The sequence below is a fragment of the Parasteatoda tepidariorum genome, chromosome 9 (genome assembly GCF_982258835.1).
Source record: "Parasteatoda tepidariorum strain Cologne lab strain chromosome 9, Ptep-v5.0, whole genome shotgun sequence".
NCBI classification, from domain to species: domain Eukaryota; kingdom Metazoa; phylum Arthropoda; class Arachnida; order Araneae; family Theridiidae; genus Parasteatoda; species Parasteatoda tepidariorum.
This window is the reverse complement of record NC_141763.1, coordinates 26949109-27021197: the sequence shown is the minus strand read 5'-3', so window position 1 is coordinate 27021197 and position 72089 is coordinate 26949109. Positions and strand designations below refer to the sequence as shown.

The 72089-nt window shown below is 31.0% G+C and overlaps 3 protein-coding genes across 3 annotated transcripts; 2 read left to right on the top strand and 1 right to left on the bottom strand.

Moving 5' to 3' along the window:
- Positions 1-24100: 24100 nt before the first annotated feature.
- LOC122271227 (uncharacterized) lies at positions 24101-27672 on the top strand. Its single transcript, XM_071187015.2, has 2 exons — positions 24101-24177; positions 25319-27672. Exon 2 carries the CDS (start codon positions 25343-25345, stop codon positions 27617-27619), a length of 2277 nt encoding a protein of 758 aa, XP_071043116.2. The 5' UTR covers positions 24101-24177; positions 25319-25342; the 3' UTR covers positions 27620-27672.
- Positions 27673-29240: 1568 nt separating this feature from the next.
- LOC147803430 (toll-like receptor 2) lies at positions 29241-29639 on the top strand. The gene has a single exon (XM_087151309.1). It carries the CDS (start codon positions 29241-29243, stop codon positions 29637-29639), a length of 399 nt encoding a protein of 132 aa, XP_087007435.1.
- A 7151-nt stretch (positions 29640-36790) lies between these two features.
- On the bottom strand, positions 36791-58124 carry LOC107444762 (hemocyanin C chain). The gene is made up of 9 exons (XM_016058981.4): positions 57884-58124; positions 54081-54301; positions 52193-52401; positions 46647-47043; positions 44942-45070; positions 43831-43965; positions 40828-41014; positions 38228-38451; positions 36791-37172 (listed from the first exon to the last, which is right to left on the bottom strand). The coding sequence occupies exons 1-9, from the start codon at positions 58086-58088 to the stop codon at positions 36981-36983; spliced, it is 1899 nt and encodes a 632-aa protein (XP_015914467.2). The 5' UTR covers positions 58089-58124; the 3' UTR covers positions 36791-36980.
- Between the last annotated feature and the right edge of the window lie 13965 nt (positions 58125-72089).

Below are 72089 nucleotides of genomic sequence, written 5' to 3'. Positions count from 1 at the left end.
TATCAGGGTGAAAGAAAAAGAAAGATGGCATCCGAACTATATTATAAATTTATTAGAAGACGGGATTAGATATTATTTGCCTTATTTTATTTACCATTACTTAATTCTAAATGATAATCGTGCAAGCATACTCAAACCTAATGTGGATTCAACTTGCCCCAAAATTTTTCTATAGGATTCTGGTCTAGATTCATTCGGTCAACCCCATTGTCATTCGGTCCCCCGAGGTACACCATTGATTAGATGTTACTAATCAATGGTGTACCTCACAACATGACAAGTAGCGTTGTCATCCTGGAAAATGATCCAACTCATAAAATGCATAAAGTTTCCTGCAAGTTCAAACTGCGTGAAGTAGATCAGGACCGCAGTTATACCATTCATTACGAACGATACATACGGGAAAACGGTGAAAGCGAGATGAAAATTAATACATTTACCTAGCGCATCAAAACATTTTTGTTTCAAAATTATTTACGATGTAAAAGAAGGATAAATAAATATATTTATTTATTTAGAGCATTTGGAACTTTTGGTTTTCTTTCTTCTCAGCACAAACAATAAACTTTGGACATTTGTTTCAATTTGCTGTTTATTTTCTGAAAGTTTGTGCGAATACAAAAAGTTCATTCTTCATTGTTTTTCAGGCTACGTGGCCTTCCTCAAATGTGTGCTTTCTTCAACGGTATTACTTTGCACTTCCAGCTTCTACAACCATATCATAAACTGACAACACTGCAAATTTCTAGTTTTTTTTTTATCTACTGATGCATAAGAATCAAATCTTTGTTTGAGGCGTTTTACCTACACTGTAACATATCCACATTTTCTTCATTATTAGCATCAGGAGTTATTGTGTTTCTTCTCAAAACAAATTAGCTTCAACATTTCTTTTAACCGTCGATTCGGTAGAATTTTTGAACGATAGACGCTGAAATCTGTTAGTTTCAAAATTGATCAAAATGGGTATTAGTAAATTCATAAGAATAGCATTTGTAACCAGATCGTTAAAACAAGACGCTACATACGGAAAACATAAATATGCACATACATATGAAGTACATACACATACATATGAGTTAGATATACGTTACATACGCAACTTTCTCAAAAAAAGCAGATATATTAATAACATACAAAAGAATTTGCATTTTTTTTTAAATATTACAACGCAAAATTTTATTTTAATATGATAGGGATGGCTTAGTTCAGTGTAATTAAATTTTATTTAGTTTCACAATTTAGACGCATTTATTTATAGCTATTTTATATATTCGACTTTCTAGAACTATTACAAAAGTTCCATAGAAAAGAAGGAAAAAAAACCTGTTGCTAGAAACTTATATAGGGAACCTATATTAGTATATAAGGAACCTGTTTGAACCTGAAGAAATCATAATTGCTTTATCATTTCTGGTGCCAATCTGCTGTAAGTTTTGTGTGGTCCCTGCACTACTATTTTTTACTTTTGAATTAAAAAAAATTAATAAAATAATTAGCGATGAATTAATTTACTTTAAAATAAATTTTAAATATTACTTTTCATTAACATCAGTACGATCAAGACAACAAAGAGTCTTTTTCGTTAATTCTTAAAATATTGAATACTAAAATTATTACGATTCTTGAATAAAATACATAATCAATTAAAAAAGGTATTAAATTGCATAGACAATTCAAAACTTTCTCAGGGTCTTAGTTACATACCAACCAATCAAAAACATTTAACAGAATGTTTGAAAACATTCCTCATAACAAATATATTTAAACCCTTCTATATAATGGCACTAATCATGTGATATACCAACCAATCAAAATTCGTTTAAATGGTCTCATAATGGCGTCATACATTCTAAATATAACATCCGATCAATTGCTAACAAATTTTTAAGATTTAAGTATAGAATTTCAGAGCGAAATTTTTTAGTGAAAATGTTCAAGATTTGACGAAAGCGTAAGTTTTAAGGGTTCTATTTTAATTACTACTTCCTTACAAATTTCATTAAACTTTCTAAAATAATTTTTTTAAACTTTGTAAGCATAACGAGTCACTAACAGAGTAAAATTTGACCATATAAAAGGAAATTACGATGTAATTTAAATTATAATTCTGAATTTCCATTACGCTTTCAGCTATTTGACACCTTAACTATGAAAATGTAAATCAACGAAACAGATAACATTAAACTATTCTACTTACGTTCTTGGTACTTCTATTAGATCTTTATATTTTATAAATAGCTGCAAAGCGAAAACCTTCAACTTGCAAAAAGGAAGGGAAAATGATAAATAAAAAAATTGTGTTTTCGATGCTTTTATATTCGTAGTTGTTCGGATTACATAATTCGATTTCTAGCCTATTAGTTGTAATACTTGTTCTAGTAGAATAATTCAAGTTCTTAAAGTAATATCTTTAGTTATGCTGCATAATTTTAAGTTGCTAAATAATTAATGCGAGTTTATTAAGTACCAATGATTCATTTGCTTTTGATACCAATGGCTTTTATGCAATTGGTTCTATTTAGATAATTTAGTTTCATTTTAAGAGTAAACAAAATTTTCGCGCTACATTTAATAACTTTTACAAATTTCATCTGTTTAAGTCAATGAAACTTTTTTAAGTGCTTTGATTCTCAGGCGAATTAAATATTTTGTTTTCTCTATGATTTAAGTTTTAATGGTTCATCTAAATAGTATCAGTTTATTTTGAACTTCACCCATTTAAGTTATTAAATATTTGTTTATGCAGTTTACATGCATGCCATATTCTTCTTTGAAACTGTTTCTAATGTAATTTAGCGTAGCTACAAATGAACTTTATTTAGCTTCGTCGCCAAAATTAAGGGTCATATTCATTACCAATTCGTGAGAGAATCTGGTATCTTATAACTTGTCGAAGCAACTGATTTATGCATTAAATAAAAGCAAATACTGATACTTAAGTCTTAGGAGATTTAAAAGAAAAACATTTAGAAAATTTTAAGTAAAGGAAGATTTGAAAGTTAAGCTCCATCTGTTTCTTGGGAATTAATATTATAGGTTCATAGCTTAATGCACAGTTTTAGTGAATATTTTGCAAAGTTTAAAATATACATGGTGTTAAAAATGTTTAAAGAAATAATTAAATATAAGTTACTTTATTTTCTAACCATGGCTTTTGTTTAAAACGAGTGTTTATATTTTGGGAGCTAGAAAAAACAAAAGTTCTCGCATTCAATTTATATGCAACTTATGAAATAAATGTAATCTGTTTTGTTCAAAGTTTTCAATTTAAATATAATTCATTCCACGTGAAATAAACATTTAGATTTTTCGTCACAATTAAATCTTGAAGATTCGCCTAACTAGAGCCATATTCTTTGTGTAATTCTCATATTGATTTTTTAGTTATTTGTTATATTCGCATGATTAAATAATTGATTAGATGATTCACTTGTACTAAATGTGTATTATATACTGGCTCTCTGGGCACTCATAAATTGTTTCATACCTTTTTCTGAGTTAAAGAATTAAAAGACAAACATACGAATACTATTATTTAAAGATTTGAAGCTTTTAAAATGACCGGCACTATTTTCGTTGTTAGGTAATTATCAATTTTGGAAAGTTCTAAAAAAATTGATAAACTATAGATAGCTGACTCCAGTAATGTTCAATTAACTGAGTTAATAGGTTCTACTAGTATTTGATACTGGTAATTGATATCAAATAAGTACATTTGTAACATGTTTTTTGCTCCCTCCTAAAAACGATGCCAATTTTTAAAGGCATGTGATCGCCAAAACTTCCCTTTAGTACTCCATATATTTTTGACAGAAAAATTTTAATTCCTATACAAATAATTTGTTATTTAAACCAACGGGTTCCAAATGGTGTTCCACGGAACCCTCAAGTTTATTGGAAGTGTCACAGGGTTTCCGAGAGTTAGTACTTTATTTTTACCAGAGTTGTGACTTTATTTTATTATTTATCTTTTATTATATGATTAAAATGCTTGTGGAGAAAGAGAATTCAAAACAATGCTTTTTTAATAACTGTATGATAAATAAATTGTATATTTTTGACAATTTGCAATAGTATGTCGCATTGACTAAAAATATTTGAATTTAACAATAAATAATTTTCTATCAACTTTTTTCTGTTTTAATTTTTCTTTTTTCTACTTTTCATTTTAATTTCAACTCAAAACATATTTCTGCTTATTCACTTTCAGTTCATGTATATGTTACGGTCAATGTGAATCGTCGGTTAATACTAACCGGTCAATATTAATAATAACGAAATGAAGTTTGGTCAATGTCATTCCTTCGCGTTTTTATTGTGGATATTTCCGTATCGTAAACTTCTACTCCAACTACAATCGCCAAGGCGCCAAATTGATTTCAAACGGGAAAATTAAAAAAAAAGAAATAGAGAAATTTTTTTTTTACATATTTGCCCGGGGATGGCTACAAGTACCCTTTCTGCGGTGTCTTTCTCTTCTTCTTCTTCTTCTTTTTTTTCTTTTTTTTCTTTTCCTTTTTCAGTTTTTCGTCGGCCGTTGCCCGGAAGTTTCCAAGACTTGGCGATTATTCTACCACAGGTCACGATACGAAATCTCCCTTTTTCAGTTTTCACTTTGGTCAATAGAAGCCAACAGAAGCGGTTAGAATTTATAATAACAGGATTTATCACTTTAATCGTAACACGTATACGAAGAGGCACACCCATGTCCCAATTAACCATTTAATCACATTGACCAAACTTAATTAGTTATTATTAAGAATAATTAGTTAAAGTAAATAATTTGCGATATTCCTCACTTTGTCCAAAAGAAGCGATTAATATTAACATTGACAGGTTAGTATTAATAATTACCGGATTCATTACTAATCGGGTAATTATAAATAAAATAAGTTTTTATCACTTTTTACATTTTTAGTTGCCTGTAGCATCCCTTTAATATCAAATTAGAGCAAACTCTTTTCAAACAAATTAAACTATATGGTATAAAACCTAATTTTAAGACTATAGGATATTGATAAAGTTAAGAAATCGACCAATTTAATGATATTGTTAAACGATATGATGAAAAAATTTCATTCTTCATTCATTTCGAAGATATTTTCAAAGTAATTGTTTATCGTTAATTAATATGTTCCCAATTGCCGAAGAAATTTATTCACTAAGCCTTTATTCATTTCGGCTTCCACAGTTCCATAAAATTGTGAACTTCTGTCCTAAACTGTAATATTTGATCTTAGAGCATTCACTAAGCCTTAAGGTTCCGTCAAAAAAGTTCAATCATTTCGGCTTCCACAGTTCAAAAAAATTGTGAACTTCTGTCCTAAACTGTAATATTTGATCTTAGAGCATTCACTAAGCCTTAAGGTTCCGTCAAAAAAGTTCAATCATTTCGGCTTCCACAGTTCAAAAAAATTGGGAACTTCTGTCTTAAACTGTAATATTTGATCTTAGAGCATTCACTAAGCCTTAAGGTTCCGTCAAAAAAGTTCAATCATTTCGGCTTCCACAGTTCAAAAAAATTGGGAACTTCTGTCTTAAACTGTAATATTTGATCTTAGAGCATTCACTAAGCCTTAAGGTTCCGTCAAAAAAGTTCAATCATTTCGGCTTCCACAGTTCAAAAAAATTGGGAACTTCTGTCTTAAACTGTAATATTTGATCTTAGAGCATTCACTAAGCCTTAAGGTTTCGTCAAAAAAGTTCAATCATTTCGGCTTCCACAGTTCAAAAAAATTGGGAACTTCTGTCTTAAACTGTAATATTTGATCTTAGAGCATTCACTAAGCCTTAAGGTTCCGTCAAAAAAGTTCAATCATTTCGGCTTCCACAGTTCAAAAAAATTGGGAACTTCTGTCTTAAACTGTAATATTTGATCTTAGAGCATTCACTAAGCCTTAAGGTTCCGTCAAAAAAGTTCAATCATTTCGGCTTCGACAGTTCAAAAAAATTGGGAACTTCTGTCTTAAACTGTAATATTTGATCTTAGAGCATTCACTAAGCCTTAAGGTTCCGTCAAAAAAGTTCAATCATTTCGGCTTCGACAGTTCAAAAAAATTGGGAACTTCTGTCTTAAACTGTAATATTTGATCTTAGAGCATTCACTAAGCCTTAAGGTTCCGTCAAAAAAGTTCAATCATTTCGGCTTCCACAGTTCAAAAAAATTGGGAACTTCTGTCTTAAACTGTAATATTTGATCTTAGAGCATTCACTAAGCCTTAAGGTTTCGTCAAAAAAGTTCAATCATTTCGGCTTCCACAGTTCAAAAAAATTGGGAACTTCTGTCTTAAACTGTAATATTTGATCTTAGAGCATTCACTAAGCCTTAAGGTTCCGTCAAAAAAGTTCAATCATTTCGGCTTCCACAGTTCAAAAAAATTGGGAACTTCTGTCTTAAACTGTAATATTTGATCTTAGAGCATTCACTAAGCCTTAAGGTTCCGTCAAAAAAGTTCAATCATTTCGGCTTCCACAGTTCAAAAAAATTGGGAACTTCTGTCTTAAACTGTAATATTTGATCTTAGAGCATTCACTAAGCCTTAAGGTTCCGTCAAAAAAGTTCAATCATTTCGGCTTCCACAGTTCAAAAAAATTGGGAACTTCTGTCTTAAACTGTAATATTTGATCTTAGAGCATTCACTAAGCCTTAAGGTTCCGTCAAAAAAGTTCAATCATTTCGGCTTCCACAGTTCAAAAAAATTGGGAACTTCTGTCTTAAACTGTAATATTTGATCTTAGAGCATTCACTAAGCCTTAAGGTTCCGTCAAAAAAGTTCAATCATTTCGGCTTCCACAGTTCAAAAAAATTGGGAACTTCTGTCTTAAACTGTAATATTTGATCTTAGAGCATTCACTAAGCCTTAAGGTTCCGTCAAAAAAGTTCAATCATTTCGGCTTCCACAGTTCAAAAAAATTGGGAACTTCTGTCTTAAACTGTAATATTTGATCTTAGAGCATTCACTAAGCCTTAAGGTTCCGTCAAAAAAGTTCAATCATTTCGGCTTCCACAGTTCAAAAAAATTGGGAACTTCTGTCTTAAACTGTAATATTTGACCTTAGAGCATTCACTAAGCCTTAAGGTTCCGTCAAAAAAGTTCAATCATTTCGGCTTCCACAGTTCAAAAAAATTGGGAACTTCTGTCTTAAACTGTAATATTTGATCTTAGAGCATTCACTAAGCCTTAAGGTTCCGTCAAAAAAGTTCAATCATTTCGGCTTCCACAGTTCAAAAAAATTGGGAACTTCTGTCTTAAACTGTAATATTTGATCTTAGAGCATTCACTAAGCCTTAAGGTTCCGTCAAAAAAGTTCAATCATTTCGGCTTCCACAGTTCAAAAAAATTGGGAACTTCTGTCTTAAACTGTAATATTTGATCTTAGAGCATTCACTAAGCCTTAAGGTTCCGTCAAAAAAGTTCAATCATTTCGGCTTCCACAGTTCAAAAAAATTGGGAACTTCTGTCTTAAACTGTAATATTTGATCTTAGAGCATTCACTAAGCCTTAAGGTTCCGTCAAAAAAGTTCAATCATTTCGGCTTCCACAGTTCAAAAAAATTGGGAACTTCTGTCTTAAACTGTAATATTTGATCTTAGAGCATTCACTAAGCCTTAAGGTTCCGTCAAAAAAGTTCAATCATTTCGGCTTCCACAGTTCAAAAAAATTGGGAACTTCTGTCTTAAACTGTAATATTTGATCTTAGAGCATTCACTAAGCCTTAAGGTTCCGTCAAAAAAGTTCAATCATTTCGGCTTCCACAGTTCAAAAAAATTGGGAACTTCTGTCTTAAACTGTAATATTTGATCTTAGAGCATTCACTAAGCCTTAAGGTTCCGTCAAAAAAGTTCAATCATTTCGGCTTCCACAGTTCAAAAAAATTGGGAACTTCTGTCTTAAACTGTAATATTTGATCTTAGAGCATTCACTAAGCCTTAAGGTTCCGTCAAAAAAGTTCAATCATTTCGGCTTCGACAGTTCAAAAAAATTGGGAACTTCTGTCTTAAACTGTAATATTTGATCTTAGAGCATTCACTAAGCCTTAAGGTTCCGTCAAAAAAGTTCAATCATTTCGGCTTCCACAGTTCCATAAAATTGTGAACTTCTGTCCTAAACTGTAATATTTGATCTTAGAGCATTCACTAAGCCTTAAGGTTCCGTCAAAAAAGTTCAATCATTTCGGCTTCCACAGTTCAAAAAAATTGGGAACTTCTGTCTTAAACTGTAATATTTGATCTTAGAGCATTCACTAAGCCTTAAGGTTCCGTCAAAAAAGTTCAATCATTTCGGCTTCCACAGTTCAAAAAAATTGGGAACTTCTGTCTTAAACTGTAATATTTGATCTTAGAGCATTCACTAAGCCTTAAGGTTTCGTCAAAAAAGTTCAATCATTTCGGCTTCCACAGTTCAAAAAAATTGGGAACTTCTGTCTTAAACTGTAATATTTGATCTTAGAGCATTCACTAAGCCTTAAGGTTCCGTCAAAAAAGTTCAATCATTTCGGCTTCCACAGTTCAAAAAAATTGGGAACTTCTGTCTTAAACTGTAATATTTGATCTTAGAGCATTCACTAAGCCTTAAGGTTCCGTCAAAAAAGTTCAATCATTTCGGCTTCCACAGTTCAAAAAAATTGGGAACTTCTGTCTTAAACTGTAATATTTGATCTTAGAGCATTCACTAAGCCTTAAGGTTCCGTCAAAAAAGTTCAATCATTTCGGCTTCCACAGTTCAAAAAAATTGGGAACTTCTGTCTTAAACTGTAATATTTGATCTTAGAGCATTCACTAAGCCTTAAGGTTCCGTCAAAAAAGTTCAATCATTTCGGCTTCCACAGTTCAAAAAAATTGGGAACTTCTGTCTTAAACTGTAATATTTGATCTTAGAGCATTCACTAAGCCTTAAGGTTCCGTCAAAAAAGTTCAATCATTTCGGCTTCCACAGTTCAAAAAAATTGGGAACTTCTGTCTTAAACTGTAATATTTGATCTTAGAGCATTCACTAAGCCTTAAGGTTCCGTCAAAAAAGTTCAATCATTTCGGCTTCCACAGTTCAAAAAAATTGGGAACTTCTGTCTTAAACTGTAATATTTGATCTTAGAGCATTCACTAAGCCTTAAGGTTCCGTCAAAAAAGTTCAATCATTTCGGCTTCCACAGTTCAAAAAAATTGGGAACTTCTGTCTTAAACTGTAATATTTGATCTTAGAGCATTCACTAAGCCTTAAGGTTCCGTCAAAAAAGTTCAATCATTTCGGCTTCCACAGTTCAAAAAAATTGGGAACTTCTGTCTTAAACTGTAATATTTGATCTTAGAGCATTCACTAAGCCTTAAGGTTCCGTCAAAAAAGTTCAATCATTTCGGCTTCCACAGTTCAAAAAAATTGGGAACTTCTGTCTTAAACTGTAATATTTGATCTTAGAGCATTCACTAAGCCTTAAGGTTCCGTCAAAAAAGTTCAATCATTTCGGCTTCCACAGTTCAAAAAAATTGGGAACTTCTGTCTTAAACTGTAATATTTGATCTTAGAGCATTCACTAAGCCTTAAGGTTCCGTCAAAAAAGTTCAATCATTTCGGCTTCCACAGTTCAAAAAAATTGGGAACTTCTGTCTTAAACTATAACATTTGATCTTTGAGCATTGATGCAGTTTAGAAGTTATAAAAGATTTGGAAATCTCTTTAAATCGACGTGAAATCTAGTCTTATTGGCAAACATAATTTATGTGACAAAAAATGGTATTCAATTTTTTAAGATGTTAAGCATTCATCCAAAAATTAATCATAACTACTTTAAGTTTCATAATATTTTATTTGATAAAAAAGAATTACCTATTACATAAAGCAAAAACATCTCCATAACATATTTAAATTTGGTACTTTGCTTTAAATTTTTTTTAAATACATAAGAAACAATACTTCGTTTGCTTAAATAGCATTGTTAGATGCGTAAATAAGTACAAGTACAAGTGCACTTATTATGCCTAATGGGTTTATTACTTCATAACTGTTAGCTCTATGGTCTTGGAATTGGTCTCTATACATTGAGCGTAAATAATTACATCTGAAACGAAATCTCAAAGTCTAAATAGCCGAATGTAACCCCTTACTACCTCCCACTAAACCAACACCTCCTAGAAAAGAGCAGGCCTCAGCACGGGTTACCATAAATATCCTTTAGTAGTCCAAACGTAATGACATATTTCGTAATTTCAACCACTGCGCAGCTTAGTACCCCAAACGTAATGACATCTTTCTTATTTTTCATCTACTGCGCAGTTAACTTCGTCACATCGGACTACTAAATTGAACCGTGCTGTGGCCTACCTTCTTCTAGGAGGTGTTGATTGAACCCGGTCGCGTGAGAAAATGAACCTTAGTATCACTTAATATAAAGCGGGTAGTTCACAGTAGTTGCAGAATAAAAACTTTTTTTTTAGATGTCCATTTTAGTTTTTCGCAATTTCTGATTAATCTTTGTTTGTGTTTTGAAAGTTACTATTAAATGAAAAGTTTCGTGCTGTACTATAAATAGAGTCAAAATGAGTAAACAGTCTGGTAGAAACTGAATTAGGTCCATCGCAAAAAACGGATGCTTGAAAATCTAATATTAGGAAGTAAATAAATGAAAGAAATCCACAGTTCAGTAAAATTGTTAATTTGCAGAAAAGAAATTTCAAAATTTGCTAACATTCAAATGGTATTCGTGTTTATTAACATACCCACAATTTTTATAAAAAAAATTTTTTGTCAAACTGCAAAATAGAAACTTGATAATGAGTTTGCTTTTCCTTTAGGGGTTGGTTTGAATTTTAAAATATAATGCAGTTATAAATAGTTAGTAATTAACAAGTTTGAAATAAAAGACTGCATAAGAATGACCTAGAGGGTTAGCAGTTTTTTAGCATGCCAAAGCTAAAAATATAGAAATGAAAGTGCTACCGTAAATTTTAAATAGATACCACGCTACACAGCTATAATATTTTATTAAAGCTTTAAATTAGTTTAAAAAATGTTTCATTAAAAAAGGAGTTCAACTTCATACGTTTGTCAATAATTCCTTTTAAACTATAACAAATAACTTTAAAAATATCTGCTGTATCAGCCAATCAAAATTCATTTTAAATAAAGGCAAAAGACTTCTGATACCAGCCAATCAAAATTCATTTTAAATAAAGGCAAAAGACTTCTGATACCAGCCAATCAAAATTTATTTTAAATGATCTCATGAAGTCATACATTCTAAACATCACACCATATCAATAGCTATACAATTGGGTATAATATGAAAAAAGCACAACTACTTCCACTTACTAGGAATAACATTTACCTTTTAGTTTAATTAATAAACTGAGTTTTAAATATGTTTACTAAATTCATAAACTTCGGTAAAACAACAATATAAATTATTTCCAAAGGAACTAGACTAATACAATTCCAACCTGGCGAGTAGCGACTTATAAACAAGACACTTCGTTTGATGCTTTTACTTGTTGCTAGAAATCAGGTTCGCAGAAAATGCTGTTTGCTAGTTAAATTTAGTAGGAATAACACGATCTGTGACGTAGGCTATAGTATACCCAATTCTTATGATTGAACTGACCTAATTTATTTGCCGACATTTTTGTGATAAATAAAAATGAATATGTTCAAGAGTGTAAGCAAAGCGTAAGTTTTATTAATTCTTTTTTAATTAGATTGTAGATTTCTTAACTACTATGCAAATTACCGTAAACTACCTAGTCAATTTTCTTTTTTAAACTTTGTAAGCTTTAAAAGTCACTTGCCAACTATCTGACAATTTAAAAAAATCGTAATTATTTTAAATTATATTAATGTTATACTTTTCTATTTCAAAGCTTGATATGTCTAACATTAAATCCCCATACTTTACATATAACTGAAAAGAGAAAGCTTCTGACTTGCGAAAAGAAAAATAAATTATACGTAAATAAATAAAAAATTAAAGTCACGGCTATATGAGATGCAAGGTTATTATAACAAATAAGGTTATATGTGTTCATTTAGTAAACAAATTAATTGATACTTTTTGGTGATTACATTAATGTAGTAAACAAAAATAAAATTCTCGCGCTAAAATAAATAATTTATAAAATAAATGTTGTCTGCTTAAGTTAACGAACGTATTCATTTATATATATAATTCTCACGCGAATTAAATACTTAAATTTCTCTTTGTGTTAATAAGACTTATCTGTGCACTTAAACAGTACCACTTTCTATTGCATTTCGCTTATTAAGGTATTTAAATTTATTTGTTATTGCAGTTTTTATATATCCCTGAAGCAGGGCTCGAAAAAACTCAGAAATTTTACCCGTCCCCGAGGACGGCTTGTCCAACAATGTACCCGTCCTTCTTTGAAACTAACCCGTCGGTTCTAAATAAAGAAAAATATAATTTTCTCTTATTTACTACAAATATTTATATAAATTGCACAATAAATTAGTAGTTACTAGGATTACATTATGCAGTAATAGGAGAAATACTAGGTTACTAATAGTAAAACCTAGTATTTCTATTATGAAATAATTTATTTCTTTGAAATAATTTAAATAACAAAGGTTCTGTCAATTATCATGTCAATTTATCCGATGGTACTGCGTTTTTTAAATAAATCAAATATGACGTTTGCCAGTTCCACAATCAAGCCAATGATTTACAGAGGTTTCTGCACAGAAATCTGAAAGAGGTTTTCCATTTAGGTAGATGTTCATAAATGCGCTTAACGCTTCTTGTTTAAGACCAGTAAGTAATGTGTTTTTTTTTTGTAAGTTCATTGCTGAAAAGCCCCTTTTAACCGCTGCAGTACTCCCAGACAGAAAAAACATCAATTCCACCATGCGCAGTATATTGCTGTATTTCGAGATTAGAGGGTCATTTCAAAAGTGAGGGGCTAGACTCTTGTAAGATAACAAAAATTGAAAATGTATCACGAACATTAACGGGAAAATGGCCGTCCGCGCGGACGCTGGATTCGAGAAATATGTTGTCCGCGGGGAATTTTTGACAGCCGAGGACGGGCGGTTTTTCGTGCCCTGCCTTGAAGAAACGAAATAATTCATTTCGTTTAAATGTTCTTCGCAACTGTTTCAAATGTCACTTCGTTTATATAGCTGAACTCAAATTCAGCTTCAATCGCCAAAATAGAAATCATCGCAAGATGAAATATGGTAACATATAAATTATCTACGTTAGTGATTGATAAGTATTAAGACTACTAAAGCGAAACACTGTTTCAAACACGCACTAGATCTTAGTCGTACACATAAAAAAATTTTGAATCTTAGATAAAAATAATAAATAATAAGAAATGATAAATATATAAATGAGAACTTAAAATTTTAGCTCAGTTTGTTTATTGAGCATTAATATAATAGGTTCAAAAATTAATACACATAGTTTATATTTTCAATTTATTTATCGATATATGGTGTGAAAAGTGTTTATTAAATACCAACTATTAAATATCTGCCACGTTTTTTTTTAAATTATGTCTCTCGTTTAAAACGATTTCGTTTAATGTTAGCATCTTAAGAGTTAAGAAAGGCGAAATCCTCGCACTCAGCTAGCGTGCAAGTTCTAAAATAAATTTAATCTGTTTTGTTAGCGTAATTTAAATACAGTTAATCGAACATTAAATATTTAAATTTTTCAGTAAAATACTAGTATACGTTACAAGCTTGAAATGTCGCTAACGCCCAAAATGACGTTTTAACGATTTTCGCCAAGAATTAGCGTTGGTAAAAACCTAGAAAAACATAACCTGAAAATGGCGAATAAATACGCATACCATGGAAAAATAATATAAATAAAAAAAAAGCAATAACCCACCGAATCTCACGATATCTACAACTACGAATTGTTAGCTTGATCGCTTTTCCAAATATCGCCGAAGCTTCGGTCTTGAAGACTCTTCTTACTGTTACAATTTTCTTTTTATACTACTCATATTGATTTTTTATTGATTTTTTACTGAATTTAATACTGATCTTTGCTTCTAAATTTGATAAATTGATTAATTTGATTAAAAGTACTACTTTTATACACGTTTATCAAATTTCTTTGCGTATCTAACCTGAATTCAGTTTTATTGCCTAAGTTGATATTTGCTACAAACGAAATCTGGGCCCTCATAAATTGTTTCAAGTACCGTATTCGATTAAAAAATTGAGAATCGGGACTGTAAAAATTACTTTTACAAGTATTATATAAAAATTAATCTGTAAATTTAGCTTTTTTTCTAAATTCTGTTTGACATAATTGTTGCATTATATTGAAGTAAATGAAAACCAATTTTTCGTGAGAGCTTTAGTAACTACATAATCGATCAATTATTTATTTCTACACAACTATGCAATGATGGGCGAAACAGAAAGATACACACAGTTAAAATTTCAAATTTAATTTTTTTTTAATATATGTCGCTTTTTCAATTATTAGATTAAGAAAAACGTATTATTTTAGAACATCGACTTCTCCAAAAAATTAACTATGCACACCCGATAATAACTAAAAGAAACTAATAATTAAAGACCTAATAAATTCTCAGTGAATCTCAATTTTAGTTTGATAAATTAAGAAACGACAAACATCGTTGATATTATTATTCAAATAATTGAAAAGAAAAAAGCGTCTACATCTTAAATTTCAACAAAGCTTAAATGCTAATTCTACGAAAGAAATTCATTTTCCACGCTTTTCCCTCGAACGAACGAAATTTTAGAAACAATTCCAGTATAGGGGGCTAAAATTATCATTCACACAAGCTTTCAAAGTTTTAGAATCTTTACACAACGAAATTATGCAGATGGTCTCACTAATACTTCATTTTATAATTATAGGTCAAATAAAAAAGATTTTTTATCATCAATAAATCTGTATCAAATGAAATTATGTTATTTGTTTGTTATTGTTAACAAAAGTATTTTTTTTATGAAACTGCATAAAACACTTTTTAGTTGCTTTAAAATAAATAACCTGCGCTAAATTTTAATCTAAATATCTGTAAAAAAAAGCTACTTTTCTTTAAAGTGTTAAGAATCCGTTCGTATAATAACTTAATATTAAGCATCTATTAGTACAGTAACTTAATATTTATGAACTATCTACTAATAGTTTTAAATATGATATATTAATACAGTATACATTAATATAAGTTCTAAGTATATGTTTGCATGATCCAAAAAAATATATCCTTTAAACAAATCTTATTTGCAAAATATAAATTTCTAAAGATATTATCCCGTAACTTAAATTTGTGTCTATTCATTATCAAAATTTAAATGTTTAAGATTATTTGAAAATTTGTCTTCATTTTTTTCTACAATAGATTTTCGAAGGAGAAAGCCTGCAACTTAGAAGAACGGAACAACAAGTGGTTAGAAAAGACGTATGGTCGAAAAGATCATAAGACGAAGAAAAGACAGAAGAAGAGAGAAAACAACATGAATAAGATATACCTGTTGTTGAAAGGTCCAGAGATCTGGATACCAGGTAAAGATTCAGCAATTTGCACGTGGAAAGAAGCTGGACCCTACAACCATGAGGTCTATGTGAAAGTGATGGATTGGTTGACTACTCAAGATTTTGAATCATCTCCCATCGTTCAAGACGAAGAAACGGTAGAGCCAAGGAAGAAACAAAAGGCTTGGTCCACCCTACCTGTTTTCTGCATTGTAAGTATATCTTATTAGCCATAAGAATTTCAACACGGCTTGGGAACCTTAGCTGCCCACCACAATGTCTACACGGCTTGAGAACCTTAGCTGCCCACCACAATGTCAACGCAACACGGCTTGGGAACCTAAGCTTCTCACCACAATGTCAACTCAACCCGGCTTGGGAGTCTTAGCTGCCCACCACAATGTCAACAAACACGGCTTGGGAACCTTAGTTGCTCAACACAATGTCAACACTGCTTGGGAACCTTAGATGCCCTCCACAATGTCAACACGGCTTGGGAACCTTAGCTGCCCACCACAACGTCAACACGGCTTGGAAATCTTAGATACCCACCACAATGTCAACACGGCTTGGGAACCTTAGCTGCTCACACACTTTTAACACAACCCCCTCCGAAAGGTCCCACCTTAACGCGGTGGAGGGGTTTAAAGCTCTCTTTTTTTAAATGATGCAACAGATAATATATATATATATATATATATTTCTCTTACACGGCGACAAAAAAGCCTCATTACAACTCTCCAAATGGCAACGCTGGAAAATCGACCAATGGTTGCCGCTAAAAATGTCACATGCCAAATCTAGCTGAGGTGACTCAACATATAACACTTTTAAAAACAGAAACTGAAATAACCAGAGAGAGCATTCTCACCAAGTGTGATCTGCTGATGACAACCTAAACAAATTGGAAATAAATGGGGGAAAACTGGATCCTTCCCCGTGATTTTCCGGCCAATAAAAATGCGCCGACAACAATGGAAAGCGGTGTCAGACCATTATGATTTTATGATATATAGAGCAACATTTTCCTATAATACAAATTTTTTTTTTTACAAAAAAGTTGTTCTATGGATTTGAATGATTGTTTTGAATTCTTAGAATTTTGTGCATTAGCAATGTACCCAAATTAGTAGCGAGCGAAGCGAGCTTGGCTTGCGAAGCAAACCATATAAGATTTCGTAGCAATTTTCGGGGGTTGGTGAGCGTTAGAGAGCAGGGGGCGCAGCCCACTAGTATTTATGAAATTTCTGTCTGAAACGTTATTTAATAAATGAGAGCTAACTAAGTGGACCTACCAAATATCCTCTTTTTTTCACCACTAGACAACACAACAGAAAATTTGTTAAGAATTTTTAAGTACAGTATATCATTATTTTTATACAACTCATCACTGATAATGTTTTTCACTCGTAAAGAATATGCTTTACTGTTTCAGTGTGTCCACAAATATGAAAAATTTGCGTGATGGTAAATGATTTATGAGAGTGTTGAAATTTTGAAAACTTTAATTTCAAAAATTAAATAAGTTAATTTTTGCATTTAGAGGAAATTCTGAAAAATTTATTTTATGAAGTTTTAATGCAATTTAAAACTGATGTCAAAATTGTGTATTTGAAAGTAACAAATTTTTCAAAAGATAATTGCGTAGTTTAGTCTCCGCAATGTTAATCAGTCTGTATCAAGTTAATCAGTTAAATCAGTCTACCGCAATGATATTTCTTTGCTGCTGGAGTAGCAAAATAATTACTAACCAATCATATTACATAACGTTCCTTAACATTAACCATAACACTAATTCGCTGCTTCAGTAGTACAAAGTAAATTCCCTTTGTATAAGAGCAAAATTATAATTAGGATTGGGCTGAATAGAATCTGCGTTGAAAAATTTGTTACTTTTTCCGGAAATTTTGTTTTTTAACAAAAAGAAAATTTTTGAATTTTAGAAATTTACATTAAAATCCTCTTTTAAAAATAGAATAAAATGTCTGTAGAAAATTTATTGAATTGCAACTGATTTACAATCATGAATTCCTTCATAAGTTAATTAAAAGCGCTACATTAAAATTTCTAAATTTAAAAATCTGTTTCGAAGGTCGCATCGAGCTCCTCACAAAGTAGAAAAAAGATTTGAAGAACGTTTCAACGGAAATCATCATAAATTTACAATAACTTACGAATAGTGCTTATTTTATTTTTATTCCATAACAAACTTCATCCAAAACTTTTAGTCTCCGATTTTAGAGTAATTTCTAGTCGTACAAAATTACCTAATCATTATTTTCGGATAAAAAAAACTTTTTTATAAAATTTTGCGTGTAAAACTTTATATTTGAAAATATTACTTTAAATAGGAAGCAAATAAAGTTTTCAAAGGTAGCACGTATTTTCTAAAATTATATAAATTTTAAAACTAAAATATTGCAAAACTGGTTCGAAATTTAAGGCCTGGTTTCTTAGGACAGGACGCCGTCAGCTGGAAATCAGCGCTAACCTCTGATTGGTCCATTTGTGAGTTTGATAGTATACGTCATCGAACTCTCATCTTGAGCTACAATTGCCGTCCAACTCAACTGCAGTTGGATTACAACGTGACGTTAACCACAGAAGCAATGGCGGACAACATCCAACAGCACATTGAAATCCGCCAAGATTTTGATTTTGACATTAAAAATAGCTTCTTCATTAAACATAGCACTCTTCATTTAGCTCAGCTATAATGTTTTTTTCTTGGACAAAGTCATTATTTGTTCTCTAAAACACTGGTCGACAATAACAAAATCAATACAAATTCAAAATAAAAATTTGTTTACGTTATTAACGCATGCGCAATGAGAGATAATGTCTGCGTAGGATCGACTGCTCACGCTGAGCTAAACAAAAAAGTATTTTTTTGGTGTCCGCTCTCCGTCAACTTTCCTCTGACGCCCAGATAAGGCGCTAGTTCTAAGAAACCAGGCCTTGAGCTAACAAACCAGTATTTTGTTGGCGTCAGCGGGACGTTGACGTCCCGCTGACGCCCAGATAAGGCGCTTGTCCTAAGAAACCAGACCTTAACGTTTCGCGTAGCGTCTGTAGTCCCTCCCGTCACATTCGCGCTTTCACACAAAATTGTTTGAACAGAAAAGAAATAGAGTAAACATGCAGAAGATGTTTAGCAATCAAAGAATTAAATATATTGTGATTACTCTATACACTTTGATTTCCTGTTGAGATATTTTAACTCTACATATTTTTATAAAATTAAAAGGCTTAAAGTAAAAATTAAGAATACATAATATATTAACTTACAGAGGTTATTAGCTTTAAGAAACTAAATTCTTAAACTACAACCCTCCACGTGAGGAAATCGGTATGCCTGAAGTGTTAATAGTTTGTTAGTTATTGCTGATTTCTGTGGTAAAGTATTTGAAAAACTGATTTGGAAAATCAAGCTTTTAATTTATTACATTTTTAAATTACTGTGAAGAATATGGGTTTAGTCTCTTATATAACAATTACTTTTGAACATTAACTTTGGGAAAACATTAACTTTGACACAGACAGTTTAAAGGTACCTTATTTTTAAACTAGATAATCTTGCAGCTATTAAATCTTTTTTCTAAGGGGAGTGTTTAAAGGCGATGCCTATCTGATCAGCCAGATGTATTATAATTGATCATGGACTTTAGCCTAGTAAGTAATTATACTTGGCGGAGTAAATTCTAAGTGCAATTTAAGCTATAGTCCTGGTTTCTTAGGACAAGAGCCCTCTCTGGGAGTCAGCGTTAAGTTGACGTTACCCTAACGTCAACAAAATACTGTTTCGTTAGCTCAGCGTGAGCAGTCTGTCCAACGCAGACATTATTGCGCATGCGTTAATAACGTAAACAAATATTTATTTTGAATTTGTATTGATTTTGTTATTGTCGACCAGTGTTTTAGAGAACAAATAATGATTTTGTCCAAGAAAAAACACATAGCTGAGCTAAATGAAGAGGAAGAAGAAGCTATGTTTAATGATAAAATCAAAAACCTGGCCGATTTCAATGTCCGATGTTGTCCGCCATTCCTTCTGGCGTTAACGCCACGTTGTAATCCAACTGCAGTTGATTCGGACGTCAGTCGTCGTTCAACCTGAGCGTTCGATGACATATGCTGTCTAACTTACAAATTGATCTATCAGGGGTTAGCGGTAGTTTCAAGCTGACGTTTTGCAATGCCGACCTGTCCTAAGAAACCAGGCCTTAAGATCGATCGGATGCACGACATAGGGACATCGCTTTACAACACACGTAAACTTGTGCGAAACTCAATTCCTAAACCACTGCACATGTGTGGAGATAGAATAGGAAGCGGTAGATGGGTTCTGCTTTCGCTTCGAGCTTCACACTTGTTCAGCAGTTTCGGAATTTTTAGTTTCTCTCGTTTACTTTGATGCAGTAGTACAATGACCATGCAGTAAAGGCCGGGTGGCTTCTGGAGACCTGGTGGTTCTAAAGTGCGATACATGGTTGCACATGACCTGAAGTCTCCAAGGAATTCTAGCACTTACAGCGTAAAAGCTATTAAAAATAACTTGTGCATTAAATTTAACGGGTAGGGTGGTGTAAAATAAGGTCCTGTGCTGAAACTTACGATGGCAGGTTCGTACCCTGAAAATCCCCAAGCCCTTTAAAAGTGATTAACAGGATCAGACTTTTCTTAGAACTCTATCACTAGATTGTGGCAGTCAGCAATATCTTTTAACGATCTTAACAAAAGTGATATCTAGGCTAGATGAGGATGGGAGCTGCGTTTGATAGACTATTTTAAATTTAATATTAAAAAAACTTATTTTCTACATTTAAAACTTATAATTGCAAAAACTTTGATTTGAGATAAATTCACGGATAAAATTTTTATACCGAAATTTAAATAAATGAAGCTCGCACTTGTTAAATCTTATAATACATCAACCACTATTTCAAAATTTTAGTTGTCATTTTAAAAAAATTCAAAACATGACAATACAAGCAATCTTTAATTTATTCAGAATTTTATGAAAACGTTATGTGCTAAAAAAATTAGCAATAAAATACATTTCTTTTTATATTTCTTTGCTTTAGGGTGAACTCTTATACCTTTTGTAAATTAACAATATAATTTGCATTTAATAGATTTCAAAATTTTCAAAGAGGTTACGCTCAGCAAGTTTTCTTAATAATAAATTAATGTTTATAAACTATTCTTGTACGCGTGAATTTAATTCTAATGGAAATATATATTTAATGAGCGGAAAATGTACCTTGTAACGGACAACAAATATAGTATTAAAAAGTACAATTTAATAGTAATTTTAAAATTCACTTTCAAATGATATTGTATTAAAACTAAGAAAACTACATAAATCTGTAATTTAGTTATCCTAAAGCAATATATTTTCTTAAATATCTTGTATCAGCTAGATTAATATGAAATTCTGAAATTGTATTAGTCAGAGAATTATGAAAGTCTTTATGTATTTAATATCAAATGTAATGTATTACACTTCGATGTATTCGAATAGAGTAACTAATCAAATTTGCGTTGATGTCAATGTTATCAATGGATATTGATGTATTTGTATTGTAATGAGCCTTGAATATTAATTTCAGAACCCTCTTGTGTACAAACTTCGCCACTGAAAGTATATATGAAATTTAAAGAATTAATACTGGCTTGTCTTGTAATTGAGTACTAAACCAAAGATTGTCGAACAAATTTTAAATATTATTAAACTTCAGAGATACTAAATTTAAATTGGCTACCAAAATATGAGAATTTTAATTTTTTTAAATTTGATCTTTGTCTTTAGTGAAACACACAGGTTTTATCTCTGGCTTTCTTAACTTTCTGATATATTTGAATTAGGTTTAAATTGTGTATGACAATGCAATTTCATTTGACCTGCGATAAGCTTCGATATTTAAACTGAACCTTTTTTTTAATGGTAATATGAAAAACACGCACAATAAACTAAGAAGTGTACTTACCGCGTTAAATTAATATTTTTCATAAATAGCAAATATTTAAATATCTCTTTCACTTTAAAATTATTCATAATTTCTAATTTGTACAGTAGCTTAAATCTAAATTTGAATCAGACATTTTGAAAAAAAATCAACTTCAATTTTGATCCATTGAAGAAATCCCCTTTTTCTAAATGATTTTTTCAATTATGACTTCAATATAAATAAGGAGGTTATTTCGAACTGTGAAGTAAAATTTCCAACTTAAACTCAAAATTAATTTTAGCTGAACACACATTTAAATAGTAGACCAATAGTAACGTTCATCTAAAAAAATTAGTTGAACTACTCACTACAACATGTTGCAATTACATGTTACATGTTTCAAAACTTTTTAGACATCTTATTACAATAGTTTTAAATAAGTTAGTTAAATCAACACTAAGGTTTATTTAAACATATGAATACTCATCTATAAATCTCCAGCTGTGTAGAAACAAATCATTAAAGGCAACATTGGTTTAAATTTTTGATAAAAAAAATTTTTCATGAAAGAAGTATAGGTGGCGCATGTTTTTGGTAGTTTGTATTGTAGTAAACTATTGTTTGAAACTTTTAAATTAAGTTTTTGATAAGTAAAAGTTTATGTACTTAGACTTGAACAAAAATAAAACTAGTGTTTAGCACATTGTTTGGTCCTTTATTAGATTAGAACAAATTTTTGTTGGTTTAAATTATAGGTACCGTGATTACGGATCATCTTATTTATTGGCACGAACTCTTACTTTCGTGAGAAACCTAAGCTTTATCTAAAAAAAATTACAATTTTCCTTCCCAGAAAGCATGTAACCTTACGGCAACCTTGGGTTGAAACTTTATTTTTATTGCCACGAAAATGTTTGTACTAAAAACCTTTTTTCAATAAAGCAAAAATGTTGCAGCTTCAAACCTTTCATCCTAAAAGGATTAAAATTATTTTTTAAAGCTTTTTTTAAAAAGTATTGTCACATAGGTGCATCATGACGTTTTAGCTGACGTCACACTAGCGATAGGATCAAATTGCATACCTGCCAACTTTTACGCATTTGGCGTAAAATTTTATTTCTATATTTAAACTGGTAGTAAAATGTATGCTTTTCATATATTCTTTACATTTATAAACTTAATTATAATCTTTTTGACCACCACTATTTTTTAAAAAATTAAGCATATATGTAATACTTTAATTGATATTTCGCCTAAGTCTATTTTAAATGCATCGTAAGTTTCTGTTAAAATTTGTAACTTAATCATCTTCAAAAGGATCAAAAGCTGGCGGGTATGACATTGCATTGTCCATTAAAATTTCGTGATATGGCGGATTTTAGCTGATTATGCAAGACGTTGCGAATATAAACCTGATACCTAGATTTAAGATTAGCAAGATTATTTTCGCCTTAAGACAACATCTATTTAAGGTTTTTATATAGAAGGTTTTGGATTAGAGTATTGTGCTTAGAATAGAGTAGATGGTAACAGATCTCGTTTTAAGGTTAGAAGGCTTACACGAAAACCGCACAAAAAACGTTTTTAGGTTTACATTAAAATACTTTTGCTGAGTGAAAATAAACCTTATTTTGCTATTTGGGCTTAAATTCTACCCAAACGCGTTGACTACATGGTAATGGAAAAATTACTGATAAGGGAGTTATAATACTAGATTTTAACTTGCACATAAGAATACAAAATGTTCTTTAGACTAAAAAGCTGTTTGTCAGCACATGTGTTAAATCTGTTTCCGTCCATAATTTTGTAGAAAAACTGTCTAATCACTTTTTAGATATAACTTAAGCTTAGTTTTTTTTTACATTGTACATGCTCAATTATTAGTTGATTCAAATGAGAAGATTTAAAAAAAATTTCTAGATTTAGTAACTAATTTTTACTTTTGAGAATTTTTAAACATGTATGCAACAGTTATTTGAAATTTTCATTTTGTGAAAGATGTTATTGCATTTTGGATTTGAGATTTCAATTTTCTTCTTTCTAATGAAAATTTGACTCGTCAAAACTAAAGAAAATCATCTTTGGAATTTCGCTCAGTTTTTACTTCCAGCTCATAGTCCATTTAGTTAAAATATATACGTTTTTGGGAACTGAACTTTAAAATAGTTTTCGGCTTCAAAGAATTGTTAAATTATGCAAAAGTTACGCAAAATTAAATAGAGCAGCTTGGGCCTTTCCTCTTAAATCTTGCACAATGATTCTCGAAATAATCACCAATTGTTACATCTTTTCATTTCCTTTTACTTTCTCCACATTAAGTCTTACACTTTTCGCGCAGCGAAACATAATGTACCGTTTAATTGAGCACTCAAAACAACAGTGGTGACGCTTACGATTTTTTAAATTATAGAGGAAAGTTAATAATCTACAATAAATTGATGCAGCGTTTTTAAAGTTAATAATATAAAGAAAGGAAAGACTCTCTCCTTTAGTTTCAGTTCAATAATCCATTGAGATAGAGGAGGAAATAAAAAATAACTTTTTAGTTTCATCTTCATCCTAAGAGATTGATAGCAACGAAACGATTGAACGGTAACGGATAAAGGATATCCGCTTTTTTGGACTAAAAGCGAAACGAAAAAGATCATTTAAAAAAAATCAAAATATCCCGATGATTTATTCACAGATACATAAATTTCTTCTAACGATGCAAGTTTCTTCGAACCTGCTATAATTTCACTAAAATGAGGTAAGTGACATAAAAAGTACTTCTAAACAATACAATTTTATTCTCTAAAATTTCTAAACTATTTATTTATTTGAATTTTAAGGCATTTTTTTTTAAATAAAAATGAATTTATTAAAAAATGTTTTGTATATTGGCTACTTTGTTACGTATGCTTGGTTAACTGCATGAATACCCAAAAGGCTTGAATACTTTAGGCCAAAAACATAATAATTTTTAAGGTAATCATGAAATGTTTTTGGAATAATTTATATTAATTTCTATCATTTGTAAGAAAAATAAATTTATTTTAAAAGTATTTATTGTGCATTAAATTAAATCTTAATTGTTGATATAATTTAAAGTTAAGATTCGTGTTATATAACATACGTTTCGATAGTGAAACCATCTTCTGTAATGACGCATGAGTGGGTATGTAAGTGAATGTATATAAAGCAGTAAGTAAGTTACTTTTATAAATTAAGATTGTAACACTAATTTATTAATTTCTTATAATAGTATTAGTAATTATTTTAAGGTAGAAACTAATTATGATAAGCTGATTCTATAGCCACTGGACGGAATAGTATGGATGTGTGACCTTTTATCCTCGATCAATTAATTTATTAAGAGAACTTCTCATTTGTTTCTTAAAAAAATAAAATTTGGTACAAAAAAGTATGGAATGCTATGTAACTGTAAATTATGTGCATTTATTACAGATACTACCTTCTCCTATTTTCGTAATTGTAAGCTTTGGCAGCTGCTGGGAGATTAGTGTTGCTCGAACTGTATCTTTTCTAGTTTAATTTATGAATTTAACATAATGTTCTTTTGAGACCTTTTAGGCACATTTGCTTTTTACGAATCTTTATCTCTCCGCATTGTTACATAAACAATCTCAGGCAGCTCAAAGCTTAATATAAAATATTTACTGCTGTTCTTGAAACTTTACACAAGAAAATTATTCTATTTATATTTCTTATGATAAAATTTGTACAAAATGCATACAATATTGTAAGTATCAATATATTATGAGTATTATTATCAGCATATTATAAGTATCAATCTTAGAGACAACCTTGATCAATTATTTTTCGATTTTTTTTTCTTTGTTTTTAATGTTTTTAGACGGACTTCATTAATAGTTCTCTTTCAATTTCAGATTTCTGAATGCACCTTCTCAGTTATGGTATTTTATCATTTAATTGTGCTTGGAATTGCGCTATCTGAAGCCAAATCCGAATGTAAATTCAAAGGATTAGGAGTGGACTGCAATTTGCCTTTCTCGCCTACAACATCTGTTCTCAGATGTCAGAGCAAATGCTGGATGAGACCGTATTCAATCAGAAGAAGCATGGTTGATACAAATGTATCTAAAATATCATCTGCTAATCCCTTTGGCTGGGAAATCTTCAAAGAAGTCATATCTTACGAGTGCGAAGACGAAATCATGTTTGTAGACAGAGAGTATAACAACAGTGAAGAGCAGTGCGAGAAAAGCAGTTACGCCAAATATAAATTAATGAACTTACTAGATGTTTTCGAAATTGATAATATAAAGGAGTTAGAATTATCACATTTCATAAACGTTAGCATATTTACGAATATTTATCCACAACTCTTTACTCTAAATATTCATCATTCAATATTCATTAACGTACTTCCTGGAAATATTTCAAGTAGCACTATTCATTTCACAAACCCTTTGCGCAAGTTATATCTAACACATAATCAACTTCAATTTTTACCGGATCATATTTTTTCCTTGTCTAATTCTTTGAGAAAGTTAGATTTATCATCAAATAATCTGACTGAGATAAATAGAAGGCATTTTCAAAAACTTGAAAACTTGACGACTCTCAATATATCACGTAATAAGCTCGTTTGCATATCACCTAACACGTTTTCTGACCTGAATAATCTTAAATCATTAAATCTTTCGCATAACGACTTGTTGACACTAACGAATTCGAAAAACAAAACGGACGGAGATGACAGTAACGAAGAGGTGAATTCGACAATTGAGCTGCAGATCCACGATAGTAATTTTTTACAGCACCTTCAGTCTCTTCGTAACTTAGATCTCAGTAATAATATCATAACCGTACTTCCTAATAACATGTTCAGAAATCATAGTTCGCTGTATTACATCGATTTTAGCCACAATTGTTTACGAAAATGCTATCGTTTTTCTGCTAAAAACGATTTGCAAATTTTAAATCTTTCGCACAACCAAATTCAGATATTTGGAAGATTGTGCTTTAAAAACTTGAACCATTTAAAAATTCTAAATATCAGTTCAAATCTAATTAAAGAATTAAAATTAAATTTTGGAAAAAATTTGGAAGTCCTCGATGCATCTCATAACAAGATCGCGACTGTATTAATTAGGGGTGAAATAAACATTCGCGTATTGGACTTGTCTGATAATGAAATCACTTCGTTTTTTTCGCTTTCACATCTATCGCCCCAACTCGAATTGTTATTATTAGACTACAATTATATTTACGATACAAATTTTTTGAAAGAATATCCGTATTTTCAAGAAGTGAACCACACTGTCACGATTTCTGTAACATTTAATAACATTTCTAATTTTGATACATCATTTATGAAAGATAAAAACATTAAAGATCACGATGAACATTCTGCACACGGAATTTCGCTGGACATTTCTTTCAATCCAATAAACTGCGATTGTGAAATGTATCCCATGAAACGATATATAAATGAAGTAAGCCGACCCAGATTGTTGTCTTTAATTAATTCCGAAAATATAAAATGCGCGATTCCTGAACCATTGAAACATTATTCGGTTCAATTTTTGCCCGACGATAACTTTACTTGTACTTTTAAAAACTATTGTCCACGATTCTGCACATGTGGCTCTCGTGGAAAAGACAGAAAGGTTTTCGTCAACTGTTCTGGCCTTGAGCTTCATCAAGCTGGAAAAAAACCTCAGTTTGAAGTTAGCTTTCTCTACTTTAATAAAAATAACTTAATAAACCTCTTGTCTCTGAATGAATGGACGAAATTAACTGATCTGTGGGTGAACAACAACCGTTTGGGGACATTAGAAGGATGGGTCATCCCTCGTAATCTGTTATTCCTTTCTGTAAGAGGAAACAGACTGAAATCTTTATCGAATAATATGATCCAGTTCATCCCAACTCAAAAAGATTTTCAATTATTTTTTGGACTGAATTCTATTAACTGTGATTGTGAAAGTGAAACTTTCAAACAATTTTTACTAAGACACGGAGAAATTGTGAAAGACGTAAGGGAAATAACTTGTCATCAAAAGGTTTCGGAGAAAGTAGTAGAAACTCCTCTGATAGAAATGTCAGAACCAGAACTTTGTGCACAGCAGATCACTGCCAAATATAAACAAGAAGTTTTAACCATTTTCTTTTGTATTTTACTGTTAATTTTTCTTTATCTTCTTTCAAATCCCCATTTCTAGCCTAGCTAGATAAGGTCCATGAGTTTGTTCAAATTCAAAAAGTCTAAAACAAGTAAGGGTCTTTCTATAAGGTCGTTTTTTAAAATGACCGAGGCAGTCCAGTAGATATTCAGAGGATGCCTGGGCCGAAGTGTACTTGGTACAGAGGGCAAAACACTTTTCTCCTCCAGAGTACCTCAGTGATTTCAGGTGTCCACAGCGGAGACGTGTGATGGCGGTTTGAGACTGGGGGTCTTTGTCAGCTGTCAAACAGCTACCTGGTCTGGTACCCTGTGGGTGGAGTGAGCCATGCTGATTTAATTTTGGCTTTAGCAATGGAGAAGAGCTCTGAGGAGGTAAGAGACACTGGAGGCGCGGTGGCCTCAGATGCACCTGCCTTGGCAAGACTATCTCTCATTTCATTGCCTGATATATCTACGTGGGAAGGTATCCATTGTACGTGAATTCGACAATATTTGGAGAGGTGTAGAAGTTTATAAAGGATGTTTGTGCTAGTATTGTCCCTCACTCTGTGCCAGCTAGCCAAGTGCTGAACAGCACTTCTACTGTCGGTAAGGATCCAAATCTCTTTCGGAATTGAAAGAGAAAGTATTGCGCAAGTCCATCATCAATGGCGATAAGCTCGCTCCTAAAACAGGAATAGTGGTAGGTATTCCTTTTTTGGATCTTAATTTCGCTCATCTGAGTTTTGATGAAGATCCCACTCCCGGTGTGATTGTCTTCGTCCTTGCTTCCATCCTTATATAATTGAACAGCCTCCGTTGGGATAGTGTAGATTCTCTCAAGTGCTGCTAGTTTGAGAACAGCAGGGTGATCATTTTGCTTGTTGACAGCAACAGTGAGGTCGGTGTGGAAAGACACGTCGGAAAAACCTTCGGCAGGATCAATGCTCTGTTTGAGGAAGTGCTGTTCCATGTTTCCAAAAGTGATGTTGGACGAAAATACTTGGCTGAAAGGGCTGTTTCGCTTGAGTCTTTGACTATGTTGCCACTTCGCTAGTAAATCCGAAGTCCTGTTTTGTGATCCAAAACTATAGAGTTTGCTGTAATATTTTACCATGCATGCCCATCTTCGGAGGCTCAAAAGTTGCAGATCAGCCTCAAATAGCACAATAGCTCCAGGACAGGAATTTCGGAGGACGGTGATGATCCGCGCAGCGCTGAGTTGGATTCTCTGTAGTTTTTGCAAATTTGTATGGGAAGCACAACTGTAGATAAGGAATCCATATTCTAGAATAGGCCGTAAATGAGTGATGTAGGGGCTAAGGGTCGAGGCGTCAGCACCCCAGTATCTCCCTGATATATACTTAAGTATTTTAAGACGTTTCCTTGCCTTTAGTACAAGATGGTCGATGTGTTTATTACTTAAGATCTCTGGATCTAAGACAAATCCTAGATATTTCGGGTGTTTTTCAACTGCAAGTGGTTGATGGTCCAACATGATATGAGGTTGATAATTATAGAGATTCCTGTTGGTAAAGAAAAACCCCACTGTGAACTTTGAAGGATCAAAGCACATTTTGTGATTGGTGGCAAAAGCACTGACGTTAATGAGTACTCTGTTAATTATAATTGTCACTGTAGGACTATACATCTGGCAGAGAGAGTTAATTCACTCATTTATGTATGTTCATTGCAATAAACTATTTTGTTTCCATCCTGAAGTCGCCGATTTAGAGGAGAAATTATACGACGCCTTTGTTGTTTACAGTAGTTCTGATAAATTTCTAGTTATGAATCTTCTGCACGAATTGGAACAGAACTCGCCATTTTTTAAATTTTGCATTCACGAGAGAGATTGGATTCCTGGTGAAATTATAACTGAAACCATTGTGAAATCTGTACGAAGCAGTAGAAGAACCATTATAGTATTATCCGAATCGTTTATTTCCAGTCCATGGTTTAAAGTAGAACTGAAAGTGGCAATTTCGCAAGAACAAATGAATTCAATCATCGTCATCATGGTTGATAAATCAATTTCTTTGAAGGAATTAAACAGAGAATTACGAGATACTTTCTAAGTTACTTGAGGGGAGTTATTATGCTTGTCAAATTACGTTATTTTTAATGCATTTGTGTCTTGTTTTTCGATTACCTTTATACTATCCTCGTTAATTAATTAACGTTTGTGAAGAAACATATTTATTCTGTTAATAAAATGTCGGGTTTGTTTTTATCAAAAAATGTGAAAGGTTTTTATTCTTAAAAATGGTTTTCAAGTTGAAGCTATAATTCCTGTAGATTTTAAATAATTGCACTGAGTCATTAAATTTAAGAACTTAAGCTATTAATTTGAAGAATTGTAGTTATTATACTAAAAAGTATGGCTTTTAATTTAAAGATTTGCCGTTTTTAAAATGCAGAACTGTAACCATTTGTTAGACAGTAATGGAAAACTAATCAGATTTTCATTTTGTGACGTAACGAAGTTAACTGTTAACTGATCATTAGGCCAAAGCGTCCTCATAAAGTTTTTATTTTTGCTCTGGATATAAACAAGAACCGGGTTTTTTATTCCAATGCCCATCTGGAGAATGACCTTTCGTCATACAGGCATCTGCATCAGAAGGGCAGATTTGTTGACCACTCTTTCAGGGACACCATATTATTTAGGCCAATGTTGCTCCCACAGTAAGGACAGATCTTACAGAGATGGAAAGAACATCCATGCCTTGCCCGGGATTTGAACCCAGAACCTTTCTGATTCAAGGCCAGTTCCCTGATCCCTACACAGGCGGATCGGTACAAAAACTGGTTATAAAGCGGGCGGAAATGTATTTATTCCCTTTCTCAAACATACACAAAGCAGAGTTTGTTACGTATTAGAACCGGTTCAACCTCTTTCATTGCTTCGGTGATCACTTTACTTACGATAAAACGCAAACATTCAAAATACATTAACATAAACATTCAAAACAGTTTAAAAGTTCCGAGCCGTTCGCGTTGTGTATCCATAGCAAATGCAATAATTCTCGCAGTCTTTAAATTGCCGTCTCGTAGTCAATTAATTTAAGAATTGCAGAATTTTTAAAGAAGTGTATCCTATAAATTAAGAAATCTCAACCATTTATATTAAAGAAATGTAGCAATTAAGTTAAAGAAATTAAATTAAATAATTGTTCCGTTTAAGTTAAAGAACTGTAATGATTGAAGAATTGTAGTCTTTAAATTAAAACTTGTCAGGAAATGGCCCAAAGTGTGACGAAAAATTTTGATATCAAACGAAACTTTTTTTTTAAATACAAGTTTCGAAGCGTTGAATTTCAATATGTCTACTTATTTTTAGGCCACTTGAATGACTCTTCAGTTATTACTTCCTTTTTCTCTTTATAAAAAACGTCATTCCATAAAACCGGAAGGAAAAGATTGTAAGTATTATGCAGCCCTAGTTGCACAATGGGAAAGAACTGCATCTTACGAAGCACATCAATTCCATAATCAGTGGCTTGACCAATCAACTGGGATCTTTTTTGCAAGACTTTTCGTACGATTCGATTTAACTATATTAGTTCGTTAGCATTTCTTAAAATTATTATATTATACTTTTAGGCTTTTTTTTAAAAGATTAAAATTTTTATTAACGATAATGATATTGATACCTCCCTTCAGTGACTCGATGAAACCTTCAGTGGTACCAAGCAAGCTTGGGAACTAAACACTGGGGGTTCCACGTACCTAGCTGGAACTCTCTTACAGCTCAGAGCCAGAGGTCAAGAAAACTGGGAAGGGCACTATAGGCTTTGACCCTTCATTGGCTGTCGGCCCATTCTCCATTGAGTTTAGTTCAAACAGATATATCTGATGTTCTGATAGATTACAGAGGAGGCAACAATCTCATTTAAGATCTTTTACCAGAACAATTATGTTAACGAAATTATCTGGATGACTTACAAATTTACTAGGATAAATGGACGCGTAAGCACCCAGTATACTAAGTAGGGCAGTTTTTTTTCTCTTATTATTATTTTTTTTCTTCAAATAAATGGTAAAAACGGGTAGTACAACTATCTCATTATCGATTTTGAAAACCAAACTGCATGTTTACTCTTACCGTGCTAATAGGGAATTATAAAGCTCCTAATTTATATCTGTAAATCAGGAACTAGACTGAGCTGAACTCCCGGTGGCTGAGTGGTAGCACTTCGGGCTCCCTTGCCACAGGTCCTGGGTTCGATCCTCGGGCCGGGCAAGGTTGACTCAGCCTTTCATCCCTTCAGTGGGTCCATAAATGAGTACCAAGCATGCTTAGGAACTAAACACTGGGGGTTTCGCGTTCGGCTGATCACCTAACCGAAACATCTGCTCTTGTACCCTAGAGCCTAAGGTCAAGAAAACTGAGATGGTCACAGTAGGCCTTGGCCCTCTATGGGCTGTTGCGCCACTGAGTTTAGTTTAAATCTGGAACTAAACTGAGAGAGGAGTTTTGCTCTGATGTTTGGAGGTAACGAGTCTGAATTTTATTGTAACCCTGAATGTTTTTTAGTGGTGTAATTCTCTTGCTTGTACTATCTGTTTACTTTGACATGGGCTTGCATAACATACTTTGTAAAAAGCACACTCTTGCATGCGCTTGTGTAAGAATAAATGTGTTTCTGGAGCTGGAATTGTATTTATTTTATTTTTATTTTTTTTATTTATTAATTTATTTTCTTTGTTTATTTAACTTATTTATTCATTTATTTGTTTTATTTCTTTTTGTGAAACTTGAGTAGTATTAACACAAGAAAGTGTAACATAAGTGTTGAGCATAACATCAGAAAATATTCTAATAGTTTAAGCATTATTTTGCACCATCCACACTGTCTTCATCGCATTATAATAAGTCAAGCGTTAATAGGTTACTCCACTTTCCTTTAGGGGAAATTTCTTCAATTGGTAGCAAGATTAACGTTTAAAGAAATAATATCTAGTTAATTTAGGTTAATGCAGGAATATATTTCTAATTTTAGTGTACCACTTTATCGTTAAGTGATTTAGCAAGCTGGTATTTTCATGCAAATATACTTTCTTTGGAAAACAATTTTTAGTGGTGGTTACGCAGAAATTAAAATATCGACATCTGTTTTATTTTCCTTACCACTTTTTAAAATTTTCAAAGCCCGTTGGAGCCCTACAAATGTTATCAATTTTGTCATAAAGAAATTAAAAATTTCATCTATTATCGAATTTTTTAAAATTTCATATCCGCCACTTTCGGATCTATATATAATTACTTTGAGAAAATAAAATATCCTTGCTGTTACAGACATATTAGTGTAAAAGAAATTTATTTATATTACTACCACTTTTAAATTTTTTTCAGGTGCGTATGAACCCTGTGGTGGTAGTTACGATTGTATAATTAAATAAGTAGAAATTGAGTCTCACATTTTTAGTCGTCTGTGGCCTCCCTGCTTCATCGATCTTTTTCTACCAGTTTTTTAAATTTTTTTTGAAATGTTGCTGCCATGTTTTTTTTCGATGTAGACCACTTTTTGTGGTCAAATAGTGGGGGAATGATCAAGGGTGATATAAAGTATTGAAAGTATCAAAGTATTGAATAGTTTGATTCCTAACATAGCTAGAAGTAGAACAACAGTGTAAACTCAAGTCTGTACTTCCCTCAAGCTTATACTGCCATTATCTTAGCTGCCCACGGGCTCTACTTCAGATGAAAGAGCGAGGTCATCACCTCCTACATCAAAAAGCCTCCACACGGTCTTTTATAAGTAGTCCGCGCAGACTGTTTTAAAAGCGAACCAGTTGTGCGCATGAACCCAAAACCTTTTATAAAAGTAATTGAGAGAAATTCATCATACATATTTGAGAATTGAATCTGTAGTGGTTGACAAGTGAATAAGGCAAACCAATAATATTCATAAATGAAAAAAAATTTTAGTCATATATTTACTACCACTTTCTTATTTTAACTAGATTTTCTATTAAGTGACTTGTTAAAAAGTTGATATTCTTCACAGTGATCGGACTACCTATAAAAAAAACGTGTGGAGGCTTTCAGCTGTAGGAGGCGTTGGTGAGGTGCCCACGATTTGTACTCTACTTTAGCGGAAGTTTTAACCAGGTATTAATTGGTATAACACGTTCACGCCGGGTGTTGCGCCGGAAAGCGGGACAGAAAAGAGAAAATACTGGTAGGAGAACTATTTCAATATTAGATAATATTCGGGAGGAGTTAATCTATTCCTAACAATAACAATTCACCGTAAGGAAATTTATCACGGCGAAGAAGCAATTCAATATAAAAATTGCATCCGTTAAAAACAATTGGTAGTTATGGATTTTTATTATTCCCGGAAAAAAACTAAAAAATGAAACTTATTTGTTACCAGTTTTTACTCCGGTGCTCCGTCCGATGAGACAATCTAGCGTGACCCACCACCCCGGCGTGAACGTGTTAAAGATAGAACAGCAGAAAAGTCTCATTCAAACATATTTGTTTAGAAAAACATTTTGATGTGGTATTATTGTTGTAATACCAATACATCAGTTGTAACTGACGCATTAATGCAATTGATGCATTCATGCGTCAATTGCAATAACTAGTGCACCAGTTGTAATACCAATGCATCAATGTGCCAATCGTAATACCAATTAAATTCCTTTCATTCTCGTCACAAATTTTAAATATTTTAAACGACTGTTGGAAATTGAAGTATTTCCAGTTCTTTCTACTTTTCGAACGTAAATGTTATGCTATGGACATTAACTAGTTTTTTGTCAAATGAGTGAGACAGAGAAAGAAAATATTGAAACATCTCTAGATTAGCTTCATAAATCGAAATTTTTTTTATTAAGTTAATATTTAATAACTCCCTTTAAAATATAACCTCAAAGATATAGTATGCAGTGCTTTTAACACTAGGTTTACGGACGTTTCCTATATACCTATCTCTACGGACACACGTCAATTTGACGTATGAAAAAATTGTGGTTCTTAATTTAATAAATTCAATTTAGTAGATTTTTATCCACCACTATTTCTAAATAATTCGTAGGCTTATATAATTCACCACTTCATATTTACAAAATTTACTTCGTTATTTACCATCTTTTTAATTATTTTCGTGTGTCCGGAGCAGTTGGCATATCTGCACTTAGAAACCAATGTATATGCATACTATAAGAAAAAAAATGAAGATATGAGATATATAAACTGCTGTTTGTAGAAAATGCAACACCATGAAAGAATCATCAGAATCAAATGAAATTTAATGCAGAAACGACTTGTACTGATACAAATAAATGATGAAATTTTCAAAACAAAAGAAACAAATTAAGCGTCCGAAATCAGTATTTGGTGCAGCCACCACGCGCTGCAATAAGTGCTGCTATACGACGTGGCATGGAGTCAAACAGATGTTGAATATCTGCTTGAGGAAGAGAATTCCATATCGCTTGTATGCGCAACCAAAGTTCGTCTTTGGAAACTACAGGACGCGGATCACGAGTGAGACGCCGACCAACCATATCCCACACGTGCTCAATAGGCGACATATCCGGCGAATAAGCAGGCCAAGGAAGAAGTTGCATGCGTTGTGCTGAGCAGAAGTCTCTAACAGTCCGCGCAACATGTGGGCGTGCATTATCCTGCTGAAAGATAGCTCCAGGGATGCCTTGAAGGAAAGGAACGACTTCGGGCTGTAGCACTTCACGGACGTATCTGTTGCTATTGAGATTACCCTCAATTCGTATCAAATTGGATCGTCCATGATACGAAATCGCACCCCAGACCATAACTCCGGGTGTTCGACCACTATGTCGTTCAATAATACACTCAGGAAGGCAGCGTTGACCGGCATAACGTCTAACACGAACACGGCCATCATGGGTCCACAAATTGAAGCGTGATTCATCTGAAAAGACAACTTGGTGCCAATCAGCTCGCCAGTCTCTGTGCTCAAGAGCCCACTGCCGACGCAGCCGTCGATGATCCGCCGTGAGGGGAATCCTGTATAATGGCACCCTTGCACGCAATCCACGGCGCAGCAGACGACGACGAATTGACGAAGCCGACAATTGTACACCTGTAGCGGTAGACCAATGTGCTGCCAGCTGCCTGGAGGAAGCTGTGCGATCATTCACCGCCATGCGGAGCAGGTGTCGATCATCGCGCTCTGACGTCACCTTCTGTCGTCCAGTGCCTGTTTTTCGAGTTGTTCGGTGCTCGTCGGTCCACTGCTTCCAAACTCGCATCACTGTGGAACTGTTCCGCTGCATACGAGCTGCTATTGCGCGATAGGAAAATCCTCCTTCTCGAAGGCCGATTATCCTCCCTCGTTCAAACTCCGTAAGTTGCTTGAATTTCTTATTCTTCCGTCGTGGAGGCATACTCAGGTCTCACTAAACGTTTGCCACTAACAAATAATCATAGACTATTTTCAACGTCCCGCTACAGCACTTTATTTATACGCTTTCAGCATCAATTCAGAAGGCGCTGCGCGCGCCACGCACGCGCGATGGCTCTGAAACTTTATTAATTTGCATAATATCCTATAATTGACATTTGCTGCGAATTTCATTTGATTCTGATGATTCGTTCATGGTGTTGCATTTTCTACAAACAGCAGTTTAATTATGAAATATTCTAGTATTTTATGTTTCAATACTCGAACTAAGCAACTGAAACCTTCAAAATCTGACACCCTGACATCAATTGACATTCTGCGTTTGTTCTTTCTATTATTGCTTATCAGCAACAGTTGTTTATCACTTGTTTTATTTGAGATAACGAATCGAAGTATTGTCGGTACATTCCTATTTATTATTGATGTGATAATTGCTTGTTTACTTAAACTTTTGTCTAAATTATGATCGCCTCAAATTGACGCATATCCGTAGAAATAGATATACCACATAGAGAATTTCAATATTTCAACGCTTTTGAGGTAAATAGCATTTAATATATATTTACTTCGATCAATGGTTAAAAGTCATTACAAGAGATAACATAAAAATTCAAACGGGTTTTATAATTTTCCTTACAAAAGTCGAAATCCGTCAAAATGACGTGTCCCGTAAACCTAGTGTTAAAATGCCATTGAATAAGTTAATTTTAAAATGATCTGTAAATTTGCCTTGAATATGAAAAGTTTTAGAGAAGAATCACAATTATTTTTTAAAAAATTGAAGCCAAATGTCGCCAGAGAAATCTACATAATAAAAGATCAACAAGTTGTGGTGCGAATAATTTTATTGTTCACAAATTCAGAATACTTATCTTTAATTATTTATTTATTATCCGTGAAAATACAAAATAACATAATGATATCGTGAAGTCGTAAAGGGTCAATAATAGTTCCATCAATAATTTGGATATCATCTATTTTTATATTTCCGGTATGTTGTTGAGTTGATAATTATCCTTAATGCCTGGCAGAATGGACAATGGTCACTTCGGTTGCTTTCATGTTGGGCAACAGCCATTCTTTGCTGTCTTTTTTGATGGATCTGTCGAATGGGAATCCCATGGATTTCCTGTCGGGATAGAGATCATCCTTCACACCGCAGTAACTGACAGCGTCAGCGCAAATGTTCTTATCAGTAAGCTGACCAACCTAGAGAATATTTTGATCAGTCATGTTGATTTTGGAAGAAAGAATGGGAGCAAAATCGTTGAAATAACTTTTTTCAGCAATGATTTTTAGAATATTTACTTTTATTTTGAAGACTCAGCCTTCAACATGTCTTGTGACGTATGTTTTATAGTGCGGAAACTAGTAATAGGTGCACCGGAGTACCTGGCCAAAAAGGCCACCTCCGTAAATTATATGATTACAAACTGAATCAAGGGCCATTGATGTTGAAATTATTTGGGTTAGTAAAACTTAATGTTAGACAGTTAAATAATATTGAGGAAAAAAGAAGATAGAAAGGACAGCACAAAACAGGGATAACACAGATAGGTAAAAACATAAACAAACAGATGAAGCCATTAATCTTTAAGAGAAAGTATTAGATATAGATTTTTAATTTTAAATCAAATATATATGGATTCAAAACATCTGTAGGAATAATTTCGCTATTCTTTAAATTTAACAGCTAAATTTAAATATTTTTCAGTTGTTTTGAAAAAGCTTAACTACCACTCATTTATTATTGTAACAAGGTCCTGGGAAAAAATTCCAGTGGTGGCCAAGTTTTCGTTATTTTTAGTTTATTATTTTTTATTTAAAGCAATTTTTATACCACTACTTACCAAATATTCAAAGTATCATATGAAATGCAACAGCGTGACTATTAACTTGGTGCGACTCTTTTAAAGAGTGATTAATTATCATTATTCTACAAGTTTTACTATTTCATTGGTTACCAATTTATAGAAAACTTTTTGCAAAAAGTGAAGCAATTGGTATCCGTGCCTTCATATTTGTAAAATGAGCAATTTTTTTATTAAATATATCCTGCCATAACCCTGCCATTATAATATTAAATATATCCAATTTTTCAATAAACATAAAAGCAATTAGTGTGCTTTAATCAAATCTGTAGCTGTTTTTAGCCTTATTTCTTAGCTATTTGAGCTTTTTTCTTTGCCTTTCCTTTTTCTATTACTTTCTTCAAAAAAAAAGGCTTTCTAAAAATTAGTTTTTCTATTTATCCGTAAACTTACCAAGTCCTTCAAGTGGTCAGTTACAATCACAAACAGATGGAATTTCATTCCCTTATCGTTACCCTTGGGAACGAGAAGATGGTCTGGCCATCCGCAGCTGCAAAATTCTGAAGAATGTTCGTTAGTACCCTCTCCCCTCAGAAGTTGCTCGAATTTTCTTTCCTTGTTAATTGTCACACTAGATTCTCTTGAAGTTCGGTGGATGTCGTTAACTCCAGGGTTCACTAAAAGTTAAGAAATATACATTGTAAGGAACTTATACAAAAGTGTTATATTGAATCATTGATTACAAAAAATTCATATATAAGTTGATTCAGTGCAGCGGCTGCACAAACTTACAGCAAAGATCAGGAGTGAAAGTGACACGGAAAGGAGGGGAAAAAACTGGCAGTAATTCTGTAGTAACTAATAATTTTAAATATTACTACCTTTCCTGGGTAGTAGAATTAGCTTTTTCTGCTCTTAATTATATAGGCTACTCACTACAATTAATTATATATATATCATGTTATAACTGTTAAAAAATCTTGGTTGTCATGGATGAGTCACTCTTGGTAGCACTTTTTCAGAAGACAAACTAGAATGAATGCTCTTTTCCGTCTTGATAAATATAAACTCTAGGGAGATTTCCGTATCGTGATCTGTGGCAGAATTATCGCCTAACCTTGGCAACTTCCGGGCAGCGGCCCGCGAGAAACTAAAAAAAAAAAAAAAAAAAAAAAAAAAAAAAAAAAAAAAAAAAAAACATCACAGTAAGGGACCGACTTGAAAGGTATAACTCGTAGCCACCTCCGGGCAAACATCTACATGTTTTCTTTTTTTTTTTTTAATTTTCAATTTTAAAATCTATGTGGCTCCTTGGCGATTGTTGGCCTAGTTGGCGTGACAGGTCACGATACGGAAATATCCCCTAAACTGTCATCCCTGGGAGAGTAAGAGCACAAAATAAGAATTGACTATTGCATGACAACCTATGCCCAGAAATGTCATCGTACTCCGTTAGTAGAGTAACCCTTTGCTTGGGGGAAAAATTTAGTCAAGAAAAGCGAAGAGAATTGTGGAATTGAAGAATTGTGAAACTGATTGTGGTGCAAATCAGAGGCATTTAGTCAATATGTATATATATAAGGGCAATCATTTCCTTCTTCTAGGAGAGATATTACATCACTACAAAAGAAAGATTTCTGTGTGTCGCTTTCTGATGTCTTTTGGTAATATATTAACCCTTTGCACTCCGATGTCTCCACTGAGGCACCAACAACAGTCACTACTTTAAAATTAAGATATTATACATCTTATTAATTAGTAACCACGTTATTTTAAGAATTTTAAAATAGTATAATAATACTATATTGTGTATTTTAAATGCTATTCAGCTGATATTAGATCAATCAGCATTTTGAAGCCTTCGGAGTGGAAAGGGTTAAAAGGAAAATATCATTAACCCCTTGGGGACGGGTGATTCGGAAAAGCATTCGTACAAAATCAGAATCAAGTTGCAATTAAATAAAAAACGGTAACTTAAATGTAGTCGTTACTAATTTGACAGACTTACTTTGCTTTTATTTTAATTATTGTTAGTTTAATCATATATATAATCAATGTTAATTCAAAGTATAACTAAATAGTTTTATTTTGAACAAAGTAATGGTGAATTAAATAAATCAAAAAATTATAACTCCGCCTACAAATAAACTGCTAAAGAAATACTTTGATTACCAGTTTTATCTTCTTACCCTGATTGATACTGTTTTTTGCTGTCACGTATTTGTGACAGTCGGCGCGAAAGGGTTAAACTGCAGTGTTTGGCCGTATAAAAGAAGTTAGAATTTAACTCAGCTGTGTGTTGAAGATAATAATTTTTTTAGATTTTTTTTTAATAATTGAAACATATTTTTTAGCTGCCCTGCTGAAAGTGTTTTTAATTGTTGGCTGTATTTTAAATGAACACCTGCTTACAATTTTAATTGAATTGGAATTTCCCTACTACTAGGATGAACTACTTTTTGAATCCCTACTACTTTTTGAAAATTGTTGAAGTTGACAACCATGCAACTTTTATTAACACGTTCATGCCGGGAAAAGTGAAAATACTGGTACGGGAAAAGAGAAAATACTGGTAGAAGAACTATTTCAATATTAGATAATATTCGGGAGGAGTTAATCTATTCTCAACAATAACTATTCACTATAAGGAACTTTATCACGACGAAGAAGCAATTCAATATAAAAATTGCATCCGTTAAAAACAATTGGTAGTTATGGATTTTTATTATTCCCGGAAAAAAAACTAAAAAATGAAATTTATTGTTACCAGTTTTTACTCCGGTGAGCTGCCAAGATGAGACAATCTAGCGTGACCCACCGGTGGGTCACCCCGGCGAGAACGTGTTAACCTTAATAAAGCCACACTCAAATTGCAAAACAAATAACACACGATGTCCTTTCCTTTCTTCGAAATTATATACTGGTGATGTAATTATTTTATTATTAGCACCTCTACTTCTTCAACTTGAAGCTTTTTCAGCTTTTCCCAAAATGAAATATTTGAGTATGAAAGTATTAAATATTGAATAAAAATTTATCAGCGATATACTCACAGACGGCGCTAAACCTATCCAGTTCAATCATGAGTCTCCTGATATCATCAATCTTGATTTTATTGCCGAGTTCATCAAATACTGGTCCGAGGAAGATTCTGATAGTTCCATGGCATACTTTGGTGGATTTGTTTTGAATCTTGATATCATATGCGAAAGGCTCATGATCCAGATGTTGATAACGGATCTGTTGAATGAAATTTGATTAATACTTCTTTTCACTCGCTATTGCTTAAATTCAATTCATTCCACAGATTAACCGGTGCTTAACCCATTTTAAGCCAAACATAGAATTTTAGAGAACGTGGTATTGTTTTCATTGAAGTATACTTAAATTACATTCATTAAGACACAAAAAAAGTTCGTGCATGAAAAATAATACTTCATTTTAGAAATGAAATGGTGCATAAATGGTAATGAAATGAATAATAATAATAAACCCTAAATGGTAATTATGAATAAAATGGCAATTCTATTTAAAGAATTTGCAACTATAAACGTTAATAAAAACATATGGTTAATCTCAAGTTTAATAGTTATACATTTTCAAATAGTCGAATTTGTCAATAACTGTTTCAAGTTAATCCAATTGAATTACTAATATTTTATAGATATATTCTTAAGATAGATGTCCCTTAATATCTTAATAATTAGGATAGATATCTTAATAAAGATAGATATATAGATATCCCTTAATATCTTAATAATTAAGATAGATATACGTATACATTTCAATAAAAAAATATTTATTGAAATGGTGCGTTTACATACCTTTGGCCGAAAATGGGTTAATTTGATAACCTACATATAATTACTTATGCTTGAAACTAATACTTACTTTACTAGCTAACTTATTTTCGAAACTAGTTCTTATACTAAACTGACTAATAAAAATTACGAAAATTTATGAGGTTTTAGTGAATTTGTGGACAAAAAATTTGAAGCAGTAACTAAGATGGTTCTAATGTTTAGAAACTCACTGTAACATGAAATCTGCAAAATCTGAACTTCATCTTTATTTTATGATTTATAAATTAAATAGAAAGTTATTTTCTTGCAAAAATTTCTCCTAAAAGTAAAACTTGATGTGTCTAGCTATACATATAAAATGAAATTACGTTTATTATTACAACAAAATATAGAGTACTTTCAATATCATACCTATTTGTTGAATAAATTTTGACAAATCGTTGAGGAACATAAAAATGATTTTGAATTTTCATTTAATGTTATAACAAAATATATTACTTTAAGTTTTATCTTTACTAGTAAAATAAATTTTGACAAAATGTTGAGATGTTGAGAAAACATATAAAATTTCATTATTTACATTTATAATACAATTACATTTAATATAACAATGAAAATATAATGAAGTATTTTTTCATATTAGTTGAAAAAATTTTGACCCTATGTTCAGAATTTTTTTTAAATACCTATAGAATTTACAACATTTACTTGAAAATGAAAAGTGATATTATCGATCTAATATTATTTGTAAAACACGCTTTTAAAAACGGAAACTGAAATAACCAGGGAGAGCATAAGCTTGGCAGAAGTCTTTGTCGATAGATCTCTATTTTATTTTTTTGTCGAAAGCGCTTTTTTTCACGAATTTATATATTACGAATTTATTTGACGATTTTTGATTTATATCACGAATTTATTTGTTTTGATAGAATTTATTTGTTTATGCAGGTTTTTCCATTGCAATTCACTTATTTCAATTTTTAATAGACTTAATTATAGCCAAAATTTTAACCTTTTTAAAGAGATATCAGTTTTAGAAATTTTATCTTAAGATTTTATACTATGGCACATTTCTAATAGATTTAACGAATTACATGTCATTTATTTGAATTCAAATTTATTTTAAGGACTCAGTATTTACTAAAAAGATATAATTTTTTTTTTAAGAAAAAGTTGTTATATGGATTTGAATGATTGTTTTGAATTGGGTATAATATGAAAAAAACACAACTACTTCCACTGCGAAAATTTTACTAGGAATAACATTTACCTTTTAGTTTAATTAACAAGCTGAGTTCTAAATATGTTTACTAAATTCATAAACTTAGATAAAACAACAAAATAAATTATTTCAAAAGGAACTAGAATAATACAATTTCAACCAGCCGAGTAGCGACTTATAACAACACACTTCATTTAATGTTTACTTGTTGCTAAAAATCAAGTTCGCAGAAATTGCTATTTACTAGTTAAATTTAGTAGGAATAACACATCCTGTGACGTAAGCTATAGTATACCCAATTCTTAGAACTTTGTGCATTTGCAATGTACTTAAGTTAGTAGCGAGCGAAGTGAGCTTGGTTTGCGAAGCAAACCATATAAGATTGTGTAGCAATTTTGGGGGGTTGGCAAGCGTTAGTGATCAGGGGGCGTAGCCCACTAGTATGTAGAAAACTGGAAGCATTATTTTCATTTTGTTTTACGTAGAATAAATTTAATTTTCATTTAGTAATTTAAATTACTAAAAAAACTGACTTTTTTTTTATTTTTTAAGTTGAACTATCTAAATCCGGAGGATAAGAAACTTTTAACTTCTGGTTTCCAATACACATCACGAACACAATGGAACCTCTAAACAGTTTCAGTTTGAATGTTTATGTTTACCTCATAAGTAAGTTGATCTCTGATGTAAAGAAAGAGGTGCAACTGGTTCTTTTTCGTAACGAATTTTGCTATGTGCATGCTTGAGAGCGTGAAAAACTCTTCGATCACCTCAAAACCGGTTTTTGCTTATATCATGCCAAAGATGAGGAAAATATTCACATTTTGGCTTTAAGCTCAGTTAACAGTTACTATGCCACAGAATGAATACTTGACTAGTTGTTCATTCCTTTCCAAAACATGTTCTAGAAACACCCAGAAGAATTTCAGCGATTTTTTTTCTGCCCTAATTTTTGATGGCTGTGGTTGTCAATTAAAACTTAAATGTGGTCGTTAATTGAAACTAAGAAATGTAATAAACAACTATTGTACCTTTACTGATCCATTTCTTCCGAAGTTGAAGGCATTGGATAAATCGAGTTCATCTTCTTCAAATGTTGTAGTGACTATATTGTCTTGGTGTGCAGCGACTCGAACACTTTCGATCTCAACACTGGGGAATCCCAACTGTAAAGTTTACTGTAGTTAATAAATAAATAGAAACAGGAAGCAGAGTAGCAAACTTAATTATGAATAGTTGCTTTTATAAAACAATTTTGAATTCTGACTGTGCAATTTATTCAGTTTAATTTATGTATGGAAATTTGGCGAAAATTTAATGCAAATTTTAATGTGAATAGTTATGAATATAAAAAACTGAGAAATCCCAACTGTATGATTTATTATAATTAATATATAAATAGAGACAGGAAGTAGAGTAGCAAACTTAATAATGAATAGTTTCTTTTATAAAACAATTTTGAATCCTGACTGTGCAATTTATTCAGTTTAATTTATGTATGGAAATTTGGCGAAAATTTAATGCAAATTTTAATGTGAATAGTTATGAATATAAAAAACTGAGAAATCCCAACTGCATGATTTATTATAATTAATATATAAATAGAGACAGGAAGTAGAGTAGCAAACTTAATTATGAATAGTTTCTTTTATAAAACAATTTCGAATCCAGACTGTGCAATTTATTCAGTTTAATTTATGTATAGAAACTTGGCGAAAATTGAATGCAAATTTTAATGTGAATAGTTATGAATGTAAAAAAACTGAGAAATCCCAACTGCATGATTTATTATAATTAATATATAAATAGAGACAGGAAGTAGAGTAGCAAACTTAATTATGAATAGTTTCTTTAATAAAACAATTTTGAATCCTGACTGTGCAATTTATTCAGTTTAATTTATGTATAGAAATTTGGCGAAAATTTAATGCGAATTTTAATGTGAATAGTTATGATTATAAAAAACTGAGAAATTTGAACAGTAAGATTTATTATAATTAAAACATAAATAGAAACAGAAAGTAGAGTAGCAAACTTAATTATGAATAGTTTCTTTTATAAAACAATTTCGAATCCAGACTGTGCAATTTATTCAGTTTAATTTATGTATGAATTTCTAATGAATTTCAAAAAAAAACCTACTTCATCTGGGTCGTATGGTTCAAGTTTCTTCTTGTATTCATTGAACATATCATCAATAAACCTATGCCATCTGTAGAAAATAGGATCTCTTAAAGAAGTTGTAGCATCATCCATAACGCCTGGGTTATTCTGGGAGGAAAAAAATAATTTTACACATTATATGCAAATAGCCATATTATATTACATGCACATAATATTAGACTTCAAGTCTAATACTTTTGTTTAAATATATAGCGATGCTAACATATTTTGCTTTGTGGGCTAATTTTACGGGCTGATGTTCAATTTTTTAAATGTTATTTTATCAACTATCGCATATGAAGATATCAAGTTACAACAAAGGATAGAATGAAGATACATCCAGGGTAACAGCGGGGTTCGAACCCGCTACCCCTACGCATTGCACAGTTTTTGGCTGGCGATACCACTCAGCCACGGAGGCCGCTCAAGCGCAGACATAGGTCACGTAGGCTTCATAAGGCTAACTTGTAACTAATTGTATTATATATAATTATTGTAGTAACGTGATAACCAACAAATAAAGATTGACTAATATATATTGAGGAGCAAAAACGCTATCGTTATCATCCTGTTTTTTTAATGCATATTTTCTTTTAAATTAGTATCTTTCTTTGTTTATCCTATCTTGGGGGTGGAGTATTAAATACTTAATAAAATAACATAAATAGCAGTCTTAACTGATACTGTTTAATGTTACTTTAATTCATTATAAAAATCTAAGCGAGTGGTATGCCTACATATTTCGTAACTATAAACGTAAATTTCTTTACTTCAAATTATATTACTTACGAAAGCACGTAATGAGTTGGGAGTAAAAGCACTTAAAAAGTATCATCTAGAAAGCATGACGAATCATGACGCTGTAATGACTCTGAAGAAGATAACTTGTTTCTAAATTATTGTTATGAAACGGTTTGTTGACTGAAGAAGTTTTTGTTTGAATTTCTATTTTGTTGAAGAGGATGATTGACGTAGTTGATGTATTTACAATTAGTTCAAGAAATTGAATGTTGTATTTGCAATTGTCTAATTTTATTCCGCGGTGACATTAAATATTACAAACTGTTTTAATGAAGAATCAAATTATGATAAATAAAATAAACCTTTTATTTTTGTGAATTATATGGAGCTGTAAAGTGAAGATTACTTTTAAGTCTTAATATAAATATACATTATCAAATTATATATTTGTAAAATGGCCCGAAAGGTGTGATTGCAAGGCTATAAGCCCTACAGGAAACCTCCATGAACCAAGAACTCAAAAATGCGAAACTCGTGTTTACTTTAAAATAGTTTTCGCCAAGGAAAGTTAAGGAATCCATATATTGGCTGTGAATAGATTTAATCCATTGCCAAGGCTCCTTTAGCCTTACACATTCAAACGTGTTGGTGGAAAAGAAAGTGTGAGAAATAATAACGAATTTTAATGAATTCAAAACATTAGCAACCATAAAACGGTTTTCGAATTCTAATGTGTTAGGCCGATGTAGAGGGAAACTCTCAAAACAGATTTTATTCTACACTCAATTAAAGGTTATAGTATAAAACTATTGCAGGTTACCGTACTGGTTTTCATTTATCGAAAAAAGGTTAAATAAGATAATAATTTGGTTTTTAAATGTTAAGAAATGTGTTATGCATATTTCAGCATGAGAATTACGAATAAACTAAGTGCTCTGCTTACCAAGAATCTGTGGTCAGGGTCGAGAACGTTGGAAATAAGAACGTGTCCCCAGTTGTGAAGACTGCCGTAGAATTCAGGGTTTTTAGATTCGTGACTGGATTCGATGATGTCACCCAAGATGTCAATTCCGTGTGTCTCATCGAGGATGGTCTCCTTGCCATCAGCGTCTGTTACATATCCCAGATTGATGGCATCCAAGATCCTTTCTCTCCATCGTTCCAAGTTTTGGACACCAACTCCTTGGTAATCTTGCAGGCTCATGCCAGATGGTCTGGAGGCGTATGGAAGACCGTTGATGATGGAGCTCAAGTGAGCAGAATAACCTTCCAAACCTTCGTGGAAGTTGTGGAAAGGAATCATACGAGGCATACCATTGGATAATCTTTCACAATCGTATCTAAAAGAAACAACAATCTTTGAAACAACTCAATCCATTTTATAAATAAAACAAGCAAAGATTGTCTGGAGAATTCAAGTCTCGAATATTCGAGCTTTTCATTAATCAGAGATAGGGAAAATCAGTTTAGAGTCCATAAAATGACCCACACATGCACAGCGTGTGACAAAATGGCTTCAATCACCTTTGCGATCTTAAACATGGATTACACGCATTTCCATCGAAAACAGGAAGAACTAAACTTGCGTTTTTGCCGTCTAAAAAACTCATGTTTAATTCAGACCACGGATTAAAATGCTACAATGATTAACCGTTAACCTGACGGACTCCAAATTTTGCAGCAATTGGAAAAGTGTTTTCATTTAAGTTAAATGAAATGTTCTTCTGTTCGAAATAAATTTGGTTGAAAATAATTACAACTGCTTACTTACTTACTTACTTACTTTATTTAACAAAAGTTGGGCACCTGGGCCGCGCAGAAGACCCATATCCCATTCATCGTGAAATTACAGTAAAATTAGAAAATGAAAGCAGTTTGTATACAGAGTCTCTGGGGTGACTGAGATTACAACTGCTTGAATTTAGAACAAAATATTTTTCCTTTTAAATTTTTAATATATTTTGGTTGTTAAGAATGTTCAGCTTCTCCAACTGTAAGCTGAACATTCATTGACTTTAACTTAACTTAACTTTACAATAACTTGACTTTAACTTAACTTTAACTTTGACTTAAACGACTTTAACTATATTAACGTAAGGAAAGATTTCAGCTACCAGTCTTTAGCATTTTAAAAAGGATATATGTTCCAAAAACTGGCTATAATTCATTTTCTGGATATAATCGTCGTAGATTTCAACAACGCCAAAGAAAAGTATAGTTGCGAAGTTTTACTATTTTAATCACAAGAAACAATCCTTTGAAGAAGCTTTGAGAAAACTACAATATAGGAAAAAACTACAAGTCCTATTTCCCATGCAGCCTTAAATATCGTAGCTGACGCCCAGTATTTTCCTAAAATTTAACATAAAAGCAAAAAAACATTTATGCTTTCATAACATGCAGTTTCCTAAAAATTGGTTATAAGTTTTATATTATTAAGTAAGTTTTATAAGTCTCCTATAAGTTTTTTAGTTTTCAGTTCATAAGAAATGAGGGTAGATAAATACTTTTCAATTAAATATAGTTCAGTGTAATTTAAATATTTGTTTTATTTCTTTTTATTTATTTGTTAAATTTTATGAGGTCGAGTGTTAAGTGTAACAAATTATTCGATGTTCAATTATTCAAGTGTAATTTAACCCTTTTGAAGGCCGTGGTAAGTATACTTACCACCACGTTTTACCACTTTTAATTTAGGTTTCCATTTTTCAACAACTTCAGCTTTCTTGAAGTGAGTTTGAATAAAATTGGTAACCATTTGTCACTTTTAAAAAACGTATAAAAGTTATAAAATACATAATTCCTTTTGAAGTTTGTAGCATTTAAGGAATTTATTTTATAAATAAAGAAAAATAAAAGTCAGTAAGTTCCTAATAGGTCATGTTAAATATATTTACCACCAAAAAAATGGCATTTTTATAAACTATATGAGTTTTTTTTGTATATACATCAATTACTGTTCTTAAAACAATTTCTATTCCAAAAATACTTTAATTTACCTTTACTAGAAATAAAGGGCCCATTAAAGGGTTAAGATAGGTTCGGACAAGTCCACCTCGAACTATCATGACTTTACTGTATTTTCTGTCTTTTTCTCTTGATTTGCATTTAAAATATTTAATTGATAATAGTTTTGTATTATCTAATTTAATCATATAACACAGCGGCAAACGGTTAATGATGAAACTTAAGAAAAACTTCACAAACTTTTGTAAATATAATTAATTCTGAATTAACTATATTGTTGTATGCTTAAACTAAATTTGTAGCTTTATGAGTTAAATTTCCATTTAATTGTTTCGCAAATGTGTAACCACTTTTTTTTCGTCAAGAAGCTATTGTTTTCAAATGTTTAATTAAAAAATTCGAGTTACATCAAGTTCGATAAACGATAAATATAACTTATTAAATCAAGAAAAAATACCCATGAATGACCCTAATTATCACTAAGAAAAGATTTTCGCAGTTTAGCCACACACACGTCACAGCCCGTTTACAAGGCCGACCCATTCATACATCCATTTATTCATCAGCAGGCTAATTTTTTTTACGAAACACCAACACACAATCGCAATTTCATTAGTTTAATTAACCCTACCACTAGGAAAACACTTTTTTTTGAAAAGCGCAAAAGTTGGCTTATGTTTATATGCAATCTTAGTCACTGTCTTAAAATTGTTTAAGGCTTTCACCTTTACATAGTGATTTATTGGATCATGTTATAAATTGATCATGATTTGTGATGAGAAAAATTAAAAGACACTATGATCATGATTTAGAAATAAGTTGCCGCAAACGCATCGCTTTTAAAATTAAAGAGTTCAGATTAAGTATAAGTCGACAGCAGCGCCAGTCGCTTGTAGCGTTAAGAGTACTGAAACAATCTCAGCAACTCACTTTGTTAGATAGTAAAGAAGAGTGCTGGGGGCTAATTTTAGTCTTCTTTTAGCATTTCGGCATATATATATATATATATATATATATATATATATATATATATATATATATATATATATATATATATATATATATATATATATATATATATATATATATATATATATATATATATATATATATATATATATATATATATATATATATATATATATATATATATATATATATACTTGTATTCTCTATTTCAATTTATAAAGGCCAGGACGATATAAAATATTTTAAAATTCAATTTCGAAAACATGAGGAACATATTTACGATAAATATATTTAAACCATATATACTGATTATTTCTTCTATATTATGTTTACGAACATATTTGAATAATGGTAAATTTATATATTCACGAAATTTAGTCAATTACTAAGGGATTAAAATAATTATAAGTCGTTTCTAACTTCCAACAGTGAGAAAGATATAATTATACTTTTTTTCAATTTAAGAAATTGCTTAGATCTCTATTTTGCGATTGTTTTTAAAGTACCTATTAATTAAAAAAAATGACATTTATGTAATAGTCAAAACTACATATGATGAAAATAACACTTTACAGTTTCTTATTATATCTAGAAAGAAAACAAAAAAAAAGATAATCGTTTCTAACTCTTTGTCATCCGAACACTAAAATTAAAACTAGGATCGCTTTACTGATATTCCTTCTTCTTATCAGCTCTAAAATAGGAAGAGAAACCAAAACAATAACGAGAAATGTTATTAACCGGAAAAAGGTATGGTTTCCTGATAACTTAAGCTGAATGTGAAAAAGATTAAGAAAAAAGAGCGTAGAATTATTAGTAGTTCTTTATTTAATACGCGTTTATTTTTGTCATCAAATCTCATTTGAATTTATAAAATTTTATCGTTATTTTCCAACGAAATAGATTTTTTCGAACTAACACTAGCAAATTTAATGAGTTCTAGTATCTAGTCAAACATCACCTAATGCAAGACTAAGTCTCTCATAGTCATTTGATTGTTCGAGGCCTTAACAATTAAGTAACTATGACAGAGATATCCAAGGATAAATCAAATTAAATAAAATAAGCTGAAGTTTGGTCTTTAAAAAAGGACTGTTATGAACTGTGAGAATAGTTAACGGCGAAAAATTCTTCATTTCTGAATTTGGTTATTTTATTTTGAGCTATAGAGTTTAATGTGAAATATGAAGAAAAAAAAATTGGGCCTCAATAAAAAGGATGATTTCTATTATTAGCGACTCTATTTAGTTATAAAAAATCTCAATATTTCCATCTTTATCTTTGAAAAAGGAAATCGTTTCCACTAAAGAAACTAAGAATACCGTATAGTAAAAGAAAAATAGTGGTCAACATTTGTTTCATTCTTGGCATGAATTTGGAAAGTTAAGACGTTCGTGTCATCTATGTCGTCCATCCTTATGATTAGAATAAATTTCTTTTTGATCTATCTTAAATTGATCGATCTATTACGATTTATTAAAAAATATACGTGTCCACTTTATTTAAGGGCAAATATCTACCACTTTGTTTTTATAAGTGCAGTTCCCCTTTGTATATACATTTACGTTTTTCTGTTGAATGGTTTAACATTTAAAGTTTAAATAAAAATTATTTTCGAACACTTTGTAACAAATACTACATTTTAGGATTGTCCTACTACATGCATAGACATACTTACTTTATTTAACAAATTTGGGTACCTGGATCGCGCAGAAGGCCCCTATCCCATACATCATGAAATTTACAGAGAATTGTATGTAATAAGAAACATTTTGAGTTCAGCAGTCTGTGTGGTGGCTGTTAAGAATACACACGCATATATATATATATATATATATATATATATATATATATATTTTACTCAGCAGGGTACCACGGACGACTAAATGTAAGAAGTGGTAGAAACTCAATTCGTCTTTATTTATTTCTTTCCTCAATCCTCACTATCACCATGCATGATTTACATTTCAATTTAATTACTCGTGTTTAACACGTTCACGCCGGATGTTGAGCCTGAAAGCGGGACGGAAAAGAGAAAATACTGGTAGAAGAACTATTTCATTATTACATAATATTCGGGAGGAGTTAATCCATTCTCAACAATAGCAATTCACTATAAGGAAATAAGCAATTCAATATAAAAATTGCATCCGTTATAAACAATTGGTAGTTATGGATTTTTATTATTCCCGGAAAAAAATTAAAAAATGAAATTTATTTGTTACCAGTTTTTACTCGGCCAAGATGAGAAAATCTCGCGTGACCCACCGGTGGGTCACCCCGACGTGAACGTGTTAAAACAAAAACATTATTTGCGTTTCCTTTCATTTATAACTAAAAGAAATATTGTGAAAAAAGTTGCTATTTTCAATCTTAGATTTTTGTTGTTTATTAGTCCCCACTTTGTACACTTTTAATCGCCTGGCGCACCCTTGCCTTAGTGATAAACCTGATTGTACATCAAAATAATAATGTTAATTATCACACAACATTAAAGGAAAATTTAAAACAGATCGGATTCATTATGAAATAATAAAATTAAATATTATTTACCGAGCACACATCTGTTGATGCATGTAATAAAAGATTTCTCCCTTTCGATCTTTTGCTTTTCCAGTTACAGCGGCATTCCAAGTGCTGGGGTATACCAAATGCCAATGCCAATGATGGGCATTGATGCCAACATCCTCCCTGTAGTAGGCCAAATTGTATTCGGGATCCAAAATGTTACCAGTGGCTTCAACATCTACAATGATTTCATCCTGAAACAACATTTCACATTAAAGAAATGAAAATTTTGGGGGTGTAACCAACGCCTCCTATAGCTGAAAGCCTCCACACGGTTTTTTTTTTTAGGTAGTCCGATCAGACCACTGTGAAGGATATTCACATTCTGAACTAGTCACTTAATACAAAATCTAGTTAAAATAAGAAAGTGGTAGCAAATATATGACTAGAATTTTTATTTATTTATGAATATTATTGGTTTGCCTTATTCACTTGTCAACCACTACAGATTCAATTCTCAAATATATATGATGAATTTCTCTCAGTTACTTTTATGAAAGGTTTTGGGTTCATGCGCACAACTGGTTCACTTTTTAAGTAGTCTGCGCGGACTACTTATAAAAGACCGTGTGGAGGCTTTTTGATGTAGGAGGTGATGGTATAACGAAGATCCCTTTGACGCAAAATTGAGACATTTATGACCGCCATTTTGAATTATCAATAAAACTATTCAATCTATCTAAAACTTATGGTGATAGCTAATAATGAAAAATGTCTGTCTTACCTTTGCTTAAACATTCGATGCCAACCTTTTATGCTTTGCAAAAAAAAACAAAAAAAATTCTAGTGATAATAAATTTAAGTTGTTAATAATTTAGTTTTTTTCATATTCAGTAATATTTGCAATTAGAAAGCTCAAAGTATCATACGAAATATAACTTTATTGTAATTCTCTCGTAGTGACTCTGTTAAAGAGTGGGTGTAATTATTCCTATTCTACAAGTTTACAATTTAATTCGCTATTAATTAATTAAAACTTTTGCAGAAAATAGAGTATTTGGCATTCCTGATAATGTCAATATTCATCCTCAAACCTACCAATATTCGTAAAGGTTATAAACAAATAATTTTTTCTTGACACCTGATTACGTACCACTTTCTCTTTTTCGTAGTCTGATTACAAAATAATACGTTAATTTGAATATGATCTTAACTCATTCTCAGGAATATGATTTTTTTTTTATAAAACTAAACAAATAAATTAAACTGGAACGCATTTACTTAATTTAAGCGCGAGTGTCATACTGCTTTTTTTTTACATTAAATTTTTTTTTTTTTTTTTTTTTTTTTTTTTTTTTTTTTTTTTTTACATTTCAGTGGAGAAAAGAATTAAATGACCGTCTTTTGTTTATTTTTGGAGTAGAAAAGGGTACAAAAGAATTTGGCATTAAATTGTCGACCAACAGTCTTATAATTCTTTTAATTTGGAAAGGAAACGTCATGACGTAATATTTTCAAATGAGTTTTTCTCACCGATCTTAATAAAGTTAAATAGTGATAACGAAAATGCGATAAACTTGTATCCTTTAATACATTTGTGACCCCTAAATATTATTTTGTTAAGAAAATACATCTGTAAGAAGCTTTGACCTTTCAGGCCGATTGAATTGGTATCTTAAAAAAGAATAACGTCAATTTACTGACAAAATTAAATTTTTCTAAACACTCTGTGTTAAACATTTAGATATTTTGGAGATATTTGGAGTTTAAGAAATAAAGCCGAAATTCAATCGTAAACTTCTATCGTCAATGTATAAATATTTACTCTAATTCATTAAAATATCGCTTAGAACTTTTAGTTCTTTAATTTTTCCATTAAGCCAAAGCGCTGTTTTTCCCAGCGATGGGCATTGTAATCATGTTAATTACTTACATCTTTATCTGGGTGGGCGTTTGCAACCTTAATTGCCTTGTAGATGGTCTCTACGGGGAAGAACTTGTCAGGGAAGACCTCCTGGACGGGTGGAAGTGAGATCCCACGGCAGTCATTGCGATGCAAAACGGCGACAGACACTGCGTAGACGAACAAACCTTCGTTCACGAAGTCCCTGGCTTGATGGCACAAATCGACAAACTCATCGAATGTTTCAGCACCTAATGATAAAATAATACTATTGACTTGGTCATGTAACAAAGATTTTATCCATTAACATCCGGACACAAAACGTAAACTTTAAAAGAAAAAGAAAAAAAACCTCAATTAGAATAGGCTTAACATAACTGTTTACACCAATTAGACATTTCCAGCTGTAGCTTACTAATTTAACTTTTAATGAGATCAATGTCGTGACTTCGTATCCAAATATTAAAATTATGATATATTAAGATTATAACAAAGATTTTATCCATTAACATCCGGACACAAAACGTAAACTTTGAAAGAAAAATAAAAAAACCTCAATTAGAATAGGCTTAATATAACTGTTTACACCAAGTAGACATTTCCAGCTGTAGCTCACTAATTTAACTTTTAATGAGATCAATGTCGTGACTTCGTATCCAAATATTAAAATTATGATATATTAAGATTATAACAAAGATTTTATCCATTAACATCCGGACACAAAACGTAAACTTTGAAAGAAAAATAAAAAAACCTCAATTAGAATAGGCTTAATATAACTGTTTACACCAAGTAGACATTTCCAGCTGTAGCTCACTAATTTAACTTTTAATGAGATCAATGTCGTGACTTCGTATCCAAATATTAAAATTACGATATATTAAGGCAGACACAGCTGTTTTGTATCTGCAAAATAAATATCAGTAATGAAACAGTTGAGATCTGCACTTTTTGCCTTTTTTACAAAAATTAAACTTTTTTTAAAGGATGCTAGATTCAAATGGTTTAATACCTTTTTTTTTGTCTCTCATTTCTGGAAATTAAAAAAGGCTACGTTTCAAGTAGTAGCAGAAAAAAAATTTCATTTAAATATGTGACTCGACCTCATTTTATTTATAACTGTGACTTTCACTATTTTTTCGGGAGATTTACTTTTTCTTCAAAAAGTAAATCTCCCTATAAAGTAGTTGAAAAAGTTTATGCTTATTGCGTATCATTGAAAATTGGTTTCTCTCCGCGACTGCCAACTTTCTATGTTTTTTTTTGGGGGGGGGGGGAGATTTCCGTTGTTATGTGTTAGGTTATTTGATTTCACAAAGCTATTTTCCCCTCCACTGTATGTAAAGGATTCAAAAGTTTATACGAAGTTCGATTTCATTCAAGCTCTCTGGAGTTGAAGCTTTAAAAATGCTGGCTAAAGTTCTAAAAGCTTTAATTTTTAATTGTTTATCTTAGCATGAAATATTTTGCAAAAATACGCAGTAATTTGCAGTTCTGTCTCTCTCACAAAAAATAATGTTCTATTAATAGTTTTCTATCGTTTGGAATTGCCAGATAATCATTTCAGTTATCAGCCAGAAAATCATTTAAAATCTCAGAAGAGCAGAAGGAATAAAAAATAAATAAATAAATAAAAATACAGGAATGTTTTTGCACTGGTGAAGTAGAATCTAACTAGAACAATTTTGCTCTAACTTTAAGAAATTTTAACTACCGTTTTCTGAACTTTTTAGCGTTCTCTAACCGTTTTGTTACAAATTTTTATATAAAAGTGTACTTTAAATGCTCTTGTTTGAAAAACAGTGATACCTTTTGATTTTTTTCAAAAAGCACGACGAGATCCAAATTCCAAACACTGTCAGATCTCTTAAAAAGGTATCATAAAAAAATTCTGACGAACTTTAACGTGAATTAACTACCACTATTTAGACACCAAAAGATCCTTGGAGAAAACTCCATAATTTCAGAAATATTTTATTGTTAGAAATTTTACAGGATATTAGGCTTTAACGTAATTCATGTTATAAATAAAATTACAGTTTTCCAATATCCATCCTGGCCTCGAAGCACTTCTGATTTTAATTAAATGTACTTGAGAAACTGAATGTTTTATTTACTAAATATCAGTGTCATTATGCATACAAAAATAGGAATTTTCTCGTTAAAAATTTAAACTGCTTATTAAATTTGATTTGAAACAGTGAGAAATTAATTTTATATTATTGCCCGCAGAAATGTAATTTTTTGGAAATTTTCTTAAAAAAAAAAAAAATACCGTTTTTTTTATAAATAAATACTAAGTAGTTGTAACAATCTTTCAGTCATTCTTTTTTTTCGCGTATCATTTTAAACAAATAATTTAACCAATATATAAATGATCATGAAAACACTTTTAAAAAATACCTATTTATAGCTCATTAGTATATTTTATTTAAAAAAGTTCTCATTTTCTTAGAATGCATCGTTTAAATAAATCATTACGAAAACTACGAAATATACATCTTTTATTAATACTACGGATTTTAAAACAGCTTTTTTTTAAATTTATGAAAGAAAAAAAAGGTGGTAATATAAGCAATAAATAAAACACATAAACTAATATTTTCAGAAATTTTCTAGCAAGGAATTTCAGCTTAGTTTCCAATAAGCATTTTTCTATCTTGCGTGCAAGAAATAATTTTGTTTTAAAAATAATTATATATTTTTTAAGTTGTAGCATTTATAGTTTTGAAAATTTCTAATGTCGTCCACCTTATTTCTACCATGGCACTGTCTTTACTTAGAAAATAAAGTTGCAGTTGTAAAATGTTCTCGTTTCCGTTCTGTTTCTTTTGAATTTATAAAAGCAAATTACTTAAACTGAATTTTTTTTTGAAAGATTTAACATAGCATAGCCAACTTTTTATTTCAATCTATAATGTTTTTCCTATAATAAATGTTAATATTTTTTTTTTTTTTTGTAATCAAGTTTGATTCAGCCTATAACAGCCACTTTGCTGGGGAAAAAAACTTTTTTATCAAAAAGTGCTACTGGAAAAAACACAAAAACAAGTAAAAACTGGTTGCATAACTATTTTTATTCTTTCTTTAAATCACGGCGAAGCAAACTGCCTACACATTGCGATATTTCAGCGATATAGAGCTTCTTTCGGTTAAATTAATAATTTCATTAAAAAAGAAAGTATTTTGATTTTGATTTAAGCTGAACAAAACTTGTGTATGTTTTTTTCTTTTTCCTTTCCTTCACTTTTCAATTTTGTCATTAACTTCTAACTACTAATTGTCCACTAAATCCCATTTAATTAAATCCTTTGAGTTATCGAACAATAATTACTGAGGTGGCTTCATTGGTCTAGTACTCTTTAGAAAAATTTTCTAGTTTCCACAGTTTCCATTCTCTGGACTATTCAAGCAAAAGCAAAATGAAGCTCTGCCAACTTTCTACACTTTTTTTGAAAAATTTCTTCTTGTGGTAGCTAAGTTAATGCTTCTAATGCATTATAGTTTCTTTTATAATTTTGATTTAACGCTATTTTTCACACTATTACTTAGAAATGATTCGAAAGCTTATATAAAAAGCAACTTCAATACATCTCTCACTTGGTGGCAAAATTTACAAAAATTCGGCTATCTTCAATTTTTAATTATTTACCACTGACTAATACATTAAACAAAAAGAAAATTAGTTGGCAAACCTAAAAACATCTAAAGATTTCTGCCTTTTGTTGTAATTAGGTTATCAATTTACCACTCAAGAAGATAATTCTCGCGAAGAGTAAAAGTTGGTAGGTATGTAAAAAAATTAAAACTAGTTTTTTTTTTATTCTACTTACCAAGAAGAACTTCGGCTAGTCTGTTAGCTTCAATAAGATGATCCTGCTGAAAACTAGAAAACAAACGTCCTCTTCCCAATACTCCAAGTCCTTGAAGTTTGGCATCTCTTTCAACTTTCAAGCCAAACTTTGTACTGGTTGGCAATGTACAGTACTCAAAAAGAGGCAATACTCGCCTTTGCTTTTCAGCTGCGTCTGCTGGCATCTTACAGTTTGTGGGATTCTCACTAAACAAAACCGCGTCGGACAACGGCAGAATATCTTTATATACTGGACACACAATGATATTCGACGAAGTGTTTGGAGAATCAGTGGGTCTATTTTGATCGAAGCCGTAAAAAGGCAGGGAAGGGCACATCCGCTTCTAAATCTGATTTTAGATTGAGATGCCATTTATCTTGGAAAACTGTATCTCAGGTTTTTCTACTTAATTGTTCTACGACAACTTCTTATTTAGAATCTTAGAGAGGAGATAAGATTGATGATTTTAGTACAATGTAACTTTTTTTTCTTCGAATAAAGAAAATAAAAATTCTGTTTTAATGGGAGACGTATTCGAAAGCGAAAAATTGATTTTCATTTTGCCTTAAGTAAATGTGTAAATGTATTTCTTTATTTTCAAAATAGCATTTATACAATATATATTAATGTAAGTCAAACAAGTAAAATTTCTTTAAAAATCTTTTTGGAATTGCTTTTTTGCGAATATTTAAAAAATTAATATGTACGTCAAATTTTGCTCATTATGATCGTACGAAATTGGACTTTTTCAAAAATTATGAAATTTCACATGTTGATATTTACATTTTATATGATTTTATTAAAGTAGCTATAATTTAATGTTCTGATCACAATTTTATTTAAGAGTGAAATATTGTTTAAATTATTTTTGCATTTTAATTTTTTAGAAATATTCTACTAATTTTAGTTTAAGGAATTCATAATTCTTATTGTTTAAATTATTTTCGCTTTTTAGTTTTTCAGAAATATTCTACTAATTTTAGTTTAAGTAATTCATAAGTCATACTCCACGTAAGAAACTACTTCCCTTGATTTTCGAAGTCTATTCACGTAAATGTAAAAATTTTGTTCTAACAGTTTTATGTAAAAGACTTTTTAAACGCACTTAAGAGTATAGTATTATTATTTAACAAACATTGATGACCATTACTTTAAAACATTCATAAAAAGTAAAAATAAAAATTTAATTTTTAAATATCTGAAATAAAATTTGACTTAAAGTTACATTAGTAGTTTTTTACAAATATGGTCTTGAAAATATTAATTACCAGTGAAAAACTACACATTCATATTGTTTAAAAAAATTTCATTTCCCCTGTGGCGAACGTATTATTTTCTTTAAGTGGTAAATTTTTGATAATAATTACTCACTGATAAAAATTGCCAACTAAATAGTAAATGTAAGTCAAAAATATTTGTTAAAACACTTAAAATTTTAATAATTTTCATTCTTTTTTTAATTATTATTTTTAGCATCATTGAGAAAGGTTTCAAAATAAAGAAGTCTAAGAAACAAAAGGAGGCAAAATACGGAAGACAATACTACAAAATATCAAATTTATCTAAACATAACATAAACACACCACTTTTTCATTAAGATAATTTTAAAGTATTTTTTTATATTTATATATATATATATATAACATAAGGGAGATGTAGCCATTGGTAACTAAAAAAGTAAAAAGTGGTAGAAATGCTATTCATTTTTATTTATAGTCTCATTAATTATTCAATCGTAGCTACCACTATGATTTATGTTTCAATAAATAATTATATTTTAGTTGCTCAAAAGCTAATTGAAAATAAAAATATGTTAGTGAAAAAGCTTCTAATCTTAACCCCTTGGGGACGAGCGAATCAGAAAAGCATTCGTACAAAATCAGAATCAGGTTGTATTTAAATAAAAAACGGTAACTTATATATGGTCTTTGCTAATTTGACAGACTTACTTTGCTTTTATTTTATTATTGTTAGTTTAATCATATACATAATCAATGTTAATTCAAAGTATAACTAAATAGTTTTATTTTGAACAAAGTAATGGTGACTAAAATAAATCAAGCAATTATAACTCCGCCCATAAATAAACTGCTAAAGAATTACTTTGATTACCAGTTTTATCTTTTTACCCTGGTTGATACGGTTTTATGCTGTCACGTATTTGCGACAGTCTTTCCAATTATGTTTATATTTATATGTGTCAATTTAGATCCGATATTCAAATGTTATATCAATTATATTTATCTATGTCAACCTATATATATATATATATATATATATATATATATATATATATATATATATATATATATATATATATATATATATATATATATATATATATATATATATATATATATATATATATATATATATATATATATATATTTCAAATCATGTTTATATTTATATGTGTCAATTTTAGTTTCGATATTCAAATGTTTATTTACCCAAGCAAAGTGCTTGTAATTTTGTATTAGCTACCACATCGACTGCTAAATTCAAAATGTTATCACTTTAAACTTATGTATATTTCTAGATGTATGGGATAGGGGCCGCTGCGCGGCCCAGGTGCCCAATTTTTTTATAAATAAAGTAAAGTAAAGTATTTGCGACAGTCGGCGCGAAAGGGTTAATCTCATAAAATAAATATTTGAATTTTACTAGTTACACCTCTTTTGCATTTTTAGTCACCCGTGGCTACCTTGAAATTAGCCTATATTATCTATATATATAATTATATATATTATTTATTTATTATTTATTTATTATTTTTTTACGTGATATATTTTTTACTTAAGGTGCTCTTTTTTGTTTCAAAAATATTTTTAAGTGCTCTTCACACTATTGTATTGATGTATTTTGCTCTGTATAATTTATACAATATTTGAAAGCACATCCTTTTTGAAGATATAATCGTGTGAGCTAATGAAGATAATATATCTCCTCATTTTTTTTTTCCTTCCGGCTTTTTAATATCTTTTATTATTATTTTTTTTATTGCTATTTTTCAATATCTTTAAAATTAATATATTTTGACCCTCTTGGTCCTCTTGCGGGAATGCTAAGTACGCAAGTGACAGATCTTATTGTCCACTGATTGTCTACTGTCTCAAACAGAAATCTCTTTTAGAGGATATGTTAGTTGCCACTTCTTTTTAAAAATGAATTATCATTCCTCAATATCAGATTTGTTAGTGAAATTGCATCTTAAAAATTAATTAGATCAAAGATCCCTGAAAATCATCGAATTCGGTATAAAGGTCAGAAAAAGTTTACAGTCCGGTAGACACCCTGGTCCCTCACTTTTTTTTAAATTAACCCCTTGGGGACGGGCAATTCAGAAAAGCATTCGTACAAAATCAGAATCAAGTTGTAATTAAATAAAAAACGGTAACTTAAATGTTGTCGTTTCTAATTTGACAGACTTATTTTGCTTTTACTTCAATTATTGTTAGTTTAATCATATATATAATCAATTTTAATTCAAAGTATATCTAAATAGTTTTATTTTGAACAAAGTAATGGTGAATTAAATAAATCAAACAATTATAACTCCGCCCACAAATAAACTGCTAAAGAAATACTTTGATTACCAGTTTTATCTTTTTACCCTGATTGATACGGTTTTATGCTGTCACGTATTTGTGACAGTCGGCGCGAAAGGGTTAATAATAAAAAGAAACATCATTATTACGAAGTGTACTAACAGGACAACAACTAAAAATGCAAAAAAGTGCTAACTAATAAAATTAAAAATTTCATTTAAAAAAAAAATTTAATTAGCATAATTTTTATAGCATATTTATTCTTATTTACTATTGAAAATAATTGCACTGGATATGTTTAACTATGAATAATTTGTAAGGTAAGTCATCATGGTAGTTATGACTGAATAATTAAAAGCGATATTAAATAAAAGAGAACTTCTACCACTTTTTACATTTATATTCTTGCTACCAAGCACGATTGCTTATATACGCTCATCTTCTCCATCTTAAAATAGTGGATAATCCTGCCTGCCCCCTCTGCCGCAGTGGTGCGACGATGAATGCTGGACATCTTCTCAACTGTTCAGTTCTCACAAAGAACTGCATCTACTCCCGATACTGGGAGGCCAGAGAACTTTTGTTCAATTTAAGTTCTTGAATTAATTTTTGTGTTTGATGTTTTGCTTTTATTTTTGTATTTTGTATATTTCAGCTCTTTCTGTATTTGTATTTTTCCTTTCTTTTGATCTCTGTACGGCGTTAGGATAATGTCTATATCGCCTGCTGCATTGGAAATAGAAAAAAAAAGCATTTATATTCGCCTTTTGGCATCCATTTATTTGTCAAGTATTCAGTACTACAACAAGAAAAGAAAAGATATATCACTCCAGATTGCATATCAATTGCATTTTGTGTTTGTTTGGGAAGATAAAAAGTTTTTTGATAAAATAATAGTGACAGCCGTAGAGAATTTTCATGGAAAAACTGTGACAAAATGTGACTTCTAAGCATACGTACTGAACTGAATTGAACTTGTTATGCTAGCTGGGCGGCGAAACAGCCATCAATCGTGAATTATTTATCATTGTGTGAGCTCTTTATGGTCAGCAGACAGTGTGGTAGCTATTCTAAACACACGACTGGAGCTCAATTTCATATGGCAGCCATAAACAATGAGAAAAAAATGGTATTCTGAGATTGATCATCAAATTAAAAGATTGCGACAACGCGCGTTAACATAGAAATTAGTGGTAACATTTTGTTTCGTCCATCATTTTTTAAGAGTTTTCGAGTTTTTCTAGACTCTGGCCACTTTTTTCATGCTTTACAGTTGAACATTGAGAGTTGTTAACCCCTTATTTCTAAAATAACTTTTTGCAGGGGAAAGTAGAGAAAGAACAAAGTACGTTTTTTTATTCATTTTATAGTAAAACAGTTTAACGCGGACCATTTTCTCGCACCCTTGGTCCCTACGCAGAATTATTAAAATGGTCATCCGCTCGCTTACTGCCTGCAGCCAGTCAACTTTCCATCAGAAATAGATGTTAATGGGGTAGCAAGAGGCGGATCTTAAAAAGAGAGACATCGAGAATTAATATATATATATATATATATATATATATATATATATATATATATATATATATATATATATATATATATATCTCGAAGAAAAAAAAAATTCCCTTCAAATTTTCTATATACTCAGAGATGCCAACTTGCTCCGGACAGAAAATAAATATTTTAAAGTGGTAGTTTATCAATTGTGATTCTTGGTTTAATAAATTCAATTTAGTAGATTTTTATCCACCACTATTTCTAAATAATTCGCTGCCTTATATAATTCGCCACTTATAGCCCTTATATTTTGCTATACCTTTTAAAAACTAAGCAGAAGTAGTCAAATATTTGCAAAATTTACTATAAAGTTATTTACCGTTTTTTAAATTATTTTGGCGTGTCCGGAGCAGTTGGCATCTCTGTATACTAAATGTTAAAAAAGCCTTGATTTCTCGAGGTTTTTTTTTTTCTAATCCCTCGATGACTTGAATTTTTTTTCCATAAATAGTGTAGATTTTTTTTCTAAAAATAAAAAAATATTCCAAATTTTTTTTTAAGAATAGAAAACTAATTCTCATAATCATAACCAATTCTCAAACAAGCACTTCCTGCAGTGTACACTGTAAGATTTATTGAGAGGCAGCCGAATATGTCAGAGGAGACATTTAAAGCTATAGTCCACTTAGAAAGTATTATAGACGAACTTTCTTACACATCTCTAAAGCAAACAACAATTGAATAAATATGGAATAGTAAATAAGGTATGTAAAGAGCATTTTGCTTTATTCTACCATCGATAACATGCGATTTACGAAAATTCGAATTTTCGGTATCTCGAATTTTTTCTGCTCTCCCTTCAAGTTCGAGATATCGAGGTTTGACAATATATATATATATATATATATATGTTTTAATTTAAACAAAAAAAGCTTATTAAAAACTTTACTTCGGTGTGCTACTGGACGAACTCATTTATTTTGAATTATCGAATTTTGAATCATAATCCCTTTGAACATTTAAGCGAAGTGAAGAGCATTAATTCACAATTTTCGTTCCGGCTGTATAATTTTCAAACTGATTCATTTGGTTTTGCTTTTTCGATAAAAGTGTTCTCTCTTGTCAAATTCTGATGCGTTAACCCTTTCGCGCCGACTGTCACGAAAAACGTGCCAGCATAAAACCGTATCAATCAGGGTAAAAAGATAAAACTGGTAATCAAAGTATTTTTTTAGCAGTTTATTTGTGGGCGGAGTTATAATTGTTTGATTTATTTAATTCACCATTACTTTGTTCAAAATGAAACTATTTAGTTATATTTTGAATTAACATTGATTATTTATATGATTAATCTAACAATAATTAAAGTAAAATCAAAGTAAGTCTGTCAAATTAGCAACGACTACATTTAAGTTACCGTTTTTTATTTAATTACAACTTGATTCTGATTTTGTACGAATGCTTTTCTGAATCACCCGTCCCCAAGGGGTTAAACAAACCTCAATTGTTCCTGTGAAATTTATTAAAGATTAAGTGTGCCTTTTTGATATAAATGAAATATTTGATATCACTCGGAGTCCCTCAGAAGATGATACCCCTGGGTCTCTGCTCATGAAACACATAAGATGATGTTGTAGATAACAATAAATAAATAAATAAAAAAACAGAAACAGAAATTTTCCATTGCATGGATATTACATTGCCTGGGTTACTTTAGGTGAATGTAAGTAATTAAAATATGCTTCTTTCTTATTTACCTAAGATAAGTGTTAGTGTTTTTGCTATAGTGCTATGTTAAGAACCAAACGTTAACAATTTAATGTAATGCAATCAATTGTCAAAAACTTATACATAATTAATTTCTTATATTACGTTTCAATTAAATCTTTACAGAAATGTTTATTTTTTCTGGTTTTTATATAGTCTATTACAAAACGTAGGATTCTTCCATTTTTCTTTCAAACTTTTTGTTTAGGGTTTAAAATTTTTTCTTATAATATTAACCCTTTTTGCACTCGGATGTCCCCACCGGGGCACCATCAACAGTCACCACGTTAAAATTAAGACATTTTATATCTTAATAATTAGTAACCACATTATTTTAGGAATTTTAAAATTGCATAACAATAGTACATTGTGTGTTTTAAATGCTACAATTACGTCAACATGTATTATTAGATCCAATACGCAGATGTCATATTTATACTAATTATGTTAACTCATGTATTAATCCTACAAATAATGTTCACATCTACGGTAACATGTGTTATTTGAATTAATGATTAGATATTATTTACTGTGTACTAATTGATTTAAAATATACTTATTGTTGTAATAATTTCAACATTTTTCTTATCAAGCAAATGTGCTTGACCCATTTAAATAGCTACCATAATTTTAAATGCAATAGTGCTGATATTAAATCAAGCAGCTTTTAAAAGTACTCCGAGTGCAAAGGGTTAAAATGCTCTTCATTTCCTGGCCTAATTCATAAATTCGAGATCTTTTTGGCATTGTGGCGATTCTAGTTGGCGCGACAGATCACGATAAGGTAATGTCCCCAATTTGGGGGGGGGAGTATATTAATGTAACTATATAATCAATGCTCATTTAACATATTTGTATTGCCATAATGATTGGTGCTGTTATGAAAATGTGCATTTATTAAGAACATGTATTTTCTGCTTTATTTTTGTCAAATGTTTGTTTTATTTAATAAGTTTTTTTTTTTCTTTTTGCCTATAAGAGATTGGTCTGTAATTAAAAATATATCACAAATCTCTGTCTTTGTAGTTTTAAATTTTTAACTAAACCGTTAATTTTATTATCATAATAATCAGGGCTCGAAAAAACTGAGAAATTGTACCCGTCCCCGAGGACGGCTTGTCCAACAATGTACCCGTCCTCCTCTGAAACTAACCCGTAGCTTCTAAATAAATAAAATTATAATTTTCTCTTATTTATTGCAAACATTTATTTAAATTGCACAATGAATCAGTAGTCACTAGGATTACATTATACAGTAATAAAAGAAATACTAGGTCACAAATAGTAACCTAGTATTTCTTTTATGAAATAATTTAAATGTCAAAGGTCAAGTTATCTGGAATGTCAATTTATCAAAGGGTACTGCGTTCTTTAAATGAATCAAATATGACGTTTGCCAGTTCCACAATCAAGCCAATGATTTAAAGTGGTTTCTGCCATTTAGGTAGATGCTCATAATTGCGTTTAACGCTTCTTGTTTAAGACCTGCACGTAATGTGTTTTTTGCAAGTTCATTGCTGAAAAGCCCCTTTCTACCGCTGCAGTACTCCCAGACAGAGAAAACACCAATTCCACCATGCGCAGTATGTTGCTGTATTGTGGGTCATTTTGCTGCATTAGGTCTTTATAAATAGCTTGGGCTCGGAGGACTGAATTTTTCTAGTGTTTAACGATGTTATGTATCTTAAATTTAAGAAGTGAGGCGCTAGACTCTTGTAAGATAACAAAAATTGAAAATATATCACGAACATTTACGGGAAAATGGCCGTCCGCGTGGACGTCTGACTCGAGAAATTCGTTGTCCGTGGAAAATTTTTGACCGCCGTGGACAGGTGCACCGGCGGTTTTTCGAGCCCTGATAATAATTGTTTTGAGTTGGTCTTTAAAGACAGTTTTGTGAAACATACTATTCTGTACAATTTAAATCGACTTTAATAGTTGCTTTGAGAAATGTGTTATTTTTTCACTTGAATTAGCTCTTGTAATAATTGACATGAAATACGGGGTAGCATGGTATTTACCACGTGAAGTTTCTACCGCTATTTATCATGGTTTTCGCTGTCTTTAAAAATGTTTTTCCCTAGAGTTTCAAACTGTTATGCATTTTTTTTTATTTATGTATCTTTTAACATATTTTTTCATCCTCAAAGAAATTTCTTATTGTTTTTACTATTTCTATGAGCATCTTAGCACGTTCACGCCGGGAAAAGTGAAAATACTGGAACGGGAAAAGAGAAAATACTGGTAGAAGAACTATTTCAATATTAGATAATATTCAGGAGGAGTTAATCTATTCTCAACAATAACAATTCACTGTAAGGAAATTTATCATGGCTAAGAAGCAATTCAATATAAAAATTGCATCCGTTAAAAACAATTGGTAGTTATGGATTTTTATTATTCCTGGAAAAAAAAACAAAAAATGAAATTTATTGTTACCAGTGTTTACTCCGGTGCGCTGCCAAGATGAGACACTCTAGCGTGACCCACCGGTGGGTCACCCCGGCGTGAACGTGTTAAAGAGTACATTTAAAACAATAGCTTGGAACATAAGAAAAAATAGTTTTGTAAACATTGCAGTACAATACATTTGATGATTTCAAGAACTAATGTTCTAAAAATTTCTGTGAGTTGCCTTAATATTCGTAATAAAAAATACGCGTTTTGTCCATATTTACTTCATTTTTTTTTCTATTATAGAGCGCCATTATATAACTCCTATATGATACAGTGAAAACTTAATGAAAGAAGTACGCAAAATTAAGAAATCCCCTTTATTAATTGTGCAAAAAATGTATATTCATAACAAGTTAAAAACTACTAGCATTCCACTATTGCAAAAAATTTTTGTGGGAGAATACTTATTTTGATGTTTGAATACTAATATTACGCAAAATAAAGATAAATAAAAGACATGTTTTTTGTGATATTAATATAAGCGATTATAACGCCATCTGGGGAGAAAACCGGTTCGATTTCTTGACCCTTTTCCTCTCCTCTTCTCAGTTATAAGGTTTAAACAAAAACCAAAAATTAAAACAAAACGATTATATTGTAAAATAATATTCGTTGTTTATTTGATAATTTACTTCAGATATTATTTCTATTTATTGAAGAATTATATGAATATTAAATAGCAAACGCCTTCCTAAAAAAATAGCTAAGCAACAAAAAATTGAATACAAACAATGAGCATTTCCCCCTACTTATCCAATTTCCTGCGTAACAATAACATTATATTAAAAAGTTTATTTTGAAATTTGTATATTTAAAAAAGAATAATCTAGAATCGTATTTTTACAAATAGATTATTAGAGATACATATTTCATGTTCATACTTGACTTGCAAATTTATCTTCATTAAGACAAATGGAAAATTGAAGAATTCCAACTAGACTACTTCATACTTAACTATAAATATTGGTATTTCTGTTCTTTTTTTTATTTTTATTTTTTTTATTTTTTAAAATTACATTCAGGTAGGTAAGTTATCATTTTATCGGCACTTTTTATTATAAGAAACGAGATTTTTTTTTTTTCATTTTTATTGTTTTTATTGACAATATTGTCAATAAAATTACGGACAATATTTACAATAGAATCTGAACAAATTAAGTGCGTCAAAACGTGATGACTCGAAAGGTCAATTTTGGATTGATTGAACTAACCCGCATTTGCGTTACATAGAGAGGAAGACCACGAGATCCTCCCACGGATAGCCTGACTGTAAAGGGACTCTAACCCATGATCCGTCTACCACTGAGAATATTTCACGTCAGCACTGTAGTCGGGGAGCCGGATGCAGATTCGTCTCGACCAGCCATTGTTGGGATTCGAACCCGATTTACTTCATTGAAACGCTAACGCTCTATCCCCTGAGCCATCGAAGCTCTCGAAAGAACAATTAAAAAATTTGTGACATTTATTTTTGAAATTCTTTTCATGGTGCTTAGAATCTTTCGCGAGCCGCATATCAGCTCGTCTATATCAGCAGTTCGAGAGCTCATGTGGCCCACAGACTACAGGTTGTGCACCCCTACCACTTCTGCTCTATACCACCTGTAACTCATTTCGTTACCAAGAGAAAAGTGATGAATAAACATATGTCAGTGAACACCTGTTAGGTTGTCTTAATCCCTAAAGAAATTCTACTTTTGGAAATTTTACAGTACTCTTCAAAAATATGCATCTTTTATTGATCATGTTGACTATTTTCCATTTTAATAGTTATAGTTTATACTATAGAGGCCAACATTCAATGTTATTTAAGTCCAAAGTTATTGCGCTACTTCGGCAGAAGACTGTCATGTACTATATGGCTATAGCGTACCGTTTTTTTCCCCATTAGTGTATAATCATCTTGTATATTAATTTGTTAAATTCAAAAAGTGAACAATAATTAAGTAGATGCGGATATAGACAACATGACTGCGTGATGATTTTTGCCAATTAATATTCATAATAATTCATTAAGTAAAATAAAACTAGCATGTAAACAGATAAAAGAATGATTATTTCAAAAGTACTATTGATAATTCACGGTTTGATTTTATTTTACCTTTTTTTTTTCCTTGTTGCATAGGCAGGATTTCATAATCACCTTGTATATTAATTTGTTAAATTCAAAAAGTGAACAATAATTAAGTAGATGCGGATATAGACAACATGACTGCGTGATGATTTTTGCCAATTAATATTCATAATAATTCATTAAGTAAAATAAAACTAGCATGTAAACAGATAAAAGAATGATTATTTCAAAAGTACTATTGATAATTCACGGTTTGATTTTATTTTACCTTTTTTTTTTCCTTGTTGCATAGGCAGGATTTCATAATCACCTTGTATATTAATTTGTTAAATTCAAAAAGTGAACAATAATTAAGTAGATGCGGATATAGACAACATGACTGCGTGATGATTTTTGCCAATTAATATTCATAATAATTCATTAAGTAAAATAAAACTAGCATGTAAACAGATAAAAGAATGATTATTTCAAAAGTACTATTGATAATTCACGGTTTGATTTTATTTTACCTTTTTTTTTTCCTTGTTGCATAGGCAGGATTTCATAATCACCTTGTATATTAATTTGTTAAATTCAAAAAGTGAACAATAATTAAGTAGATGCGGATATAGACAACATGACTGCGTGATGATTTTTGCCAATTAATATTCATAATAATTCATTAAGTAAAATAAAACTAGCTTGTAAACAAATAAAAGAATGATTATTTCAAAAGTACTATTGATAATTCACGGTTTGATTTTATTTTACCTTTTTTTTTTCCTTGTTGCATAGGCAGGATTTCATAATCACCTTGTATATTAATTTGTTAAATTCAAAAAGTGAACAATAATTAAGTAGATGCGGATATAGACAACATGACTGCGTGATGATTTTTGCCAATTAATATTCATAATAATTCATTAAGTAAAATAAAACTAGCATGTAAACAGATAAAAGAATGATTATTTCAAAAGTACTATTGATAATTCACGGTTTGATTTTATTTTACCTTTTTTTTTTCCTTGTTGCATAGGCAGGATTTCATAATCACCTTGTATATTAATTTGTTAAATTCAAAAAGTGAACAATAATTAAGTAGATGCGGATATAGACAACATGACTGCGTGATGATTTTTGCCAATTAATATTCATAATAATTCATTAAGTAAAATAAAACTAGCATGTAAACAGATAAAAGAATGATTATTTCAAAAGTACTATTGATAATTCACGGTTTGATTTTATTTTACCTTTTTTTTTTCCTTGTTGCATAGGCAAGATTTCATAATCACCTTGTATATTAATTTGTTAAATTCAAAAAGTGAACAATAATTAAGTAGATGCAACATGACTGCGTGATGATTTTTGCCAATTAATATTCATAATAATTCATTAAGTAAAATAAAACTAGCATGTAAACAGATGAAATAATGATTATTTCAAAATTACTATTGATAATTCACGGTTTGATTTTATTTTACCTTTTTTTTTTCCTTGTTGCATAGGCAGGATTTCATAATCACCTTGTATATTAATTTGTTAAATTCAAAAAGTGAACAATAATTAAGTAGATGCGGATATAGACAACATGACTGCGTGATGATTTTTGCCAATTAATATTCATAATAATTCATTAAGTAAAATAAAACTAGCATGTAAACAGATAAAAGAATGATTATTTCAAAAGTACTATTGATAATTCACGGTTTGATTTTATTTTACCTTTTTTTTTTCCTTGTTGCATAGGCAGGATTTCATAATCACCTTGTATATTAATTTGTTAAATTCAAAAAGTGAACAATAATTAAGTAGATGCGGATATAGACAACATGACTGCGTGATGATTTTTGCCAATTAATATTCATAATAATTCATTAAGTAAAATAAAACTAGCATGTAAACAGATAAAAGAATGATTATTTCAAAAGTACTATTGATAATTCACGGTTTGATTTTATTTTACCTTTTTTTTTTCCTTGTTGCATAGGCAGGATTTCATAATCACCTTGTATATTAATTTGTTAAATTCAAAAAGTGAACAATAATTAAGTAGATGCGGATATAGACAACATGACTGCGTGATGATTTTTGCCAATTAATATTCATAATAATTCATTAAGTAAAATAAAACTAGCATGTAAACAGATGAAATAATGATTATTTCAAAATTACTATTGATAATTCACGGTTTGATTTTATTTTTACCTTTTTTTTCTTGTAGCATCGGCAGGATTTCGGAAAAACCTCCCACCATTTTAATGGACACCCAATTTCTATCGGCGAAGAAATCTTAATATTTTCTTAATAAACACAAGAGAGTTGTTTTCTGCTCGCTATAGCCCACTAACCCTTGAAAATTCTGACGCAATTCCTTCCTATGAAACTTCTGATTTTTTTCTCCTAAGTTTCTTTTTAATATCCCAATTTTTTATATATATATTTTTTTTTAATATTAATCACATGAAAGGTTACGGCCTTTACTATTTATTGCTCAACTATAGAATTTAATTATTAAAATTAATTAGAAATGTAAACAAAATGTGATGTTTTGTTCAAAATTTAATTTTTTTTCTTTTTTTTCTAAATAAAATAAGAGAGCTGCGGTGACTCAGAAGATAGATCACTCGCCTGACAATGAGGTAATCTGGGTTCGATCCCAGCGCCAGGTTGATTCGAATTATGCCCGCCGCTCGCACCGACCACAGTCCTCAGTGGTAGACGGATCATGGATTAGAGTCCCTTTGCCGCCAGGCTAACCGTAGGAGGTTCTCGTGGTCTTCCTCTCCATGTAACACAAACGTGGGTTAGTTTCATCAAAAACTCCTCCACGAAACGCAAATTTCTCCCAATACTTGAT

Excerpts from the sequence above, each read along its gene's own strand:
- LOC122271227 (XM_071187015.2), top strand. The coding sequence starts at position 25,343 with ATGGTATTTTATCATTTAATTGTGCTTGGAATTGCGCTATCTGAAGCC.
- LOC147803430 (XM_087151309.1), top strand. The coding sequence starts at position 29,241 with ATGTATGTTCATTGCAATAAACTATTTTGTTTCCATCCTGAAGTCGCC.
- LOC107444762 (XM_016058981.4), bottom strand. The coding sequence starts at position 58,088 with ATGCCAGCAGACGCAGCTGAAAAGCAAAGGCGAGTATTGCCTCTTTTT. Across the intron at positions 45,071-46,646 it reads ACCCTGACCACAGATTCTTG|AATAACCCAGGCGTTATGGA; the intron begins GTAAGCAGAGCA and ends TTTTCCTCCCAG. Across the intron at positions 38,452-40,827 it reads GGATAGGTTTAGCGCCGTCT|TGAACCCTGGAGTTAACGAC; the intron begins GTGAGTATATCG and ends CTTAACTTTTAG.